This window comes from Podarcis raffonei, chromosome 7 (genome assembly GCF_027172205.1).
Source record: "Podarcis raffonei isolate rPodRaf1 chromosome 7, rPodRaf1.pri, whole genome shotgun sequence".
Taxonomy (NCBI): Eukaryota; Metazoa; Chordata; class Lepidosauria; order Squamata; family Lacertidae; genus Podarcis; species Podarcis raffonei.
In genome coordinates, this window is record NC_070608.1 from 16,041,413 (window position 1) to 16,113,153 (window position 71,741).

The 71,741-nt window shown below is 46.5% G+C and overlaps 2 protein-coding genes across 2 annotated transcripts in view; both read right to left on the bottom strand.

Annotated features, from left to right (window-relative positions):
- Window positions 1-3,396: 3,396 nt before the first annotated feature.
- Window positions 3,397-17,020, bottom strand: CCN3 (cellular communication network factor 3). The gene is made up of 5 exons (XM_053395387.1): window positions 16,883-17,020; window positions 16,523-16,748; window positions 10,205-10,456; window positions 4,944-5,152; window positions 3,397-4,031 (listed from the first exon to the last, which is right to left on the bottom strand). The coding sequence occupies exons 1-5, from the start codon at window positions 16,985-16,987 to the stop codon at window positions 3,750-3,752; spliced, it is 1,074 nt and encodes a 357-aa protein (XP_053251362.1). The 5' UTR covers window positions 16,988-17,020; the 3' UTR covers window positions 3,397-3,749.
- A 37,789-nt stretch (window positions 17,021-54,809) lies between these two features.
- MAL2 (mal, T cell differentiation protein 2) overlaps window positions 54,810-71,741 on the bottom strand; it is a 19,513-nt gene continuing 2,581 nt past the window's right edge. The window contains exons 2-4 of the mRNA XM_053395389.1: window positions 69,388-69,558; window positions 61,727-61,915; window positions 54,810-55,888 (exon numbers count right to left, since the gene is read on the bottom strand). Coding sequence (XP_053251364.1) covers window positions 55,817-55,888; window positions 61,727-61,915; window positions 69,388-69,558 — 432 coding nt within the window. The 3' untranslated portion in view covers window positions 54,810-55,816. The remainder of the gene's footprint in view (window positions 55,889-61,726; window positions 61,916-69,387; window positions 69,559-71,741) is intronic.

The window sequence follows — 71,741 nt, forward strand, 5'->3', positions numbered from 1 at the left end:
CAGAGTGCATGAGCTGTGTTTTGCACCAGGTTTTTCAAAGCCAGCTTCAATCGATGACTCAAAAACAGATTGCATTTTGAGTACCCAAGGTGCATACCCCACAACAGTCCCAATTAAATCAGGACATCTTGTTTGTTGAGTGCTGCAGCCCCAAAAGACATTCAGGGTACAATCTTTCACGGGTCACATGACTCATGCAGCAGTGCATCCCAGAAGATGTGTGTCCTGGTTTTCCACTGTGACTTGTTGGAGGGTATGAGTTTAAAGCTAAAAAGGTAAAGGAGCCCTGGACAGTTAAGGCCAGTCAAAGGCAGCTATGGAATTGCAGCACTCATCTCACTTTCAGGCCAAGGCAGCCAGCGTTTGCCCACAGACAGCTTTCTGGGTCATGCAGCCAGCATGGCTAAACCACTTCTGGCACAACAGAACACCGTGACAGAAACCAGAGTGCATGGAAACGCCGTTTACCTTCCTGCTGCAGCGGTACCTATTTATCTACTTGCACTGGCGTGCTTTCAAACTGCTAGGTTGGCAGGAGCTGGGACAGAGCAACAGGAGATCACTCTCTTGTGCAGATTTGAACCGCCGACCTTCCAATTGGCAAGCCCAAAAGACTCAGCGGTTTAGACCACAGCACCACCCGCGTATAACTGAAACACACACCAGGGATGGCCCTAAATTGTGACGTCCTCAGGGTATGTGTGTAATCCCACTTTCTACCTGTAATTTGGGATCCTCGTGCAGCCTCTGTTTCACAGACTTGCAGATAAACAAAATACAGCACTCTTTGGCAGCTAGCTTTCGGGGGAAAGTTGGCCCAGGGGAGGAGAAAGGCATGGGGGGCTGGGGAATCAAAAGTTAAGGTGATTTGGTATCCTTTTATTCAATTTGTTAATATAAGTGACTCAACTGGTGTGAGGTTCTACCATCCCCTGACATCCCAGCCACAGCGGAGGCCCCCCTTTTCCTTTCCTTTCTTCCGCTGTTGTAAAGAATGACACTGCCGCTGTAAATTTATTGTTCTATTTATTGAAAATGACATTAATATATATATTTAAAAACACACTCCTTCTCCCACCCCCGTTGCAAAACAGCTCACCAGCGACTTCAGTTCCATCAGCTGTGTTAAAACATTTTCCCCCCTCTTTAAAAATTTGCCCCTCCTCACTTGAGCCCAAGCAAGTAATGGGGTCTGTGATGGTTTAGCAGGGAGCGCAAAGCCAGCCCAGCTTCTACACCCCGATATAAAAGACTGCACTTCAACCACTGAGCATCTTTCGAGCTGAATAACAGCAGGCAGACTTATGAATGCTTCACAGCACTCTCCTATTCATAAGCTTATAGCTTCAGTATTGTTTGAACATTTACAGAAGACTTAGATTGTATGGCGTACACTTCTGTTTGCATTGCTGTTTCTATAAAACGTGGAACTACCTTTTTTATGAAAGGTGGGCCAGGAGATTTATAAGGTTTGCTTTCTCACCTAGCAAGTGGGTCACATCCTTCAGAGCAGGACGCAAACAGTCCAGTCTAAACTTAAAGTGGAGAACTGTACAAAAATGGGGCATTTGCCATCCAGAGGCCCATTGAAATAGTCTATACTGGGGCTCCACAATGTATGTGCTTCATAAGTAGACCAATGCTCATGTGAATTAGCTCCTAACATCACCTTTACCTCCACACAAGTCGATTTCAGCAAGCTAACTTGCGCAGAACACATTTCAGTTACAACTTCTGTCCTGTTGCAAGCTACTTTTTAAGTATTAGAAGTTTTTCCTTTTGTCAGGACACTCTGAAACCCCCGCAGGAACCAGTTCATATGTTGAGACCAACAGGAGAAAGAAAAAGAGAGACACTAATCTTCCTTTGAATACAAGTACCCAGTGCTAGTCTAACCGTGAAGTGGCATAACAGCAGTCAGGGCCTGCCTATGACATTTTTGCACCTGAGGCAACCCCCCAAAATGGCACCCTGTTCCTCACTAGGGAAGAAGGGGTGAGTGAAGATCTACATCAGGAATGAGGGGAGGGGGCGGAGATTGGCATTGGGATTTCCTCTGTGGACCCTGCTGCCTGAAGCAGGCCCCTCACCTGACCTCATGTGTGGGAAGGCCCTGACGTCCATGGCACAGAATCTCCCACTCTTGGCCATATTACCAGCTGCTTCAGGGCAGGGGCGCCCCTTTGGCAACGTCATGCACCAGCAGAAGAAGGTGAGGTGGTAGCAGACTGAGAGGCAGGGGCGTACGAAGTGGGGAGCAGAGGGGGCAGGCCACCCCGGGTGCCACTTGGGGGGGGGGTTGACAAGATGGCCCCTGCCTCCCCCCAGCTGTAGAGCGGCCAATGGCACGTGCAGTCCATATAGGTGCTGCTTGCGCGCCATCCATACAGGCTGCCGCACATGTGTACTCCATACAGGCTGCCGCACATGTGCAGTCTGTACAGGATGCCACTTGTGCGGCAGCCTGAATGGATGCTGTGCAAGTGGCAGCCCGTACAGCGTGCACATGTGCAGCATCCTGTACAATCGCCACACATGCGCAGTACGTATGCCATGCCACACATGCGCAGTACGTACGGGCTGCTGCACATGCACACACCGTACGGTCGCTGTGAAACCAGCAGCCTGTATGGACACCGTGGAAGCGGCAGCCCATACGGAGTGCGCATGTGCAGCATCCCGTACAATTGCCGCACATGCGCAGTACGTATGTGCTGCCACACACGTGGTACGTACGGGCTGCTGCACATGCACACACCGTACAGTTGCCGTGCAAACAGCAGCCTGTATGTTCAAGCGGCAGCCCATATGGCCACCGCGCATGCGCACTCTGTACAGGCTGCCACACATGCACACTCTGTACAGTCACCTTGCAAGTGGCAGCCTGTACGGACACTATGCAAGCAGCAGCCCATGCAGCTGCCACGCATGCACACTCTGTACGGGATGCCACACATGCGCAGTCCGTACGGGCTGGAGAGGGTTCCTCCGCCACTGCTGGGAGGAGGGAGAGAGAAAGTTTGTGTGTGCATCGGCTGCAGCTGGAGCAGAGAAAGGGTGAGCTGCTTCAAGGTGCAAGTGCTTTGCAAGGAAGATGAAATAATAATAGGAAAACATGTTTTCGCCTGCTGCAACTGTGATTGGCAAAAAATACGTTCCTCCTTAAAAACTGGCTGCGGAAGGACTCACGTGCCTAACTTGGGTTTTGTATCAGCATTAAGATCCTTGGCCCATCACTCTGCAAGAAACACGCTGTGCTCAACTCCTGGCTGCAGTTACTGGGGCGACAATAAGGCCAGTGCTCATCCAAGCATCTGTGCCCATGAATTTTGCAAACAGTTTGTTCGGCAAGAAGAACGTGGAAACATGACCACAGGCAAGCAAATACACAAAGCGGAGGACCAAGAAGTTTTAGTGCTTGCAGAGGTTCTAAGAAACCCTTATACTAATAAAAGATGTAACATGCTGAGCTGTTACATTTCTCCCCCCGGGACTAATATTACGACGGGGTGGCAATGCTTGAAGAAAGATTTCAAGGAACTCCACAGGAACTGAGCTGGGTCATTTACAGAACCAGATGGAAATCACATTGCATCTTTAAAGTACTTTTTCTTTCCCAAAAAGTAAAAAGAGACACCCAGCAGGGTAATATTGTTCGCTGCCCATTTCCACGCTTCGCTTTTAAGGAACTTTTTACATATTAAATATTCACCCCCTTTTGGAAATCGTCATCAGTTATGTGTTTGCAATCAGCCGGCTCGGCGGAGCTTTCTATAGAAAGTGTTGTTATCCTGAGGACAGTTGCCATGGCAAACACAGTTTGTGACGGACATCACAGGGTGCCTGATAATGTTGCCTTCAGGACAGCGGAAATCCACGTGGATGGTTTTCGTGGCCCGGGGGGTGCAACAACGTCCGTCACTGCAGATGCCACAATAACGGGGTTTATACAGATGGATGCTGGTGCAGTTGTCGTACTTCAAGTGGACAGGTGTCGGAGACTTCTTGGTGCGGACACACCTCTTCCCCTTCTAATAGGGAGATGAAGACATGACACAACAGACATGCAAAAGTTAATAGTGACCTAGCACCGCCATGTCTGAAAGAAGCTTTGAGGGGGTTAAGCAGCGTCTCCACCCCCATCGTTCAGCCCGGACACTGAGGTCCACCTCCGAGGGCCTTCTGGCGGTTCCCTCACTGCAAGGTTACAGGGAACCAGGCAGAGGGCCTTCTTGGTAGTGATGCCCAGATGTCAAGGAGATAAACAACTATCTGACTTTTAGAAGACACCTGAAGGCAGCCCTGTTTAGGTTTTTAATGTTTGATGTTTTATCATGTTTTTAATATTCTGTTGGGAGCTGCCCAGAGTGGCTGGGGAAACCCAGCCAGATGGGCAGGGTATAAATAAATAAATAAATAAATAAATAAATAAATAAATAATAATAATAATTGTTATTATTATTATTAATTAGACTACCAACAGCAATGAGGTAAAATCAAGCATCGCCTTGCTCTAGGCATGCAATGAGCATTAGAAGCAAAAAAAATTTACTTATTTCACTAAATGCCCCTGCTTGATCGGCTGTGAGGGGAGAAGAGGCAGGCAAAATCGACTTTGAACAGATCTGCCACTAGCAACACCTTGGGAGGTAAGACCTCATTTTTGAGAAAGGCAGCAGATGGGAGGGTTGTGCTCCTGCTTTCTAGACTGAAATTAGTAAGGCTACAACAGTGCAGCTTGAAGCAGAAATGAAGCGTGAAGCTCGGGCGAAGGGTGCTATATAAATTTAAATAATAATAATAATAATAATAATAATAATAATATCACTAAGGGTGCTCAAGAAAGCATGTCCACCTTTCTCCCCTCCAAAGCCAGTGTTTTATGGTGCTTGCCTTCTGGGAGAAGTAGCTAGTGCAAAAGGACCATGCAGCCTGAGCCGTACCTTATCTGGCAGGCGAGCACTTTCGCAAGGCCGCACCTCACAGAGCCTGGTCTGCTTCACCATCTCACACGCTGCGTTCTTGTTGGTGACCCGAGTGGAGAAGCCCATTCCGCAGCTCGTGGAGCACGCACTCCACTCTGTCGTCTGCTCGATGCAGTTGGAACTCGAATCGGATGCGTCGATCCCAAGGGTGGCTTCTTGTCTGTATGCTAAAGGGCAGGTGGTGGTTTAAAGAACAAACAAACCTGGGTTACTGCCAGGCTTCGGGGAATTGGCTTCCTCCTCCATGACAGCAAATAAGCAGATCAAATGAAAGGAAAGTCTTATCCGTTAGTTTCTATCATAAACACAGCAAGAGACAAAAGAAAGCGTCTCGCTAGAATGGCGGTGCTCCCAATTAAGGCCTACCACCCCCTCCGTCCCTATTAAATCTACGTCACTCCTATGTCTTATAATCTGAGCTTGTACCGTCTCTGTGCTTTCTGTTCTGCCACTTTCTGAGCTCTCTGTGACTTTGGAGAAGGGGGGGGGGTGAATGATGTCCAGAGACTGTGAATCTGTTAACCCTCTCTCTTCCAGTGTTCCTTCTCGTAGCATGTTCCCCATCTACTACTTCCCAGCTTCTGCCTTCTGAACTATGTCCCTCTGCAAACCACTGTTCTAAACCTATACTGTCCTCCTGCTCCTGGGAAGATTCGGGGTCAGGGGGAGGAGGCAGCTCCCACCATTCCTCCTCATCGCCGTCCTCCACAGCACAGTCCCTGTGCTTGACATTGAAAAATTCCTAATATATCTTTGGCTCAAACATTCATTGTACCAAGCATTGCCATATTTTAGCCTAGCAGAGAGCATGAACAGTCTACCAATAGACTGGGGCGGGTGTACAAACCTACTTTATTGACCCATCTAGCTTCGCAGAATTGGCAGCACCTGTTTTCCGTGTTATTAAGTCAGTAAGCCTGCAAGTTACACAGAGGTCACTTTGCAGGGATCATGCCAAAAGCCAAAATCCTGCACAGACAAAAATCCATTGGGTTCAATGGCGGGTAGGATTGCCGAAGTCATATTTCCTGCAACCCTGCCCCATTCTTAAATTTGTTTTTGTTTTTTGCCACATGCGTAAAGTTGAATGCACACAGGCTGAGGGCTTACTGTACTGAATTTTGAATTATTGTGACACACCTTGGTATCTGCTGGTGAAGGGGAGGAAATAAATTCAATATTATTAATTATTAACATTGATAGTGGTGAAATATACTCGGAGTGGAGTGTGGATTTCATGCTCTTTATTCAGCTCATAGTAGTGAGGAATGGAATTTCCCCTGAAATGTCTGCTTTATATACATTATTTACACAATGGGCCCCACGCGATTGGCTAATTCTGGGATTCACCTGTAGGCCAATCAGGTTGCGGATTCACTTCCACCTGGAGCTGGATTGGGTGGCTCCTGTGGACCAGTCAGACTGCTGCATTCTGGATCCTATTGTTCTAGGACCAATCAGACTGCTGCATTCTGGATCCTATTCACCTCAGTACATAACAAGCGGTGATGGTGAAATAGCCTCCCATTGCTGCTCTTCCATGACTAATATTCAGAGGCATGCAGTTCTTATCCTGGAGGCAGCAGGGACCCATCCTGGCTAGTATAAATAGCAGTTCAGTAGCCACATTTCCGTTTACAGCTTTTGTCACCAACATCTCCTTTAAAGGTGCAGTGAGCAAGGCTGCACATATCCGGCATAAAGAAGTTAGCTTCTTACCACTAGAGGAAATTCCCAATATTTAATCAGCTAAATAAGTTATTTAGTTTAAACATATATCAGCTCGTTTTGTGTCTTCTTGAATAATAATAATTCTATTGTCTCATTTCAGATATTCACTATGCATGTTTTTCAAGCCTGTCCTCAAAGCCTTAATGGTTAGCCATTTGTTTTAAGTAAATTCTCAAGAAGCCAAGTCTCTATACCAGTTTCAATGCTTACGTAGCTCAGTCCTGGACAGGGGTGGATCTTTGTTGTTGTTGTTTAGTCGTTTAGTCGTGTCCGACTCTTTGTGACCCCATAGACCAGAGCACGCCAGGCACTCCTGTCTTCCACTGCCTCCTGCAGTTTGGTCAAACTCATGCTGGTAGCTTTGAGAACACTGTCCAACCATCTCATCCTCTGCCATCCCCTTCTCCTTGTGCCCTCCATCTTTCCCATCATCAGGGTCTTTTCCAGGGAGTCTTCTCTTCTCATGAGGTGGCCAAAGTATTGGAGCCTCAGCTTCAGGATGTGTCCTTCCAGTGAGCACTCAGGGCTGATTTCCTTAAGAATGGATAGGTTTTATCTTCTTGCAGTCCATGGGACTCTCAAGAGTCTCCTCCAGCACCATAATTCAAAAGCATCAATTCTTCAGCATTCAGCCTTCTTTATGGTCCAGCTCTGACTTCCATACATCACTACTGGGAAAAGGGGCGGATCTACTACGAAACTAATGAAGGTTATGCTTCAAGGCCCCTAATCTGGAGGGGCCCGAGATGCAACTTTGGTCCGTGTTGCTTTTTTAAAAAATGGGTCTAGTAGACCCAATTTGAGTCACGTGACTTAAACTGGTTAACTTTTTGTTGTGTATATTTCAACGATCCCGGAGTTTGAGTCAGTAGCACAGATTGTGTAAAGTGTTGCAGTAAGTTGACTAATGTCATTTTCCCCGCCTTTAAAACAGAGATCAAGAAGAATAACAAGGAGTTTAGGGAAGTACTTGTGTGGATACCGAAAATGTAAACTCCTGGAAAAATTGTGGCGGGCGATCTGTCGTGAAACAACCCCATTGAAGATGATAACAGTGGTTAACCCAGATCATTGCTAGTTGTGAAGGTGGACCTCATAACAGCTCAGGCTTCAAGGCCCCCCAAACGTAGGTCCACCATGGAGGAGTGGAGGTACACCTCTCAGCTTAACCCACATCACAAGGTTGGTGCATAGCTGTTAACATTTCCCTTTTTTATGGGAAATTCTCTTATTCCAAATAGGATTCCTCGCAAGAAAAGGGAAAAGTTGACAGCTATGGGTTGGTGCAAGCGGAGAGTGTGTGTCGGAGGTGGGGAGAAAAGGCCCATACATTTCAGCTCCTTGGAGGAAAAGGTAGGAATAAAATAAACAGTTATCTCCACCTTCTGCATCTGTTTTTGTCAGGGCAACTAAGCATGACGCTCACCTTTCAGCTTAGCCAACCATATCTGCTGAGTAAACTTCCATCATAGGATTTCAGCTATGCTTGTTTATGGTTTGTCCAAACGTAATAGAACTTGATTTCTTTATGTCTAGAGCCATAAAGTAATTCCACTAAATAAAATTATTACTTGGCAATTTTTAAAACCCATGCACGCTTATATAGGCATACTCTTGCCCAATGATGAGAAAGGACTTCCAGAGGGTTTATTACACTGTCCCATTGACATCATGGCATGCTCTTTAAGCTGTAAAAAATGTAAACATTACTAAGGTTTTATGGGCAGGAGAATCAAGAGATAGGAAGCCAACTGGATGCGACAACCGTGAGAAGTGACCTTGAGAAGGCTATGATGCCATAAGGCTTTTAAAAAGGCACATTTGGACTTATGGCCTTCTTAAGGAGTCTGAGCAAGTTTTGTGTAAAGCTTTTTTGCTCCACTGAAACCAATATAAAAGTATGTTTCCTCATTCTCCTGTACGTAGCATGGTGTCCAAAAACACCATAGCCTCCCAAACTGACTTCTGAAAGCACAGGAGGATGTTTACTAAGTTATAAGGTACCATACTCCATGGGGCAAGAGAACAGAGGCTGTTATCAGCATAAGCAGCATAGTGAAGTGGTAGATTCAACAGTGCCACTTTGAATTACAGATGGGGGAAACCGAATGCTCACCTAAATTGACTCCTCCATGTAACACCATATAACACCAGTCCTAAAGAATCTTCACTGGCTCCCAGTGCGTTTCTAGCACAATTCAAAGTGTTGGTGCTGACCTTGAAAGTCCTAAAAGGCCGTGGCCCTGTATGCCTGAAGGAACATCTCCATCCCCATCATCCAGCCCAGACACTGAGGTCCAGCACCGAGGATATTCTGCTGGTTCCCTCACTGCAAGAAGCGAAGTTACAGGGAACCAGGCAGAGGGCCTTCTCGGTAGTGGCGCCCGCCCTGTGGAACGTCCTCCCATCAGATGTCAAGGAAATAAGCAGCTATCTGACTTTTAGAAGACATCTGAAGGCAGCCCTGTATCGGGAAGCTTTAATGTTTGATGCTTTATTATTTTTTATATATTCTGCAAGCCACCCAGCATGGCTGGCGAAACCCAGCCAGCTAGGCAGGGTATAAATAATAAAATTATTATTATAAAATTATTAATAAGCAGAACACCAGGAGGGGATAAGGCTGGAATTTCTCCCAGGTGGGGAGCAGTGTAATAGCAAGCGTAAGAGTGGCCCAATTGATGTGGGATGCCTTGCCAGGCACCGGGCCCCAACAATGTACTGTTTTAGGCAGATGGTAAAGATGCAGCTGTTTCAAAACTTCCTCCAACAGATTATTTTTCTGGTTTGTTCTGATACCCTTTCTCCCGATGGTGGCTGGAATAACCAGTCAGATGGGCAGGGTACAATAAATTTATTATTACCATTGTCGTTGTTATTGCAGTATTGTGGTTTTCATCTTTTAATTGGTTTTCTACTTCATGGGTGGGTTTGGAATGGGGGGTTAGTATATTTAAGATTGCTGTGACATCCTGGTTCATCAGCTGCCCTTTGAGTTGATTTTGGAAAACTAGGAAAGAAACATTTCAAAGAAAACACCTTCTGTTAAGTTAAAAAGGTAAAGGTAAAGGACTCCTGACGGTTAAGTCCAGTCGCAGACAACTCTGGGGTTGCAGCGCTCATCTCGCTTTACAGGCCGAGGTCCGCAGACAGTTTTTCCGGGTCATGTGGCCAGCATGACTAAGCCGCTTCTGGCACAATGGAACACTGAAACCAGAGGAGCACACGCCGCTTACCTTCCCTCCAGATAGGTACCTATTTATCTACTTGTACTTTTGGGCGTGCTTTCAAACTGCTAGGTTGGCAGGAGCTGGGACCAAGCAATGGGAGCTCACCCCGTCGTGGGGATTCGAACCGCCGACCTTCTGATTGGCAAGCCCAAAAGCCTCAGTGGTTTAGACCACAGCACCACCCACGTCCCTTCTGTTAAGTTAGGCCATTGGAAAAGAACCCAGAAGAACTAGCTTTCGAACTCCCAGATGGCTTACCTGCCATTGCAAAGCCTCCGACATCCACATCTGCTTTGGGGTCGCACGACCACTGCTCACAGCACTCCTTGGGGACCTCGATTTTCCTTGGGAAGGGGCAGTCGGGCCCAGGAAGCAGCAAGTCGAGGCTGCAGAGGGGTATGCAGCCGATCTGCCCATCTTGGCAAGTACAGTGGTATTTGCAGCTCGGCTGGAACGTCTCGCCACTCCGGTAAATAATCCCATCGAACACGCAGTTGTCTCCTTCGAGGTCTGAAGCAAAGAAGGGAAACATTCGAGCTGCGTGAAGACCTAGCACACACACCAGAGCATTCTAAGCTCCTGTTTCTGCCCAATTGTCATGAAGAGAACATGCATATATCTATGCAAGGAAACCCTGTGACACAGAGAGTCAGAAAAGTGTTTGTTTGGAAGGCTCGCAGGTCAACTACGGCACATCTAGGTCTTCTCCAGCGGTGGGTGCACTGTGGTGTTGTGGTTAGAATGCCGGACTAAGACCTGAGAGACCAGGGTTCAAATGCCCACTCAGATGTGAAGCAGTTTGGGTGACCTTGGGCAAGTTGCAGTCTTATTTTTACAGCGAACCTGTGAGGCAGGGTTAGACTAAAATGGGGCCTAGGAAAACCACGTATGCCACCTTGAGTTGCTTGGAAGAAAGGTGGCATATAGCTCAAATGAATAAATCCTTATTTGCATTCTTGAGAGTTTCAAAGCATTTTCATGCAGGAGACTTAAAGTTTGCTCTTTTAGATATTAATAGGGAATGCAGTGTATATTTTTTATTTTAAAGATTTATACGACACTTTTTATCTTCAGAATCTCCCAAATGGGGTCTCCAGCTGTTTTTGGACTACAATTCCCATCATCCTTGACCACTGGTCCTGCTAGCTAGGGATGATAGGAGTTGTAGTCCCAAAACAGCTGGAGACCCAAGTTTAGGAAACCCCGCAAGCAGCACAGAATAGAATAAACTAGGGGTTCCCCAAATTGTGGTCCATGAAGCTTCATTTACGTGCTTTGTGGCTGAAGACAGGAGATGGTGCGTGCATCTGTTGTATTAAATATTCATATTGATTTTAATTTTATTTTTCATTATGGTAATGCAAGAAAATATAGCACATAATAAAAAAGCAATTAAAATGAGATTAAAAAATAATATCACATCTAACACTGAGCACTGCAATTGCTACAACAGGCAGAAAAATCATTAAGTGGTCTGCCCAGACCTCCAGCAATTTCCTAGAGGTATGAGAGAGAGAAAAGTCTGGGGACCCCTAGAATTTGATACAAAACCTCTCTAAGATGGGGTGGGGGCAGCAAAGGGATCCTGAAACAAGTGTGGTGTCAAAGCTACTCTCTGTAGCTCCAGCTGCCAGGCTTATGGGTACTATTTATTTACATATAAAATATTTCCACCCCTCTTTTTAGCTACAAGGGCTTGCAGATGATTTTTATTTTATTTTTTTAAAAAAGCAGCCCCTGCCCTCAGGGACTTGCGATCAAAATGAAAAGCAAATGAGGAGGGAGAAGGAAAAAAAGCAAACTCAGACACCCAACCTTAAAATTACAAAAATATTCTCATGACAAAGTTGGAAACTGTTCAGGGAAAGAAGAAGAAGATATCCCGCTTTATCACTACCCAAAGGAGTCTCAAAGCGGCTAACAATCTCCTTTCCCTTCCTCCCCCACAACAAACACTCTGTGAGGTGAGTGGGGCTGAGAGACTTCAGAGAAGTGTGACTAGCACAAGGTCACCCAGCAGCTGCATGTGGAGGAACGGGGAATCGAACCCGGTTCACCAGATTGCGAGTCCACCGCTCTTAACCCCTACACCACACTGGCTCTCCAGTAGTGGCCTTGCTTCCTTTCTGTTCCACTTCTGGACCCAAATGAAACGGCTACTGTGAGGCGATCACTGAACAAAATCTCTAAAGACGTCTGGTCCCCCAGCAGAGCTGATGGAATAGCATTCTTCCCTTCTCTCCTCTGTGCAACCTTAGGGCAAATATTCCTATCCAGGAAGTCTTCTGCCAGGCAGTACCTGCTCCTCAGGGTGGGGCAACGCATTCAAGCTGGAAGGAATGCAATTCCCTTCTCATGTTTAGATAGCAAGACAGCTAAGAGATTGATTTCTCTTCTAAATTCTGCATCATCTCTTGCAAACATGAAAACATGAGAGCAAACTATCGCCTATGAGCATGTTCTCTGTCTTTGGTAACAAACACAACCAAAGTGGTCCCAAAATTAGGCTGGTCATGTAACCAAATGGTTCCAGAGATGGTTTCAAGCCAGGTCATTTTCTTATATTGTTCCTTCCATTAAATGTCCTGCACTAAGTAGTATGTAGGTTAAATCACAGAGCCTAAGACTTCCCGATCAGAAGGTCGGCGGTTTAAATCCCCGCAACGGGGTGAGCTCCCGTTGCTCGGTCCCAGCTCCTGCCCACCTAGCAGTTCAAAAGCACATCAAAGTGTAAGTAGATATATATACCTTCCGGCGGGAAGGTAAACGGCATTTCCGTGCGCTGCTCTGGTTCTCCAGAAGTCGCTTAGTCATGCTGGCCACATGACCCGGAAGCTGTACGCCGGCTCCCTCAGCCAATAAAGCGAGATGAGCGCCGCAACCCCAGAGTCGGCCACGACTGGACCTAATGGTCAGGGGTCCCTTTACCTTTACTAAGTAGTAAAACACTTTCTTTACCAAAGCGTTTGAGATAAGAAAACCAATCTAACTCAGAAGCTGCTCTGCAAAATCAAGAAATCTGCATTTCCCTCTTAATTTGAGTTCAGTACAGATTTTAAGTATGCATTCAGTTTTTTTTAAAAAAATGAAATAAAATCCCTAAAATATGGCCCGGTTCACACAACTCTAAAACAGGGTTCATTATATTATGAGTTAGCATTATTTGTGAGCGTTTGTCAGGATATAGCTTGCTTACTGCAAGTAAACCATGTCCTGAAGCCATGGTTTGTTATTATTGACTTAGAAACCTTGGTTTGTTTGGCCTCCCCATTCCAGATGCTCATCAAGATACAAAGGCATGTACACTTGGAAAGCAAGCCCAACTTTTTGGGGGGGTGGGGATCCATGGTTTGTCTGATCATCTGTGGGACAACTCATGGTTTACTTGTGGTTTGTTAAACAAGCCGCAGTTTAGTGTTATCTGTGAACCAGGCCAATGCCTTCAAATATCTGTATTATTTCATCTGTGGTTATGCAGAATCCCCTCCCCATTGCTCTTTTTTATTCCTTTCAGTTCCTTTTTTCCCCCCAGGATCTCCTTGAGAGCCAGTGTGGTGTAGTGGTTAAGAGCACTAGTCTCGTAACCTGGGAAACTGGGTTCGCGTCTCCGCTCCTCCACATGCAGCTGCTGGGTGACCTTGGGCTAGTCACACTTCTTTGAAGTCTCTCAGCCCCACTCACCTCACAGAGTGTTTGTTGTGGGGGAGGAAGGGAAAGGAGAATGTTAGCTGCTTTGAGACTCCTGAAGGGGAGTGAAAGGCGGGATATCAAATCCAAACTACTCTTCTTCTTCTTCTTCTTCTTCTTCTTCTTCTTCTTCTTCTTCTTCTTCTTCTCCTTTACACCCTCTGTTGTGCCATTGCTTCTGCCTCCATCCTCAGCGAACACCAAGCTTTGTACAATTTGTCTTCCTTTCCAACCAGCATGAAGTTAAGGCTGCTAACTAGACTCATGTGTGCCTCCCTAGTTTGTAGAGTTCCAGTTGCAGATTGAAGCGTTTTTGCATGAAATTCTTGATCTCCAGATTGGAAACTGGGTCAACATTCCTCACAACATGCAGCAAATACATGTTACAAACACAAGATACATTCCAGAGTTGTGAAGTCATCAAGTATTTGGAGCTGGGAAGGAATCTAGATTATGCACTGGGATGTCCACATCTGACTAGATCCTGCTCAGTTAAGGCATATCATACAAAGCTCAGCTGTGGACGCTTTTAAGTGGTATTAACAAAAGCCATCAAGCCATCCCTGTGTGGCAGAATGGGGAAAGGAAGCCTTAGCAGGAAGTTGTTCTACTTTAAGAAGAAGAAAGATACAGGTTCTTGCACCAGCCTCCCAAGTAGTTGTACACAAACCACGCTCAGCTCCAGCCCCCTATCTGACCATAAGGACGGCTGCTGCATGGATAGATAGATAGATAGATGATAGATAGATAGATTACATGTATTCTACAGCTCCAAGTGGCACCAATGACCGCACCAGTGCCCATTATGACTGGTAGGGTGGCAGGTAAGGAGGCCCACAGTAGGTGGCGCCAGAGCAAATGACAGACAGAACCAGCTGATTCTACTTTTGTCCCCAGCTGCCTCCTCTTTGCTGAGATCTACAAGGGCAACACTGAGATTAAAGAGGAAGCGGACAGCCAGGTTGTTGGTAAGGAGGCAGGAAAGTGGAGGTTGCCTGAGGTTGGTGGGGCAGAGTCCCACCCCACTTTCAGACCAGCCTCCACTGCTCCCCATCCATTCCATCCTCCTGAGTACTCTACAAGGCAGGTAAGTCCAAGAGAAAGCGATCAGCCTAAGTTCACCAGGTGAACTTCTAAAGGGGGTCAAGGATTTGAACCTAGGTCTCCCTAACCCAAACAAGGCACTCTGCAAATGCCAAGTGTTGCTGTTAACGTTACGAATTGTTCACCACTAAGCGCCTGTCTCCTTTGGCACCTGGTCACACCATTCGTTACACAAATACACTTTCCCTCATTACTGAGAGGAGATATGAGATCCATCCATCTTCAAAGATCTCAAGGGCTGTCACACCGAAGAAGGGGCAAGCTTCTTTTCTCCTACTCCGGAGGGTAGGATTTGAATCAAGGGCTTCAATTTACAAGAAAGGAAATTCCAACTAAACATCAAGAAGAACTTTCTGAAGGTAAGATATGCTAGACAGGGGGACAGTCTCCCACAGGAGGTTGTGGACTCTCCTTCCTTGGAGAATCCTCCGGAAAAACAATCTCTCAAAGGACCTGTTGATGGCATTTTACCATTGTACTGTTGAGAGTGTATTAACTTATGGTCTGTGTGTGTGGTTTGGGAGCTGCACGGTCAGGGGAAAAACAATGCTGTCCAGGGTTGTAAAGATTGCAAAGAGAATAATTGGGTGCACTCTTCCCACCTTGGATCAAATCTATGCTTCCAGGTGCCATAAGAAAGCTGCAGAGATAGTGCAGGATAGTGCGCACCCGGAAATGATCTCTTTCAGCTTCTGCCTTCTGGAAGAAGGTACAGGGTTATAAAGACTAGGACTAGCCAACTGAGAAACAGTTTTTATCCAAATGCGATTTTGGTTTTAAACGCAGTGTAAGGTAGTATATTGTATTTAATTATGGGGTTTCAGAGTTTTTAGGAGGTTAACCAGGCTGGGATAGCAGGCTTGTTGGTTTTTGAATGTCTATTGTAGATTTTTTTTCAATTTCGTTGTTATGTATGGGACAATGACAATAAAGATTATTGTATCATAAAAGCAGATGTTGGGTGACCATCTGCCATGGATGCTTTAGCTGAGATTCCTTAATTGCAGGGGGTTGGACTAGATGACCCTTAGGGTCCCTTCCAATTCGACAAGTCTATGATCTTCTACCATCAGAGGAAGGCAGAAAGCCCAGGTTTCATTCCCTGGTATCTCCAGGCAGGATTTGGGAGAGAACCCTGCCCCAGAGCCACTGCCAGTCAGGGAAGACCATACAGCACCAATGGTCCTAGAATCAGAACTGTAGAGCTGGAAGTGAAGCCCATGGTCATCTAGTCCAATCCCAGGCCGCTACACCATCATTTTAGAAATTAAGTAGTGATGTATGGAAGTGAGAGCTGGACCATAAAGAAGGCTGATCTCAGAAGAATTGATACTTTTGAATCATGGTTCTGGAGGAGACTCTTGAGAGTCCCATGGAATGCAAGAAGATCAAACCTATCCATTCTGAGGGAAATCAGCCCTGAGTGCTCACTGGAAGGACGGATCCTGAAGCTGAGGCTCCAATACTTTGGCCACCTCATGAGAAGAGAAGACTCCCTGGAAAAGACCCTGATATTGGGAAAGATGGAGGGCACAAGGAGAAGGGGACGACAGAGGACGAGATGGTGGGACGGTGTTCTCGAAGCTACGAACATGAGTTTGACCAAACTGCGGGAGGCAGTGGAAGACAGGAGTGCCTGGCGTGCTCTGGTTCATGGGGTCATGAAGAGACAGACACGACTAAACGACTAAACAACAACAACAGTGGGGGAAGAACAGAGAGAGATCGAGGGCGGGAGGAGGGCCTGTCCCCCACCCCACCCCACCCCAAAATCCAGCCACTTACCCACGCAGACCCCCAAGCCAGCCTCGCTCCCTGCGTCCCGGTGACAGTGGAGGCCGCTGCTCTCATCGCAGGGCATCAGCCGCGAGCAGCTCTCCCCGCGCTGCCGAGCGCACGTCGGGCAACAAGCGCAGCCGTCCAGCACCGTCGGTACGCCGGGGGCGCAAGCGGGCGGCTCGGCGGGGCAATCGCACGGCAGCCGGCACTCGGGCTCCTCGTGGCCGCGCACCTGGAAGGGAGGGGCGGGGAAGGAGAGAGATACAAGCACCGTCAGCAAAGGCCCTTCGTCGTCCCGCGGGTCGCACGTCGAGCGAGCGGGGGGAATGCGCCGCTTCTGCGCGCAAGCAAGCAAGCCGCATTCACCTTGCACAGGAGGAGCAGGAGGAAGAGGAAGGGGAGGAAGGCGATCCTGGCTCCCCGCGACGGCTCCGCGCGCTCCGGCTCCGCGCTGCGCTCGGCATCCCCCATCGCGATGGATGGGCATTGCCACACGCGCGCATCCGTCGGCGCAGGTTATATACAGCGCCTCGGCGCTCCTCGCCCTGCCATTGGACGGTGCCGGGGCGACCTGGGTCCAATCCCAGGCCTTGGTGTCAAGTTCGGGGGAGGGAGGGGCGGGAGGTGATCGGTAAATGATCAGCAGAGGTTCTGCTCTCCAGTGTAACGGTGGAAACGCGCGTGGTACCTGGGATCAGGGAATCGACGCCTCTAATTTTCCAAAGGGGAGCTCGTCCTTTCTTAGGGGAGGGGAGGGGAGGCGGGGGAGTAGTTCCTGAGAGCTAAAGTGGAAGTACACTGTGGCTAAGACGTTGGGTTTGAAGATCTGGGAAACCCAGAGGATGGAAGATGTTCCTGCTCGGTGAATGAAATGGCCAAGCTGCTCTACACAGTGTCAGCCCAAGAGGGGAAAGAAAAAACACACAATAATTTATTATTAATACCCTGCCCATCTGGCTGGGCTTCCCCAGCAGAATATTAAAACACCATAAAGCACCAAACATTAAAAACTTCCCTAAACAGAGCTGCCTTCGGATGTCTTCTAAAAGTCAGATAGTTGTTTATTTCCTTGACATCTGATGGGAGGGCGTTCCACAGGGCGGATGCCACTACCGAGAAGGCGCTCTGCCTGGTTCTCTGAAACCTCACTTCTTGCAGTGAGGGAACAGCCAGAAGGCCCTTGGAGCTGGACCTCAGTGTCCTGGCAGAATGATGGGGGTGGAGACGCTCCTTCAGGTATACAGGGCTGAGGCTGTTTAGGGCTTTAAAGGTCCGCACCAACACTTTGAATTGCGCTCGGAAACGTATTGGGAGCCAATGTAGGTCTTTCAGGACTGGTGTTATGTGGTCTTGGCGGCTACTCCAGAAAACCCTCAAACGGCACAGAAATGGCAGTCCTTGCAAACTCCATTGCTGCCAACCCATCAGGAATCAAGCCCATGATGCAATCCACAAGGGAGCCAAGGAACTTAGGATGGCAGGAGATTCTCCCAACAAGGGATGGGTAAATCTGTCAAGTTAAAGGCTTCTCTTGCTTTCTCATTTTTTCCAGCCTACATTTCAGTTCTCCATAATTCCACATCAGTTTGGGGATTTTCTCTGTTCAAAGGTCCTCATGAAAACCCTTCAGCATTTTCACAAGACTTTCTCCCTAAATATATAACTTTGTATGCAGTTTTGCCTAACGAACATGTATTTTTTGCAAAGCAATCTCCCCTAATATAATGCATGTTTGTGTGTTATTTTCACCAGTATATGCACATGGCCTCATCATCACCCCGCACAAAACAAAGAGCAGATCTTTCGCAGTCTGTGACTGTATTGGAACTGTTTTTAAGATTTTTTTTGTTTGTTTTATAACTTGGTTGTTTGCTGCCCTGAGATCCTTTGGGGGAAGAGTAGGATAGAAAACTAATAAATAAATGTTAACATGCAAAATAATGCCCCAATCCACCAGCCCCAGGACACAGCTAGCAATGACCAAATTCCTCTATGCTCCTCATGCTCCTGGATATATATCATATTTAATGCACCATGCAATTTCCCCCAGGCTTTGAAGTTGCAATTTAAATCCTGCTGGCTGTTTTGTGTGGGGGCGTTTTTTCATAGCTTATTTGGTTTCATGTTTTTGCTTTGTAATTGTTTAAGCCTTTTGGTAAACCACTCCGACTGAAAGGAAGCATAAAAGTCTTCTAACAAATGAAACACTTGTTCAATATTGAGCTTAAGTGGATTCACATGTAATAATTAAGAAGAAAAAGTTTGTGGACAGTACAACTGAACTAGAATTATCCATTCATTTCACACACACACACACACACACACACCCCTTCTTTCCTACAATAGTCCAAGATATCTTGTGGGCTTTCATAATGGTTCCGAAACCACAAAACAAAACAAAACAGTAGGTCTCCCTGAAATTTCTCAGAACATAATTTTCTGTCTTCTCTCTCTCTCTCTCTCTCTCTCTCTCTCTCTCTCTCTCAAAAATCTCCTTTCTGGGAGATGCTGTTGAAGTGCTGGAGACTTCTAGTCTTTCCCTGGAGAATATTTGATGAATGTTGTTGTTTAGTCATTTAGTCATGTCCGACTCTTCGTGACCCCATGGACCAGAGCACGCCAGGCACTTCTGTCTTCCACTGCCTCCCGCAGTTTGGTGCTGGTAGCTTCGAGAACACTGTCCAACCATCTCGCCCTCTGTCGTCCCCTTCTCCTTGTGCCCTCCATCTTTCCCAACATTAGGGTCTTTTCCAGGGAGTCTTCTCTTCTCATGAGGTGGCCAGTCCTTCCAGTCTTCTCTGTCCTTCCAGTGAGCACTCAGGGCTGATTTCCTTCAGAATGGATAAGTTTGATCTTCGATGAATAGGTTTACCTAATTTCACCCTCCATGAATTTTGGGTCCTGTTTTAATCTTGTTTCAGATTATTTTAATATTGTCTTTGGAAGCAATGGGGGTGGCCCCTAATCCTTCCTGTTCTCCCCTTTAACACAAGCCTTCCTTCATTTACCAGTAGGAATTAAAAATCGAGTTTCGTTCAGTGTTAAGTGAGCCAAGATTTCAAAGAGAATTTTCTGAAAGAAACAGTTGGAGAATTTCACCTCTCCCCACCAAGAATATTCAAAAAAATGCCTCCCTGCTCCCTATGCACATACAATTGGGCCACCCACAAATAGCATGTTCTACTACCTTTTTCACTAGTGCAAAAATTAAGTGCTTCTGCAGGGGGATTCCCCCACTCTCCTCACCCTTTGCATGCCCCACACCATTCCCAAAATCTGCTCCAGTGGGTTGGGAGAAACCCCAGAACAGATTTAGGGGGTGGAGAGGGGAATAGCATCCCGTCTTGCAAGAGGGTAATTCTCCTGCTGACATAACCCTAGTCTTTATCAACCCTAGCCATAACCCTTTATTCACTACGGTGAATAAAACCAAAGAAGAATTTTGCAAGGCCATTTCTCTCAGCACGGAAACAAAAACCCAAACAGCTCTTCCACACCCATTTTCTGTTGAGCAGCGTCAGAACTAGTGAATGGCGCCAGGACTGCTAATCACAAGAAGTATTCCCCCCCCCTTAAAAACGGCCTTTTCTTAAAAGATTCCTCTTTGAGAAGAGGTGGAAATCACACATCAGTCATTCGTGAGATTCCTGGCAATGGGAATCCAGATTCCAAGCCACAGCGTTGCCTTACCCAACCTAAACCCAATCTAGATCCAGAACTGAATATTTGCTTCCTTGACCTGCCTCCATCCATAACACATCTGAGCTAGTGGTGATAGTTCTGAATCAAGCCGTGCCAAAGGATTAGAGAGCAAAATCTCTCTAGCCTGTCTTAGGAAATAAATGTCTCGCACGCTGTAATTTATTGCTGGTCTAAATATGTGTTTCAGCACTTTTCAAGCTTTCTCCTCCTCATATCCTAAGAGGAAGAGGTGAAGGTGGACCCGTATTCCAAAATGCCACAATATCAGGTATAAATCAGCATTTTAAAAGAGCTCTCTTGGTTCAGACAATAAATCAATTTATCCCAGGGATGGGGAACCTGCAGCTCTCCAGATGTTGCTGGACTACAGCTCTCCCCAATCCTGACCCTTGGCCATGCTGGCGGCAGCAGATGAGACCTGGAGTCCATTAACATCTGGAGGGCCATAGGTTCTCCATCCCTGATTTAGTCTAGGACTATGTTTCCAGTAGACATCAGCCAGACGCTTTTGGAAAGCTTGTAAACAAAGCAAGAAGGCCAACAGCCCTCCTTTGCTGTTTGTCCCGGTATCAGGTATTTAGAGATACCGTATTTTTCACTACATAAAATGCACCTGACCATAAGACGCACCTAGTTTTTAGAGGTGGAAAACAAGGGGGAAAAAATATTCTGAATGAAACAGTGGATGTATGATTTTTGTGGTTCATGCTGTGGCCACAGACATGATATGTGATTTGACAGTGAGTTTGGGGTAGCCCAATGCAAAAATCCTGAGAATCCATGTGGATCCGTGCTTTGTAACCACGTTTTTGCACCATTGCGGCCCCACGAAACAGTGGATGCCTGGTTTTTTTTGGATGCAGGCTGTAGCCATGGACATGCTATGTGATCTGATGGTGAATTTAGGGTGACCCAATGCAAAAATCCTGAGGATCCATGGGCTTTTACCTCCTCCCTCCCAGGCAGCCTCCTTTATCTCTAGCATCCCTTATCTCCCTCCCCGATCGCTTGCCGATCAGCTGCTTCCTTTCAACACTCCCTTCCCTCTTGTTTGCCTTAGTGTCTTTTCCTTAGCTGGAGCAGTTTTTTGCTCCTCCTTTTCTTCTAATTTCTCTCCTTATTGCTTTCGTCTTCCTGTTTCCCCCCTTTGCAAGTCTGCTGTCTTTACCTCCCCCTTCCCAGGTAGCCTCCTTTATCTCTAGCGTCCCTTATCGCCCTCCCAGATCAGCAAGCGATCAGCGGCTTTGTTTCAACACCCACTTCCCTCTTTCTAAAAAAAAAAAAAAAAAAAAGCATGATCTGCTTTTTGCCCCTGGGCAATTCGGCTCCAGGGAGCACACATTCGCTCCATAAGATGCACAGACATTTCCCCTTTTAGGAAGAAAAAAGGTGCGTCTTATGGAGCAAAAAATATGGTATACTGCCTCTTAACATGGAGGTTTCATTGAGCTATATCATAGCATATATAACATAGCAAACGTAGTTCCTCAGCTGCTCAAATGGCACCATCCATGCACCAGGGGAACGTATCAGAAGGGTAGGAGGAGCACCAAGTTTTGCAGAAGGAGAAGCAATACTTAAGGGGGGAAATGCTAAATTGGGGGTGATGACTGAGCATGCTCAGTGGGCACAAAATGCTGGCTGGTTGTAGAGCAGGATGGGAAACTGGGAGTGGGAAAGGGCATAGCTGCCTGGCTAGAACCCTGACAGGAGAATTCAAGGTGGCAGCATTTTGTTGTAGGTCCCACTTGAGATGGTTAGTAGTGTGGGGAATATGCAGTCAAATCTAACAGTGCGCATTCATGCTAGTTAGTATGTGGAGGCGTTAAGACCCACAGAGTTCTAAATTACTAGAGTAGTCTCTGTGATGTCACATCCCCTCTTCTTCAAGGAGGGAGGAAGTATTATTTCTTCCTCTCTCTCTCTTTCAAACTAAAGAAGCTGAGCAGACTTCATGAGGCAGAAGCTCCTGTGCCCAGACTCCATGGTTGAAGATATCTTTTGCATTTTGTAACCAAGAATACCTTGCCTGTGTTGCTTCTGCTGTAGCATTGACGAATGAATGAGTGAGACCTGTGATTACTAGACCACAATGTTTTAACTTACTAAACATTGTGGTCTATTCACTCCGAGAGGGGTAGAGATGAGGGAGCACATTTTAAGCACGTAATACTGAGACATTTAAAGGCCTAACAGCCTATATTTTCTGCACTTTGCACACGCTGCATAGATCTTCGTTCTAAACTCCTCTGGGGGGCTGTCTTGGCTAAAGAGTGAGTCAAGGCCCACACTTTAAAAATAAAAATAAAATCAGGCAGCCAACCATGTTTTCTTTGCCGTTCCCCACACATGTGGGAGTTCAGGATTAATTGGAATCCCCCAGTCATTTCCCAACATAATGTAGACACTTCTTCACACATCACATTATTAAGCTATAGAATTCGCTCCACTAGAAGGCTGTGGCCAATTTAGATGGCTTTAAAAGAGGATTGGACGGATTTGTGGAGGAGAGGGCTATTCATGGCTACTCAATGCCACTGCTCAAAGCCATTGTGCTTGGATCTTGTTTGATGGTTTTCCAGCAACATCTGGTGGACCACTTGGCCTGGTCCAGCAGGTTCTTTTTACGTTCTTATAAGTCAACTCAGGGGCTCATCTTCCAGCAACATAACTTTTGGAAGAAGAGCATCATTTTAGGATGCTAGACAGCATCCTAAAAAGCAAAGACATTGTTAGGATATTTCCGTTCCACCTTAAAAGGGAGCAGGATGTTTGTGTCACAGCCTGCGTAATTTCCTGTCTCACAGGATGTTTATGTTGTCTGTTCCTTTCATTTTCTGCTGTTTTGCCTGAGCAGTCGGAGCAGACGGTCATGTCTTTTTTGTTCTGACCAACGCCAAATAAACTGTAAATATGCTCTCATGCTGTGCAACTTTTGCTGTGTGAATTGTGCTGAAAGAGTGTGCACAAGTTCAAGAATGTGGCTATCTTTTCTTGAGGCTTCGTGTCGCTAAATTGCTGGTACTGCGTGACTACGGGAGGTCGATGGATTGTCCGGCCAGGAGCTTGGGGGCTCAGATGGACTTTATCTCCCTGGCAGTATCCCAACAGACATCACCTTGTCAACAAAGGTCCGTATAGTTAAAGCTATGGTTTTCCCAGTAGAGATGTATGGAAGTGACAGCTGAACCATAAAGAAGGCTGATCGCCGAAGAATTGATGCTTTTGAATTATGGTGCTGGAGGAGACTCTTGAGAGTCCCATGGATTGCAAGAAGATCAAACCTATCCATTCTTAAGGAAATCAGCCTTTAGTGCTCACTAGAAGGACAGATCATGAAGCTGAGGCTCCAATACTTTGGCCACTTCATGAGAAGAGAAGACTCCCTGGAAAAGACCCTGATGTTGGGAAAGATTGAGGGCACAAGGAGAAGGGGATGACAGAGGATGAGATGGTTGGACAGTGTTCTCGAAGCTACCAGCATGAGTTTGACCAAACTGTGGGAGGAAGTGGAAGACAGGAGTGCCTGGCGTGCTCTGGTCCATGGGGTCACGAAGAGTTGGACATGACTAAATGACTAAACAACAACAACAATTCAACTCAAATCATTGCACAGAAAACTAGCCAAGCTAGCCCCCCTATGTTCTAAATGGAGGGAACTGGTACAGTCCAGGTACTGTGGTACAGTCAGCTCAGTAGAATCACAGTGAGAGCAATATTCTGGAAAAATCTTTGCAAGTTGTTAGTATTTGCTAGGGGTGGAAAGGGAAGTTGAGTTGTGCTCAGAGGAAAATTGCAGGGGGCGAGGAGGGGAGGAGATGCTTCTAATTCAGAAAGAATGTTGTTTCATATTGGTAGTTTACAGGTTCAGTTGCATTTGGAACTTGACCATCCCCGCCTCCAGTCCCCAAACTCTCACAGCAATAATAATAATAAAATAAATGCTGTGATTTACAAGCGAAAAAAGTCTCCTTGGCTGCCCCTTCTGTAAAAGTTTTTTTTACTACCCCTGTTGACCATAAACCAGAACTATGTGGCCAACCAAATGATGGTTTTGGCCCAACATATTTTTTTTTCAGGACAAAAAAAGAGAGAAAAGAAATAGCGTGGAATTGTCTTGGCTTTAGAAAAAGAAGAAGAGAAAAGGAGTTTCGCTGGAATGTTATTGCCATGCCAAGATCAATAGGTCTCTTTATAAATAGCTCTGTGCAAATGTATGCCTTTGATGCCTATTTCAGTTGAATTTAGAATACTTAATGTGGAATTTACCTACAGATGTTTAATGCTATGGGTTACATATAGACTATGATGTCTTGTTGTGCTTTCAAACATATTTCACACAAATTCTCCTTCTTTCCAGAGGGAGAACTATGACTGCAAAACCCAGCTCCATTGGCTCACAGCTGGGATCAGTGGCTTCTTGACTCCTCCTAGCCCTTCCCATCCTGGCTACATAAGAAGTGGGAGGTGAGTTAGCAAAGCCCACTCCCTTACCAGCTGAGGGCAACTGCAGTTTGACCTCATCTTCTCTTCATCAATGGCTGCATCTGTGAGACAGGTGAGACATCAAAGCACCCTCCATCAGCCTGGCCTATGAGCCAACTGTCCCTTGGCTCCTCTCCTCCCAGAGCTGACTGTCATCTCAGTAACCAAACCAACCATTCGTTATAATGACAGCTTCATGCAACATAAGAATTGATATCTGAATTTGCTGGTTTCCTATATTAGATTGCAATAACATATGTTATTATTCCTTTGTACAAAACATCTTAGGTGTCCTTCCAGATACACACACACACACACACACACACAGTGGTACCTCGGGTTACAGACGCTTCAGGATACAGACTCCGCTAACCCAGAAATAGTACCTCGAGTTAAGAACTTTGCTTCAGGATGAGAACAGAAATCGCGTGGTGGCGGTGGTGCAGTGGAAGCAGGAGGCCCCATTAGCTAAAGTGGTACCTCAGGTTAAGAACGGATCTCCAGAATGAATTAAGTTCGTAACCAGAGGTATCACTGTATATATATTGCACATTCATGATTATTTGTTCTAATGAAGGTACAGTGGTACCTCAGGTTACAAACACCTTGGGTACAAACACTTCAGGTTACAGACTCCGCTTACCCTTGGGTTAAGAACTTTGCCCCAGGATGAGAACAGAAATAGTGCGGCGGCAGTGGGAGGCCCCGTTAGCTAAAGTGGTACCTCAGGTTAAAAACAGTTTCAGGTTAAGAACAGACCTCCAGAATGAATTAAGTTTGTAACCAGAGGTACCACTGTATTGGGGAAGTTGGGTGTGATCCCACTTTCAATACTGGTTTCCTTGCAAAACTTTCAGGATGGCCATACCGCTTCATTTCCAATTGGTGCATGCCCATAACATCCTGCTGAAACCCTGTAACCCTCTTTACCACAAATATTCTGGGGTGCTTTGTTGTTTTGTTGCACTGTGGTGCAAGAGTCTCTTTCCAGATGGCAATAACACTGGGAAGGCATCACAGAACAATTAAGAACGTAGAGGGATGCATCGATGGTGCAATACCTCAGAACAAAAATGCTCTCCCCTCCTGTGGCTTCCAACAACTGGTATTCAGAAGCATTATTGCAGGCTTCCTCAACCTCGGCCCTCCAGATGTTTTTGGCCTACAACTCCCATGATCCCTAGCTAGCAGGACCAGTGGTCAGGGATGATGGGAATTGTAGTCTCAAAACTTCTGGAGGGCCGAGGCTGAGGAAGCCTGCGTTATTGCCTTCACCTGTGTCCATTCCGACTGGTAATGGCAATGCCCCACTCACTCTAATGGAGCAGCGTCCACTATCTCAGGCCCTGCAAGCAATGACCAGATTCCATGTGATAGACCTCAGCTTCTGATGCCTTCAGATGAGTTGCCATTGTCACTACCTTTCTTTCCACACAAGTCTTTTATGATTAGATGCTGCTTTATTGCTGCCCCTCTGTTTTTAATAATCTGTCCCAGTTATAAGGTTTTATTATTATTGCTGTGATTTTTATTGGCGTTTTATTATTTCCTTGAAAGCTTGCCCACTTCTGGAGAACAAAGAGACCATTGTTGAAAAGTGACCAATAAATTATCCAGTAAACAACCAGGAACGGTTGTTTGGTTGTTGCAGAGAAGAAACATGTCACATGTTTTCCACCTGCAAGGAAAATGAATGTATTGATCCAGGAAACTCCCTACTTAGTGGCAAGTGCAACCTATATGTTATTGGAGGGGTGGACAATCTACAGCCCGACAGCCACATGTGGCCCTCTTTGCCTAATTTCTTTTCTTTTCGAGAGCCAGTGTGGTGTAGTGGTTAAGAGCAGTAGATTTGTAATCTGGTGAACCGGGTTTGCGTCTCCGCTCCTCCACATGCAGCTGCTGGGTGACCTTGGGCTGGTCACACTTCTCTGAAGTCTCTCAGCCTCACTCACCTCACAGAGTGTTTGTTGTGGGGGAAGAAGGGAAAGGAGGATGTTAGCCACTTTGAGACTCCTTCGGGTAGTGATAAAGCGGGATATCAAATCCAAACTCTTCTTCTTTTCTTTCTTGAAGTTGAGATCACGCATATAACTTTAGGCAGTGTAATATTATACAGCAGTACAGCAAGTGACCTGGAGTACCATAGACTTCCTTTTATCCAACCATTGAAAATACAGAACATGCACTGGGTGACTACAGAGCATATTCCTATGCTGATCCTCCCAGTCTTCTCCTTCTTCCTCTGACCACTCCTTGTCATCCCATCACTAATCTCCTGGCTCTGAGCCTTCTTCCCTTGGGGTTCTCCAGCTGCTTCCTCCTGTGCTGGGCCTGGGGGAAAACCCCAAGCAACGCGGTTCAGGTCCGGTCCCGAATTCAAGGGTTCCACAAAGAGTCAGTCCAACAGAGTCAAGGCAGGAAACCAGGCTGGGTCAGGCACAGGATCACAGGCAGGTTCCAGCAAACAGCAACGTTGCTCCCACAACCTGGGGCAGGGTCCAACAGCCTTTTATCTCGTTGGGGTAATGGCCGGTCCTGATCCCCCGGTGACTCACCTCCCTGTCTCGCCCGAAGGCGAGCACACCTGCATTCAGGTCTCTCCTTCTCTCAGACCTAAGTCTCTGCAGCTTGGGTGATGTTGGTGTGTGACTAGACCCAGAGGCCACCTCAGCCTCTCCTGACCCAACTGGTAGTGGAGCAGCTATAAGTGATTGCCCAGCTGAGGTCAAAGAGGTAATCCCCTCATCTGGAGCCAGGGCAGGCTCAGGCCCCTGACTCGGCCCAGCTGGTGCTTGTTGCAGGGGAACCTGTGCAGACTGGGGCTCTTCAGAATCAGGCCCCAGACTTGGTTTAGGTGCCGCCTGAGGCAGAAGATCCGGTGCAGACTGAGACTCCTCTGGTTCCAAGTCTGAGCCCTAGTCCCAGGCCATCACACCTCCCACCATTCCTCTGTGTTCAACCAGTCCCCGACAGCGATCCCCAAATGGGCACCTCCTGTTGTTGCCCTGGTACTGTGGAATGCCTTTCCCTGTGTGAAGCAGCAACCACCAGCTCCTTCAAGGGTCCTGTGGAGGTTTATTGTTTTGCTCAGCTACTGCAGAACAAGGAGAGACGCTATTCCCCACCCCCACCCAAGGGCTGCCATTGCTTCTCAATGCCACTTGCCAAAAGTGGGCAGGACCAGAGACAAAAGCAGATGGAACAACTTGCATGACCAGTGCTTTTTTTCTGGGCAGACGCAGGGGTACACATACCCCTAAACATTTTGTGAATCTAACAGGAGAAGAAACTAAAAAAAAAAAAAATTCTTCTCTAGCATGGTGAATCGTCAGTTCCATTGCTACCCCTGATGGCGGCCTCATTTCTTGTCATGGTGTTTCCTAAGTCTCAGACGGAAGCGAGCATTTAATGTGTGAAGTAGGAGTTGGAATCTAGCACAGTGATTGGTCAGTTTTGTTGTTACCACCTCCGATGGCGGCTTCATGTCCTTTCCTGGTGTTTCCGAGAGAAATAGGGAAGACGTTATTGCACACAACCTCATGCCAATGTGGAAGTTACTGTGAGCTGTCAGCTGTGTAATGTGAGGTAATGCATGTTCTTTGTACTTTTGTCCATTTACTGTATTTCTTTTTCCCAGTTTGAACTATAAAATGGTGGTTTTCTTGAGTCACAATGAGAGTACAGTGGTACCTCAGGTTACAGACACTTCAGGTTTCAGACTCCACCAACCCAGAAATAGTACCTCGGGTTAACAACTTTGCTTCAGGATGAGAACAGAAATTGTGTGGTGGCGGTGCAGCAGCAGTGGGAGGCCCCATTAGCTATGGTAGTACCTCAGGTTAAGAACAGTTTCAGGTTAAGAACAGACCTCCAGAACGAATTAAGTTCTTAACCCGAGCTACCACTGTACCCCTAAACAATTTTTTTATAGAAAAAATGCACTGTGCATGAGTATCACCTTTGTACAGTAGAATAGTTTCCACAGCAACACACCCCCTTTGACCCCCATCCAGACAAGAGGCATGATCAAGAGTCCAGCGAGGCAAAAAGGCTTGCGATGCGAAGGGGTGTGGCCTGAGGAGAGTTCTGCACATGCCCATAATTGGCACCCAAGCCTGAGTTTCCCCACTTATCAACACCGTTGAAGTAGGACTGAGTCCCCCGTGAGGTTGGGTTTCGTACTTGGAACTCCAGTTCCAAGTATCGTCTTACTATCTTTTGTCTCAGGCGCCCAAGTCCCAAGCCTGAGAGGGCTGTAAACTAACACTTCAGATTGCATTCACTGGAAAGCCAGAGAAGTTCTTCAAAGTTCTGCTCATGAATGACCTCTGAGATACATGTATGTACGACAGCACGTTCAGAATCCCTTCACAGAAGCTGGAAATAGCCAGGGTGACGGAAACGCCGAAAAGCATGTTGCTTATTAAAAATGTTCCCTTTCCCCCCTTCAAGACGTGCCAATAGGTGTTCCCTTTTGTTCCTGGTATTTGAGGATTGCAACAGTCTTCTTACATGTACAGCCAAGTCGGGCCCAGATGTTGTGTTCATATTTATGGGGTTCCCCCCTTTGAATAAATATTCCCCTGACATACCTAAGGAATAAGCGCATCATGTCATCTTAAATTAAGTTCTGCTGAACATTGTTATCTCTTCCCCACCCCTCGAAGTTATTTAAATTGCCAAGTTAGCTCACTCTGAACGTTAACACACTGCCGGCATAGACTTTCTTGAGGGGAGAACTGTGGATTACTGAGGATGCCCACGGTATAGAAAGTTATCTTGTTATGACAAAGACCCCTTACCTCTTTGGGGACAGTGGTGGTTGCGGCCAAGTGCAGCTGGGGGGAGCCACGGGGAGGGGGTCTGTCACTCGCACAGCTGGTTGATGTCATTATTGGCTTCAGCCAACCAAGGGGGCTTGTGGGATTTCCCACTAAAAATTTATTTGAACTGGCCGATCATGGTATTTGGAAGGTGGAGCTGAAGACAATGTAAATGCCAGCTGCTCCTGGAATGGCCAGCACAGTTGGCAATCAAACAACCCACCTGCCCAGCCCATAGGTTTGGGCTGCCTGGAGATAAACAGGAAGCATGGTCTTGATGTGGAATTAATTGGTCACCATATCTGAGGCCAGGACGGAATTTGCCTGCAGACAAATCGGGTCTTTCGGGTGGTGGGGTTGCCTTCCTGATAGCAATTGTCACAACTTTGTTGGAAAAAAGGCATTGGGTTGGATCCATAGTCTAAGTCAGGCACCCCCAAACTCCAGATGTTTTGGGACTACAATTCCCATCATCCCTGACCACTGGTCCTGTTAGCTAGGGATGGTGGGAGTTGTAGTCCCAAAACATCTGGAGGACCGAGTTTGGGGATGCCTGGTCTAAGTTCTGGGCTGGGGAGAGAGCCCCACCCCCTCCCTAATTGGGATCGAAATTCAGGGGTCCAGAGTAAGGCTTCTGCCCAATGGTCCAGATGGACCCTAATGGCATCCTGGCAGGATCACCTCATTTGATCTGCTTCATGGGGAGATCCCTGAACCCAGGATTGACCCTGAAGAAGTAATCAATCAGCCGATGGGCTGGTTGATAAGGATACATACCCTGTGCCTATCCCAAAGCCTACTCACATCTGTAATCAATAAAATTGTGGCCAATGCTAATCCTACACTACTGTCTTGTCACAATTTCTGCTATTACAAATCTCTCACTTGGGTCACCAGCTCACTGCACTTGTAGTCATAAAGCTCATGTGTGACTCAACTTCCCAGTCCAATAGAAGTCCACACCTCCATCCTTTTACATCAAGAGTGGGCACCTTTTCTTCTTTTGAAGGTTGCATTCCTTTGTGGGTAAAGATGGAGAAATCTGTGAATTTTCAATTTCTCTCACTTTCTCATTCTTCCAGCTTTTAAGTTCAACTCACTCCACGCATCAATTTGCAGTTTTTAACTTTTTTAAAAAAAACAACAACAACCCCACACAGAAATCTGTATGCTTCTGGTTTATTTAATGCAATATTTGATCCTGATCTTGAGGCAAAAGTACTGAATGTACAAACGAAATGTCTGAAGCCAGCACTTCCTTGAACTTCCTTGGTATCAGTGTGTACGCCTGTGCGTCTTCTCAATTATTTACTTGAGGGTAATTGACTAGTTACAGGATTGCAGACTTTACGCTTTGTTATTAGTCTGTTCCCAGGGGTGACTTTGTAGGTACACAGCTGCCTCGCACTCTTGGCACTCTGGGCAAAAATATAAATAGCAGACGTTGCTCTTTGTCCAAAGTATTCAGAGACCATTTCTCGAAAAAATGCATATGGCATGAGGCATAGGGTGATGACAGATTGAAGTGACCCACATTTCCAAACCTGGAAGTGTAGCGCCACGTTTGTTGAGCTACTTAAATCAAAGATGTCTCAATGAAATGGTTTTAAGGAACAACAGCCTATGCTTCATTCCCAGACCTTATTTAGGAATGAATCATACAGTTGCAATGCAGGAATCTCAACTTAAGCATCCACAACAAATGGCTCTGCTTAAAAACCTCCAATGAACGAGAAACCACCAGTTGAAGGAGTCTGTTCCACTGTCAAACAACTCCTAGCATCCTGATGTTTGGTTGGAATCTGCTTTCCTGTAACATAAATCCATTGGTTCGGAGCAGAAGAAAACCAGCTTGCCCCATCTTCCATGTGACAGCCATTCAGATATTTGTTTTTCACCGACATTGTGAACATACTAATGCCAAGATTCAATTTTTAAAAACTAACCTGTTTCAAATGTTAATACAGTGGTACCTCGGGTTAAGAACTTAATTCGTTCTGGAGGTCCGTTCTTAACCTGAAACTGTTCTTAACCTGAAGCACCACTTTAGCTAATAGGGCCGCTGCACGATTTCTATTCTCATCCTGAAGCAAAGTTCTTAACCCAAGGTAATGTTTCTGGGTTAGTAGAGTCTGTAACCTGAAGCGTATGTAACCCGAGGTACCACTGTATACGTTGTTGAAATCTGGTTGTGAGTAGAGGACCCGCCACAAGGGCACGTGTATTTTAGGTTAATTGGCTAAATAAGGCCACAACTTTATTGGTTACAGCATGTGAGTGGTATTGGTTTAGGCACTGGATCAAACTATCTATGCATGACTCCACCCCATTCACTGGGGAGTCATTTTAGGGTTAACAACCAGTGGGAGGAGCTTGTTGATGCAAATACAATTTGAAGCATCCCCTGACATCACCAGGGGTTGTGCCATGGCCCTAGCCACCAGCAGGGCATCGGACAGGATCCACGACTGCTGATGGCCACAACCTTCCTACAACACAGTACACATATTCCAATGCCTAACCACCAATACCAGAAAGTTGTGACGATTTGCTACTAGGTAGGCAGAAAAGAGCCTAGGACTTGCTGATCAGAAGGTTGGTGGTTCGAATCCCCATGACGGGGTGAGCTCCCGTTGCTCGGTCCCTGCTCCTGCCAACCTAGCAGTTCGAAAGCACGTCAAGTGCAAGTAGATAAATAGGTACCGCTCCGGCGGGAAGATAAATGGCGGCTGCTCTGGTTCGCCAGAAGCGGCTTAGTCATGGTGGCCGCATGACCCGGAAGCTGTACACCGGCTCCCTTGGCCAATAAAGTGAGATGAGCACCGTAACCCCAGAGTTGGTCACGACTGGACCTAATCGTCAGGGGTCCCTTTACCTTTACCTTTAGGCGGAAAACCAAGAGGCTGGTGCCAATTTGCCAATTGGATAAAAATTCCTACCAGGCCCCTTGGGCAACTGACCAAAGTCCATAGCAAGGTCAAAAGCAATGACATGACCTAAGGGAGGGATCCAACGAAACAGGGAAATGAATGGAGCCCCAGCGCTGCTGCTGCTGCAGCCGCTTAAGTGTGGCTAAATCCTGCCCACACACCAGCCCTATTGGCTGGTAGGAGGGCTTGGTGCAGCAGCTGGGAAGAGCTGACACAGGGGGCCGAATATGCACCCCCTGCTGACGTGGGAACCGGCTCCCGCTCACAACCACCACCACCCCCGGAAGGAGGAGAGGTCCTATATGGCAAAAGGGTGCACGGCGTAACATATATTTTAGCTTGGCCCAGGAAACTGGACTCTGTTATTCCTGAACCTCCCTGTGCGTGTTTTCATAATGCTACATTACATTACTGTTTGGTAGCTTTTCTGTTTGCAGCTCAGATTTTATGATGCTGTTTTACGGCTGCTTATGCAGTATTTTTGCATACTACTTAAGAGATCTTTAAATATTAAGCCGTTTCGTAATCAATGGAGTACAAGTATAAAACAATATCAAGTACAATAAAAGCACTAAAAGCTTCGGTATTCAAAAGAGAGAGAAGTGACAGGCTACTGGGTGGTCGGAAGGGAGAGAAGAGTGGTTCAGGAATTTTTGGGAAGCCCCTAAAAGCAATTGTCAAACAAAAGCACGCAGGAGGGGTGTGGATCATGGCTGGTGAAGTTTCTGGCAATGGGAGAGGACTGAGGGGTGACCTATAGAGCTGTGGCCTGGGGAGGCCCTTAAGGGCCTGGCAGAGTATCCTGGAGGGCCACATACAGACCCTGAGCCAGAGGTTCCCTGTCACTGTTCTATGATATCAAACACCTTTTCATGGGATCTTCCATCTCCCCTGCCATTCCATTGGAAGAGGTAAGGACAGCGCTCCGGGTGCCACGATAAATAGCCAAGTGCAAAGGAAAACAAATCTCTCGGATTCTAAAACGAAAAGAAAAGCACACCCCTTGGCTATTAGTTGATAGGACTTGGCTGAGCTATCACACCCATCATCATAAATCAGGAACTCTAAACAAACTTGCAGAGTATTTTGCCTGAACAATGTCTCCGTCATGGTTGTTGGTTGCGCACATGACAGAGAACGAACTAGGCCCTGGGCTGTGCATCCTAGCACAGGGGTTTGTGAAGAGCACCACATGGAGCCATGTTTTCAGAATAAGCAAATGAGCACTGGCCTCTCCTCAGTCCAGAGTTGGGAGTTGACTTTGGTTGCTGAGCTGAAAGGCCTCTATCCCCTCCCTCCTTCTCCTGAGAGATGCTACTCTTTACTGGAGAGTTGACAAGGCATTATAAACATCATGGGACATCAATGTTCACATCCTGTTGAGAAGGTAAGAACAAGTGAAGGTTCCTTCTTGTCCAGCATCCTGCCTAATCTCAGACATCACCTCCAGGAAGCCCTCAAGATGGACATGATCCCTCCTGCTGTTGATCCTCCAGGGATTCATATAAACTCAGCTGAATACTGCCTCTGAACATGGGGATTCCTTATAGTCATCATCACTCAGATAGCAAACTCAGGTGCTGAGCAGCGCTGGCAGGCTAGGAGCCAAAACGGGCCACCAAGGTGGTCTTAGGATGCTCAGGGAAACCCTGAGGCCAAGGACAAGAGTGTGGTGTCCGTGACTCTTGACAGCTGTCCCTGTCATTGAAGAGTCATAGCTCAGTGGTAAGGAATAAATAGCTGATCTCCAGACTTCACAAGGTCACAGGATCTTCAGAATCTTCAGGTAGGATCTGGCATAGATTCCTCTTCAAAACCCTGGCAGCCTTGTGTAATGCCGAGCTAGGTGGAATCAACAGACAGACTCAGTCTAAAGCAGGGGTCAGCAAACTTTTTCAGCAGGGGGCCAGTCCACTGTTCCTCAGACCTTGTGGGGGGCAGGACTAGATTTTTTTTTTGGGGGGGGATGAACGAATTCCTATGCTCCACAAATAACCCAGAGATGCATTTTAAATAAAAACACACATTCTACTCATGTAAAAACACCAGGCAGGTCCCACAAATAACCCAGAGATGCATTTTAAATAAAAGGGCACATTCTACTCATGTAAAAACACGCTGATTCCTGGACCACTCACAGGCTGGATTTAGAAGGCGATTGGGCCAGATCCAGCCCCCGGGCCTTAGTTTGCCTACCCATGGTCTAAAGCAAGTTTCCAACTGACAAGTTATGACAGGCATGTGTCAATTATCTGAATCCCATGCGAGGCAGAAAATGTGCTTTTTAAAAATCTGCCCAAATTTCATCGAGGAAGATTTAATGCCAATAATGCACAGCCTCCTAGGATGTGGAAGAATGTGCACGTGTTTCCCTCCCCCAAAAAGAACTTCCATCACAATGTGAAACAGAAACCAAGACTTTGTGGTCATTCATTAATTCTTTTGTTGGCCTTGATTCCCCCACCCTTTTATAAAAAGGATAGGGGTTTTTCTGTTAAGAAGAGAATATGTTGAATCACAGCACATAAATTTTAACTCTTGATAGATAGGATTGAAACTATTTTTGAGAGGACGGTGTGTTCAGTTCGCCTCCTGTTTCTGATTTTTAAAAATGCCTTTTCCGTAGAGAAAAGAGAAAACTCCCTACATTCCTTACTGAACGTGGTCTTTGATGTCAACTCCAAAGAAGAAGCACTAAGAAAGGTATCGCTTCTTAATGAATGCCTTTTATTGATAGCTATGCCAGCCCTTCATTCTCACAGGCTCCTTGCTTGCCTATAAAACTTGCTTTGCACCCTGTTCCAATGTCCTGGAAAGAATGACCACAACATCAATATTTTCGGGGAAGCACTGTTCTTCCAGGTGCTATGGGCAAATGGCTTTGCTGCACAGCCAAGGCAATTTCAAATCGGTGTTGTTGTTTTTTTAAAAAATAGAGTATTATGGATTTCAACTAGGGATGGGCAAGAAAGTTGATTTTCTTTCCATTTTGATGAGAAGCTACCTAAGGGAGCAGTCCCATTCACAGGAAGCTGGCATAAAGCACGCTGGTGTAACTTAAGCTTGTGTAAAATTAGCACCTGATCCAAAGCCCATTCTGCAGCAGGGCCTAAGCCTGGCGGATGGAAAACAAGCCTTTAAAATAGTGTTATGGGCCAGTTTTCCAGGTGACGTGACCAAACTGGATGGGCTTAGTAAGTCCTCCCTCTGATCCTGTCCTACTCTTGGAACAACCCTTTTGCGGACCAGTAAATCTAATAAATTGGCTGTTAGACTACGAATGGCTGCTCCTTGGGTTGTGTTGGGAGTATGGGTGCTTTGGTGGTCTCACACTTCAAATCTTACCTGCCTCCCCTCCATTCCTCTCCACCTGTGTCAAATTTTAGATTGCAAGCTCCTTCCAGCAGGGACCTGGCCTTTTCTACCCTAGAATGTCATGCACACCCAGGAAACTGTTGTAGCTGCAGGGCAGAAAACCATTGCTCGCACAACCAAGGTACAGTGGAAATAATCAACATTCGTCCAAGAGCTTGACATTCGTTGTGATTCTTGTAATTGCTTTTACTCATTAATCATTAGTTAGTCACAACAGAAAGTGACATTCTGTCACTGGCAAATGGGTCTAATTGCAGGGGGCAATCTCCATCTTTTAAATTTGTTGAGATGGATGTCAGCTTTCCTGCAACTGCCAGTGCCCAAAGGCCCATATAATGTTGCATGCACCGCAGTCTCCGAGCAGTAGAAGACTTCAGGGTTTCCAAGGTTGTTTCCTTGGCATGAAGGTCAGTGGAGACTGTGGTGTCTTCAGGATATACGGTTTCATTTACACATACAGTGGTACCTCAGGTTAAGAACTTAATTCATTCTGGAGGTCCGTTCTTAACCTGAAACTGTTCTTAACCTGAGGTACCACTTTAGCTAATGGGGCCTCCAACTGCCACTGCACCGTCACAGCGTGATTTCTGTTCTCACCCTGAAGCAAAGTTCTTAACCTGAGGTACTATTTCTGGGTTAGCAGAGTCTGTAACCTGAAGCGTCTGTAAACTGGAGCGTCTGTAACCCAAGGTACCACTGTATATACAAGCTAAACATGGGATGGAGAGGCTCACAGCATGTACACATCAATAGATCTTGCTTCTTCATTAGGTTTCCAGGGAGACCTCCATGCCATAGTTTGGTTTCCAGCTCAAAGCGGGACCAGCCTCTGTGTCTCCTGCTTCCAGCATCAGCCAAACTAATCCCCCACAGCCTCCCTTCACCTATGGTTCTCCATCCTAACATGATGTGGCATCCAGCCAAATGAGCTGGGGAAAGACATACCAGTTTGTCTCTCTGGCAGCAGGGCAACCTCTTTAAGATGCTGAGGGATGCTTAGCTGAGCAGCCATTACCTTAACAAATGACAGGTAAGTAAGGCTCTTCTACTAGATTCTAAACCTCAGGGACACAGAACCACAAGCACAGACCCAAGGATATCATCCAGACAGATCCCCCAATCCTATAAAGATATTGTGGGGTCACTGGCTATTATTGATGCATGGGAAATAGTGTTTCTGGGTGCAAACTGCCCCCTTCTTAGTTGTTGAACTATGTTTCTGCCCCACCAAAGTGGGGTTCTTCTGGTGGAAATGATGTCTGACTTGCAGCTCCTAAAATGTTAGGGCAGCCATCCCAGACCCAGTGTCCTCCAGATGTTTTGGATGACCCACTGGCCCTTGCCATCCAAACATCTGGAGGGCACCATGTTGGGGAAAGTCTGAGTTAGGGATTCGAAGTCAGCAGATGAATGCCCACCAAGCTCTCCAGAGAAAACACCCTTTGGCCATCCTGCAGATAAGAGGGAAATACTTTAAACAAAAGATGCTCCAAGGCAAGCACTCCGGTGACATTTTGTTTGGAATCCACCGTCATTTAAAGAGGCATCATCGGGTGGTGAATGGAATGGAAATGTGGATTTCTTTCGGCTGCTGGTGACTCATTAAGAATAACATCAGCTAAGCCCCTGATCACCGAAGAACTGATGCTTTTGAATTCTGGTGCTGGAGGAGACTCTTGAGAGTCCCATGGACTGCAAGAAGATCAAACCTCTCCATTCTTAAGGAAATCAGCCCTGAGTGCTCACAGGAAGGACAGATCGTGAAGCTGAGGCTCCAATACTTTGGCCACCTCATGAGAAGAGAAGACTCTCTGGAAAAGACCTGATGTTGGGAAAGATGGAGGGCACAAGGAGAAGGGGATGACAGAGGACAAGATGTGGGACAGTGTTCTCGAAGCTACCAGCATGAGTTTGACCAAACTGTGGGAGGCAGTGGAAGACAGGAGTGCCTGGTGTGCTCTGGTCCATGGGGTCACAAAGAGTCGGACACGACTAAATGACTAAACAACAACAACAAGCCCCTTTAACTCACATACTCGCTCCAGCTCCATTTCATGATAGCTGGAAGCTCTTGCTGAAAAGGAAGCATCTTAACACATTGCAGGCATCTGAGGAGGTGCTTCGCTTTAACACAGGAAACAGTCTCATCTGAAGCCAGGCGCTTTGTCAATCAAGCACAGGATTGTCCTTCCAGGGTCCCAGGCAGAGGCCTTGTCCACTACCTGCGGCCTGGTGCTTTTCATTGCTGGGGATTTACCTTGGCACCTTTTGCATGCCAGAAATAATAATTATAATTATAATTATAATTTATACCCTGCCCTCCCTGGCTAGAGCTGTGCTCAGGGTGGCTAACACCAGTAAAATTACAATAAAAACATAATGGGGGAGAACCAATTTGAAATACAGGTTAAAAATACAGTTTAAAATGCAGCCTCATTTTAATAGTAGCCCATAGATCAAAACCATAAGGAGAGGGAAACTCAGACTGAGTCCAAACCAAAGGCCAGGCAGAACAGCTCTGTCTTGCAGGCCCTGCGGAAAGATGTCAAGTCCCGCAGGACCCTAGTCTCTTGTGACAGAGTGTTCCACCAAGTCGGGGCCAGTTCTGAAAAGGCCTTGGCCCTAGTTAAGACCAAGCTAACCACCTTGCGACTTGGGACCTCCAAAGTGTTGTCATTTGTGGACCTTAAGGTCCTCTGCGGGGCCTATCAGAGAGGCGGTCCTGTAGGTACGTGGGTCCTAGGCCGCATAGGACTTTAAAGGTCAAAACCAGCACCTTAAACCTGTACTCCACCGGGAGCCAGTGCAGTTGGTAAAGCACCAGATGAATGGACCTCACGACTTACAATAATCAAGCCTGGAGGTGACTGCTACATGGATCAGTGTAGCCTGATCAGGGCAAGAGAGGTAAGGGACCAACTGCTTAATACAGCAGAGATGGAAAAATGCCACCTTTGCTGTGGCTGCAACCTGCGCCTCCATGAGCAATCATTCCTTCCACAAACTTCAAGTGGTGACCACTGGATGTTTCCGTGGCAGGTGGTAGTGGGTGAGCTGGAGGTCCGCTGCTTGCTGGCAGCAGGGAGGGCAATGCCATGCAAAGTTGCCAGCAGGAGCACCAGGTGGGCTCTGCTGATGCATTTGCACTGCGCTGACCTTGCCACTGCCTCTCTTCTCCTCCTCCCAGTAAGAAGCAGTGACTCTCCTGTTGGGCAGTTTTGTAAGCACCTCTGCCCTGCCACTTGGTCTGCTACTAGTGGCTACGGGGGAGGGGGCTAGCCCATGGGGGCTAGCCTAGAACCTACTCACAAACCCCTTGGATATACAGAACTCATCTGAACACCCTCCTTCTGTTAGCTCAAGTTACAACAACGATATTTTTCCCAGTTACATACCCACAAGTGGGGCTTTTTTTTCCAGATGGAACTCTCCGGCACCTCTCGGGTGGGAACCATAGTCATTATAAGAGAACAAGGGAGGTGTTCATGGTGAGTTTTGGCACCTCTTTTTGTAGAAAAATACGTGTTATGTACTGAGTTGAATAGGATCCAAATTGCAGCAGTCTGATTGGTCCTAGAACAATAGGATTCAGAATGTAGCAGACTGATTGGTCCGCAGGAACCACCCAATCCAACTCCAGGTGGAAGTGAATCTGCAACCCGATTGGAGAATCCCGGAATTATCCAATCACCTGGGGCCCATTGTGTGAATAATGTATATAAAGCAGACATTGTGGGGGGACTTCTATTCCTCCTCACCACTATGACCTGAATAAAGAGCATGAAATCCACACTCGACTCCGAGTATATTTCAATACCACTGCCCACTAATAAAACAAGAAATCAACACCTGTCCCATGCATATTTTGCCTTCTTGTTTTGAGGTCGAAAGATTACCCAGATTGGGGCATCACATGCACGAAGGGGGGCTGTGTTTGCTCTTCCACCACTAGCATTAAGGACACAGACCTAAATAGCAAATAGAAGCTGTGGTCTAAGGGAGACCTGCAGATTTTTTATTTTTTATTTTGCAGTATGGAGTGCTTCTGTTTGGTATCTTAGACAGCCAGCCAGGCCCTCCAGCATATTATTCCATTCAATTAGCCTTTCCCACCCATTTTTTCCTCCTCCACCTGATCAACAGTTAGTCATTGCTTCCTTTCTTCTGAGCCCATGCAGTCTTCTTTGGGGTTTTCCCCCTACTTAGGGTTTTGCCCCCCGAAACAATGTTTTGGCCTTATGCAAACCTTGGAATTCCCCCCAAGCTTGCTGATACTTCCCTCCATGACATGGGTGGTGCCATTCTGGCAACACAAGCACTGGCGCTCACCTCAGAGCATCAGAAACGGAAGGGGATGATATATGTGCAAACCCAGATTGGCAACCTGTTGGCTAAATAGGCAGCTGTTCCAGATGCCTAGATGCATTTGCACCTTGATGAACATCCCCATTAGGCATCTTGGCTCTGCTGAATCACACCTGAGCAACGTGGAGTCCCATTAGCCCAAGGCTGATCAATCCCCATGCTTAAGAAGGTGCAACAAACACTTCCGCACAAAACGGAACTAGCCTACAGCGAAGCCTCATGAAATTAGGGTGAAACTGATGCTGGCATTAATTCAGTCAACTTGGTTTCCCACAAAATGTTGGAGCAATATATTATTGTTCCAGAGAATAATGTTATCTGCGTATCTCTTTGTTGCTGTTAAGTGATTCATTTCCTCCCTGGTTTTCTCAGCTAAGAACAGTGCAAGGGTGTGTGGAAATGTCACTCGTACCTATCAAAAGAATTAATAAGCTTTCCTCAAAATTCTCCCGATATGAGGAGAAGCCTCCTTAAAAACTTCACCTTGGTTGAAATCCAGTGGCCATTCCAGCTCTGTTTCTGCTCAGCACATTGAGAGACATGGAGATGTCTTGGGCTCTGTGTACACACTATGCCCTTAAAGCACATTCAAAGCTCCCTCCTCAAAAAGTCATGGGAATTGTAGTTTGAGAAAGATGTTGGGAACTGCAGCTCTGTGAACGGGAAATGACGGTTGCGTGGCAAGGTCCCAATCCCTCCCGGGAAATGGAATAAAGACACATGAAACTATATTTTAGGTTAATGGGTGAAAAAGGCCACAACTTTATTGGTTACGGAATGTGAGTGGTATTGGCTTAGGCAATGGAAACCACATGACTATATCTGAGTCCTGCCCATCTGCAGGAGTCTTGGAAGGGTTAACCACCAGTAGGGGGAGCTCTGCTGATGCCCATCAACTAGGAACTCCCCCAGGGTCACCGCTAGGGGTCGTGCCATGGCCCTAGCCCCCCGTCTGGGGCTTCAGACAAAGACCACGCCCCCCAGATTCCTTTAACGGAATACCCTTGATTTCAGAGGTGTAGGTGATGGCCACTACGTCCCCTCCCCTTCAACCTAATACTCCAATGCCTAACCGCCAAACCTTACAAAGTCATGATGGTTTGCTACAAGGTAGGCAAAAAAACAAATGTACGGTGCCAATTTTCCAAGTGGGGAAAAATTCCTACCAGGCCCCTTGGACAACCAAGGCGACCAACCAAGGTCCATAGCAAGGTCAAGAAATAAAGAGCCTAACCTAAGGGAGAGAGGGAGGGAGAACTGACCGAGCAGGGAGAAAACAGGGGTGAGTCTTCGGCCGTGGGCAGTTTAAATAGCCCATGCCACACCCCCAGGCCGTCTGGATTGGATGGCCTAAGGATGACATGGCCGAGGACCATCCAATGGCGCAGGGGCTATCCTGCCCAGTGTGCGTGGGGAGAGCTTGCTCCTAGTCCGCAATGTCATCTCCACGGGAACTGGAAATGGCTTTCTCAGAATTCTTTGCTTTGTTACTGTTTACAATGGTGCCTCTGGATGCGAACGGGGATCTGTTCCGTCTGTGCATGCGCGGGTTGCGTTTCGCCACTTCCGCACATGTGCGTGACAACATTTTGAGCAACTGTGCATGCATGAGCAGCAAAACCCGGAAGTAACGCATTCCGTTACTTCCGGGTCGCCATGGAGTGTAACCTGAAAACGCTCAACCTGAAGCATATTTAACCCGAGGTACGACTATTCAAATGCCGCCTTCCGGCCAAAAAGAACCCCAAGATTGCTCACAAAGAATAAACACACAAATGCAAACCATTAACATTCAGAACAAATTCTTAAACTTTAAAAAAAATATTAAAAACCAAATGCATTCATGTTCCTGCCAAAAGGGCAAAGGGTATGTGTGTGTGTGGAGACATAATTTTTAGCGAGAGCGAGAGTAAATACCAGAGCTTTTTTTCTGGGGGGGAAAGGTGAGGGAACTCACCACGAAGTTTGTTTGCTTGTTTGTTGCTGGCTCAGTCGCAATGCCCCACACCCAGGCTAAATGTAAGATGTGATTAATAAACTCTAGCTGACAATGATCTTGATCAGTAATGGCCACAACTTTATTGATTACAGAAATAGGTGGATTCTTGGATCAGGCATGGGGTGTATATCCGTTTCAGTCTCCTTGACAAAAAAAAATTTATTTAATTTTAAAAAGGTAAGGAAACTCAGTTTCTCTAAGTTCCTGCTAAAAAAAATCCCCAAACCCCTCTTAAATACATCCTGATCTCACAGGGGCTTGAAGAAAAGTCTGCAAGCAGGAACCTTCTGCCCAGTTGTTATTCTCAGTAATTCAGAAGCATGGTGCTCCCAGTTACATGGAGCTAGGATTGCAACAAACACCACCAGCCAGAGGATCTGCAGTGCAGGATTGTGCCTTAAATGCATTGTTTCAATCTGTGTTTCCCATTTAATTTCTTCTGCGCGTTCAAAGAGACCAGCTGGTTGGGGTTTTTTGTGTGCCACCCTCCTCCCTTCCCATGTCTTAGCTAAAGTTTATTACGCTACAGGCAACACATCAAAGGAAATAGTTGGAGAGGCCTTGTGGAGAAAACCACAAGGGGCACACTATAACATTTGTGCCTTGGGAACAGTCAATATTTTTTCAGATCCTAGCAATAGGAAATATTTTAATTCTTGCTTTTTGACTTCCCTGGATATGTTTCTTCATAACACTCCACCCTTCTCCCCTCTGCTAGCAGTCGCCAGATATCTTATGGGTGGAATTTGAAACCACGTCCAGCTCCTATGGACAAGTTCATATGAAAAGCCACAAAGGTGCAGGCTGAGCTTACCTGCGGTGATGATTTCATCAGGGGGATGACACCTACCTGGGATGGTGATGTCATTGGGACTATATCAGGTCTACCTATGATCTAGAAACCCCAGATGAATCTCATGATGGGCAAGGCTCTTCATACCAGATGCTACTAGAATCACAATGTTGCACCAAGGTAAGCTAGATTCTGTACAAACGGACATATATATATATACAGTGGTACCTCGGGTTAAGTACTTAATTCATTCCAGAGGTCCATTCTTAACCTGAAATTGTTTTTAACCTGAAGCACCACTTTAGCTAATGGGGCTTCCTGCTGCTGCCACACCACCGGAGAATGATTTTTGTTCTCATCCTGAAGCAAAGTTCTTAACCCGAGGTAATATTTCTGGGTTAGCGGAGTCTGTAACCTCCAACAGTTTTTTTTTTTGTATTTCTATTTATTTATTTATTGAATTTATATACCACCCTATACCCAGAGGTCTCAGGGCGGCTGGCATAAAAATATCACAGTATATAATATAAAAATAAAAGCAATAACCCAATAATACTCAGACACACACACACACACACACACACAAAATAGAGCCACATTTTAAAAGGGTATGGGATGTTGATCAGGTCAACCAAAGGCCTGGTTAAAAAGGAACATTTTTGCCTGGCACCTAAAGGTATGTAATGAAGGTGCCAAGCGAACTTCCCTAGGGAAAGCATTTCACAGAAGGCCTGTTCTCGTGTTGCGCCCTTTGAAACTCTTGAGAAGGGGGCACACGAAGGAGGGCCTCAGAAGGTGATCTCAGAGTCCAGGTAGGTTCATACAGAAAGAGGGTTTCCCCAAGCCTGCTGCTTCTGCCTCCTCCTCCATGGGTGGTGCTGTTTTGGCTACATAAGCGACAGCACACACAACCTGAAGATCGGAAGGAGGATGGGTGGGGTAGATTATTTCTTCTATGGAGCTCCTTTGTGGCACGGGACTAGTTACCCAGGTGGGAATGTGCCTCTGGACCAGATACAGTCGCCACATCCAGTGGTGAATTTATGAGCACAACCCAGATAGAATGAGGAAGTGTTGTGGCTGAGAAGGCTAGGAAGCAAGAAGTCCCTTGTTTAAATCCTGCCCATGAATTCTGGGAGTCATAGTTTGTTAGGGGGTCCCAATTCCCTTCACAGAGCTACAATTCTCAGGCGTGAAGATGGATTGGTTTTTAACCCACTCTGGGAAACGTGGCTGTGAATGGCATAGGAGCTTGGGGATTTAGACAGCCAATTGTGTTGAGGGTGGGAGCAACCCAGGGCTTCAGAAATACATATAAGCAGTTCCTTTCCCCCTGTTTGACTGTTCTGTTCTGTTAGCCATCCGCTCAATAAAGTCTCTTGCTGTCACCCCTGCGTCTTGCCTTGTAGAAACCCAAATACACATCACATTATGTACCCAGTAGGTTACTCCATTCCTCAGGAGAGATGCTCCTCCAAGGCCCCAAAATATTGGAAACTTGCTCCATCGCAGCCTTGAAGCAGGGCTTTCATTTTAGTGGCCCCTGTTTTATGAAACCGAATTCCTGTCGAGACAAAACAGGTGTCCACTACCTCCACTTTCCAGAAACAATAGAAGACATTTTTCTTTCAACAAGCTTTTCCAGCTGGATGAAAAGTTCTCTGCCATAGGTGCTCATTCGGCATTGTTTTCCAACCTATCTTCAGTTACGTTTCGCACTTTTTAAAAAACTATTTTTAGCTGCTTTTGTGATATGCTTGTGAATCGCCTTGACACACGGGTGATTCAGAAACAACAACACATATCCGTAACAACTTCCCATCAATAAAGCACATTCCTAACCCCCAGAACCGACATCATTTAACTGCACCAAAACAACTCAGCATAAAAGAAATTCTCTGTGTGCCATCCCATATGAAACGGCATAAACAGTCAGAGTACGCGGTGTGCCTATAAATGTAGAGCATGCAGTGACCTTTGGACCACTCACCTTTCATCCTCCAGCTCAGGATGATTCTGTGCAAACAGATGAGTATTTATGTCCTAAGAGGAGGGGTACACATCTCACCTCTCAGAAACAAATCAGTAGGATTGCTGCAACAAAAGCAGAGAGAGAGTGCACAGAGCTGCGAGTTTAATCCCAAGCAAATGAGTTTGGGACCGGGGTGTTATTTGGATTCAAGCATGATGAAGGTCTCATCCTAACCTCCAAGGTTGCAAGGACAGCTGCACATTCTTGCGTTGCAGCGGGTTGGACTAGATGACCCTCAGGATCCCTTTCAACTTGAGTCTATGATTCTATGATCCACACTTCCGTTTGCCCTGCCACCTTCCTGCGGTTTAGCACTGAATCGAAGCAAACAGCAATCGGGTTTCCTGTGGATTGCCCTTCCTTCCAATAGATTGCTAAAGAGTGGGTTTTCCAGGGGAAAGTCGCTGGGAAAAGACAAAACCGTTTGGACCCATGCGAAAAGTGTGTACGAGCCCTTAGGTAGCAAGAGACTGGCGTCAGCAAGTCAGTGTAAATGAAGGCAGCAGGGCTGCTGCTGTTGCCTAAGCCTGGCAGAGGGAAAGCAAGCCTTTAACGTAGTGTTCTATTCCAGGTTGTCCAGTCACAGGATTGATCTGAATAGGCTTAGGACCCAGCCTCAGTTTCCCCTCCCTGGTCTTGCTGCCTCCACACACACACGATTTTGGGGGGACCAGCTTTGATTCAGTCAACTTCGGCTTGGCTGGCTGAACAACTTACGCCAGCAAATCTTTGGCTGAGCCAAGGCTGAGAATTGAATGCCGGAGATCTGCTGCATCTGAAGAAGAAGAAGAAGAAGAAGAAGAAGAAGAAGAAGAAGAAGAAGAAGAAGAAGAAGAAGAAGAGTAGTAGTAGTAGTAGTAGTAGTAGTTTGGATTTGATATCCCGCTTTATCACTACCCTAGGGAGTCTCAAAGCGGCTAACAATCTCCTTTTCCCTTCCTCCCCCACAACAAACACTCTGTGAGGTGAGTGGGGCTGAGAGACTTCAGAGCCCAAGGTCACCTAGCAGCTGCATGTGGAGGAGCGGGGAAGCGAACCCAGTTCACCAGATCACGAGTGCACCGCTCTTAACCACTACTCCACACTTAAGCTTGGCAGATCTTGCCACCAGATTGCCCTGTAAGACGTCAACCTGAGGCGCTGTCACTTCAGGACCCTGAGAGAGGGGCAGAACTTGTAGCAATGGCCCTTGCCATGACGCTGAAGGAGAAGGCGCTGCTGCAAACCTACAGAGGTGGGTGGGTGAAGAAAAAGTTTGAGTGGGAGAACTTCTAGGCTGCTAGTACAAAGCCACCTGCTTCCTCTCGATGTGCTAAAAGTGGCCGAGTGGTCATTTCTGCAGTTAGCAATTCTGCCTATGCAGGGCATGCTTCTAGGAAGGCCAAGTTGCCCTTCCCTTTCACCTTAGGAAAAGGCCTCTTTAGAATCTTCTTTTTCCAGCCAGTGTTCTGTAAAAGACACTGAATGTGACCAGAAAAAAGTGCTAGGCTAGGTTAGAGCTCCATCTTGTGTTGTCAAATGGGAAGAGAGCACACATGTTTTTAATGTGTAGTCTTTCTCTTTTCCAAGAGGAAAACGGATGCAGGAAACGGATGAGAACATAATGAAAGCCTGTAGAATCAGGCCAATGGCCCATCTAGTCTAGCATGCTTTTCTCACAGTGGCTAGTGTAATAAACAAAAATCTGTCCTTATTCCCTTATGAGGGACACAAGAGCCCTTATAGAGTCCTTTGTGGGTTCTCCATCAGTCAGAGAAAATAACAGAGGCCAACCAGAGAATATTGAGAAGCAAAGCAGTTTGTAAGCCTGATCTTTATTGAACTGTTGCAACAGGGTGCTCCCCTCACACGCAGGAAAGGAGAAGGGCCCAGAACCAAGGTGTGCCTGCCCTTATATAGACATTTTAAATTGCCCTGCTCAAGACCACCGCCAGAAACATCATACCTACATCACAGAAAGGGGTGTAGCTCAAGACCACCCCCCAGATACATCATACCTACGTCACAGAAAGGGCGGTCTACAACAGAAATCTGAGTGCGTTGTTTATCTCCTGTTTGGCAGGGTACCTGTTAGTGGTCACTTGATTGGATTACCTGGGGAGCCTGGCCAGTCTTTTGTAATGATAAATACATAGTTCCTGAGCCAGGTGACAGGCTCACCCTATTCATACACAGGCATACCCTTAAGACAGGATTTGTGAAGGAAAAGACAATGGGGAGGCTTTTCCTTTTCCCTTCAACTTTGCAGAGAAATATTTGAGGTCAATTTGGGAGGGACAAAATGGTTTCAGGACTTTTTCTGTGGGGTTTCAGACATGTGGTTTATATATGCAGTTATGAACATTTATTATATATATAGAAGACCTTAATTTTTTTTTTATTTCACCAGCCAGATGCCCATTATGGGAAACCTACAAGTAGGACTCGAACACAAGATTTAAGGTCCCAGGGCTGGGGAAGACAACTGAAAACCTGCTGGCTGGGTGGAAGATGTCTGTGTGAGAGAGAGAGAATGAGAGGGAGGGGTCCTTTGATGGTGGTGGAAAGGGAGAGAGAAGGAACTGGAGGAGACTGGGAGGTAAAGGAGGCATTTGGAAGAATGATGAGAAATATGGGAGAAAGGGAGGCATGTGTGTGACAGTTTTTAGGCCTCTGGAGGGAGAAAGCTGGAGAGAAGGAGGAACTGGGGCTGGGGCAGGTGAACATGGTTGCAGAACAAAGGAGGCATTTTGAGGGATGATGTGGGAAGAGGGAAGAGAGGAGGAGGCTTGGGAACGGGGTGAAGGTACAAAGAGAGGGTGGCTTCAGAAATGTTCTTGAGAAAGTAAAAAGGGGCCTTAGAATTGTTGCAGGAATTTATGTATAGGTTGGGGGGGTTGCCCCTCCAGCAGATATCATGCACATGCAGCCCACTACCAAAATCAGCACTTGTGACTTTTGTGATTTGTCCCCACAAAACACTTCATCACAGTTTCTTCCTATCTATTCAAAGGGCCTCTGCTGCACAATACCAACTGTAACAATTCACTGATAAATGTATCTATGTACTGGCTCACTGGGAAAACTTCAGAAATTCATATAGACATGTGAGCTCAGCTACTCAGCAGCCCCTCTGCCTGAGGGATAATTCCTGGCATCCTGATACCTGAGTGCCAGGCAGGTAGCCATTCCAGAAATAACAAACCCAGATGTAGGCAAAAGGGTGTGATTAACTTGTCTGGGAAACAGGGAAATGTAAATATTTATTTTGTTACACTTGATGGGTGTTTGGTGGAGGGCAAGGGGAACCATGGGGCAGGGTCCAGGATGCTCAAATTACTGCCACCAGACCTCCCCTTTCATGATGTAACCATGATGTAGTTTACCTTCTCAACCACATTTATCATGTTTTTAATATTCTGTTGGGAGCTGCCCAGGATGGCTGGGGAAACCCAGCCAGATGGATGGGGTATAAATAATAATTATTTTTATTTTTTAATAATAATAATACAGTGGTACCCTGGGTTAAGTACTTAATTTGTTCCGGAGGTCCGTTCTTAACCTGAAACTGTTCTTAACCTGAGATACCACTTTAGCTAATGGGGCCTCCCGCTGCTGCCGGGCCGCTGCTGCACGATTTCTGTTCTCATCCTGAAGCAAACTTCTTAACCCAAGGTACTATTTCTAGGTTAGCGGAGTCTGTAACCTGAAGCGTCTGTAACCCGAGGTAGCACTGTAATATACTGCCCTATACCGGGAGGTCTCAGGGTGGTTCACAGGACAGTGTGTGTATCTCTATCTCTACCTCTTTCTCTCTATCCCTATCTATCGCCGGTCCAGTATGAGTAGTTTAGTCTGTGCTTTTTCTGTGGTCTGTGGTTGGCTAGCAGAGTGAGCAGGGGGCTGCTCCCCACCTCAGTAACAACCACAAAGACACAGCAACAGGCGACACCTATCGCTTCACCTTAGGAACATAGGAAGCTAGCTCAGGGTTGTCTACAGTACCCTGACTGGTATTAGCTCTCTAAGGTTTCAGACAGAGGTGTCTTCCAGCCCTACCTGCAGATGTCTGGGATTGCACCTGAGACCACCGGCATGCGAAGCTACTACCTGTTCCCAATGGCTGCTTATGAGACCAGTGGATATGTCAATGTTTATGGCACAATAGCCCAGATACTACATACACATCAGTAAGGAGGAAAAGAGGATGCAACCTTGGTACAGTAGTACTTCGGGTTACAGACGCTTCAGGTTACAGACTCTGCTAACCCAGAAATAGTACCTCGGGTTAAGAACTTTGCTTCAGGATGAGAACAGAAATCGTGCTCTGGCAGCGTGGCAGCAGATACAATGAGGAAGTGTTGTGGATGAGAAGGCTAGGAAGCAAGAAGTCCCTTGTTTAAATCCTGCCTCTGAATTCTGGGAGTCATAGTTTGTTAGAAGAAGAAGAAGAAGAAGAAGAGTTTGGATTTGATATCCCGCCTTTCACTCCCTTTAAGGAGTCTCAAAGTGGCTAACATTCTCCTTTCCCTTCCTCCCCCACAACAAACACTCTGTGAGGTGAGTGGGGCTGAGAGACTTCAAAGAAGTGTGACTTGCCCAAGGTCACCCAGCAGCTGCATGTGGAGGAGCGGAGACGCGAACCCGGTTCCCCAGATTACGAGACTACCGCTCTTAACCACTACACCACACTGGCTCTCGTGATTCTCGTTAGGGAATCCCAATTCCTCTCACAGAGCTACAATTCTCAGACATGAAGATGGATTGGTTTTTAACCCACTCTGGGAAACATGGCTGTGAATGGCATAGGAGCCAAAACTACAGCTCCTATGATTCTTTGGGGGAATCCATGACTGTTTAAAGTGGTATTAGGTACATGTAAAGGGACCCCTGACAGCTAAGACCAGTTGCGGACGACTTTGGGCTTGTGGCGCTCATCTCACTTTATTGGCCGAGGGAGCCAACGTTTGTCCGCAGACAGTTTTCCCGGGTCATGTGGCCAGCATGACTAAGCCACTTCTGGCAAAACCAGAGCGGCACATGGAAACACTGTTTACCTTCCCGCAGGAGAGGTACCTATTTATCTACTTGCACTTTGACGTGCTTTCGAACTGCTAGGTTGGCAGGAGCAGGGACAGAGCAACAGGAGCTCACCCCGTCATAGGGATTCGAACCGCTGACCTTCCGATAGGCAAGCCCAAGAGGCTCAGTGGTTTAGACCACAGCGACACTCGCGTCCAAAAAGTGGTATTATAGTGCTTTAAATATATGAGGAGAATGTGGCCTAAGTTGCAGGCTACAAAACAAAAAGCCAACAACAACAAAAACCTCCACCAGCCTGGAGGTACATTTTCACTCGGTGTATTTCACAATACAGTGGTACCTCGGATTACAGATGCTTCAGGTTACATACGCTTCAGGTTACAGACTCCACTAACCCAGAAATAGTACCTCGGGTTAAGAACTTTGCTTCAGGATGAGAACAGAAATTGTGCAGTGGCGGCACGGTGGCAGTGGGAGGCCCCATTAGCTAAAGTGGTGCTTCAGGTTAAGAACAGTTTCAGGTTAAGAACGGACCTCCAGAACAAATTAAGTTCTTAACCCGAGGTACGGCTGTATAAGGCAAGGGGGAGGTGTGCAGCTGGAGAGAATCCTCTCTAGCTCAAACAGCACTTTTCCAGGATCAACAGCTGCAAGTTGATTCTTATTTCGGGGAAGAGCTGAAGTGCACTTGGCACTCATCTAACAGCTCCACTTGAGGCGGCTGGAAAAGGGAGTTTGACAAGGTCCTTGTCTGCGGTTCAATCAAGTTTCTATCACTTGAGCTGAGAGGGGGCGTGCGTCTTGGCCAACAAACTCCTGCTTGGAGAGAATCACAACAAACTCTTCATTCACGGGCCAGAGGCGTTTGCAGCTAGGGTGGCGCAATAATGAAAAGCAGCCACAGAAGATACTGGCTGCAGGAATCCATGGGAACCACAGTGCCTAGGTTGCGGCTGACCACGTGGGTGCTGGAAATTGTAGTCCAACAACATCTGAAGGGTACCACATTGGCAAAAGCTGTGGCAGGGAAAGCCCGAACGCTGAGTGTGTTGGAGTGGCTTGCGTTCAAATCCCTTGGGGCCAGTCACTATCTCTGGGCCTACCTCACAGGGGTGAGGGCTGCCCAACCTCTACCTGAAGACCTCCAGGAAGGGGGAGGCCCAGCTGGTAACTAATCCCATTGCCAAGTTTCTGGAAGATTCTCCTAGCATTCAATCAAACTTTGTCCTCCTGTAACTTAAGATCCATTAATTCTAGTCTGTATCTTCTCCTTCTCCAGTATCAACAGGAGCTTCCTGCTGTGGAAAGGCCGCTACGAGTCTCATCTTCCATCTTGCAATTCCGAACTGTTTCTAACTAAAACATTAAAAAGAAAAGAAAAACGCTTTTCTTGTGCGTCTTGGATTCCTCAGTGGCTTCAACCACCAAATATTTGGGTCACTTTTTAATGGAGCTCAGAACATGTGTGCGTAGTGCGGAACATATAACGAAACGTCATTTTTGTACAACACAAAAAAAACAAAGTCAGTGTTTAGAGTTCTGGTTTTATAAATTTCTTTGTGAGCATTCAAAACTTGTTTTTCACAAGATTGGTGGTTTTTGTTTTTTTAAAAAAACAACACCAGTCCAACATGCATATGCACACACACACACACACACACAGAGAGAGAGAGAGAGAGAGAGAGAGAGAGAGAGAGAGAGAAGGGCTGGAATTTTTAGGGATTAATTTTTTATAAAAAAAAACAAGCCTGGGATATGCACAATGAATTAAATATACAAATCAGGAAAATAAATAGCAACTCAGTCCCCTGGTGGTGCATTAGCTGTGACAGCATTAATGGCAAACACTCACCTTGGCAATTGAGGCATAAAAACACAAGAAGAATCAAAGATCAACTGTGTGCTGTGTGAAAAAGCTCTTTCTTTTGCCTGTCCTGAACCTTCCTATCCACTGAGCTCCGTCCCATGGCTTGGAAAGCTCCTACAAGTCCTCAAGTTTCCTTTCTCATTGGCACAATATGCCACAAGCACAAATGCTTCAGCAGCAGCAGGATTACGAGGTGGGAGAGTATTATTTAACTGGAGGGAGAGGCCTTGGCAGTTTATTTTCCTGGCGCTCCCAGGCCAAACAGGAAATACTTCTGCTGAACCATCCAGGCTGGAGGCAAAGCAGATGAAAAGGTTAATTCCCCTCTTCCTTTTGAGAAAGTCTCCCCGCAGCAGCTGTGGTTCAGTTAGTTGAGTCACAAATCCAGTTTGAACCTCCTGACAACAGAGCTCCCTTTCTCCTCACCCAACTTACTAGCCCAGGTTTAAGGTGTTTGTGACTCGAGTAAGGTACAAACGACTTCGCAAAACTTCAGAGCCAGCTTCAAAGGCAAGAGGGAAACCTGAACGCACCAATCAAAGAGAGAGGGGGAGATTCTATCTTCGCCAATACAGTCATACCTCATGTTGCGTTTGCTTCAGGTTGAGCGTTTTCAGGTTGCATCCTGCGGAGACCTGGAAGTACTGGAAAGGGTTACTTTTAGGTTTCGCCGCTCGTGCATGCGCAGAAGCTCAAGATGACATCACGTGCATGCACAGAAGCGGCGAATCGCGACGCGCAGATGCGGGTTGCGTTCTGCTCATTTTGCAAACGGGGTTCCGGAATGGATCCCGTTCACAACCAGAGGTACCACTGTACATTTGGATCTCTTCGTCTCCTTTCCGGTACCTTTTGTCTGTGAAAAATATGAAGCTGCCTTATACTGAATCAGAGCAAAAAAAGGTAAAGGTAAAGGACCCCTGGACAGTTAAGTCCAGTCAAAGGCGACTATGGGGTTGTGGCGCTCATTTTTCAGGCCGAGGGAGCCGGCGTTTGTCCACAGACAGCTTTCCGGGTCATGTTGCCAGCATGACTAAACCGCTTCTGGCGCACAGAAGACCGTGACAAGTGCCAGAGCGCACGGAGACACTGTTTACCTTCCCGCCGCAGTGGTACCTATTTATCTGCTTGCACTGGTGTGCTTTCGAACTGCTAGGTTGGGAGGAGCTAGGACAGAGGAACAGGAGCTCAACCCATCGCAGGGATTCGAACCGCCGACCTTCTGATCAGAAAGCCCCAGAGGCTCAGTGGTTTATACCACACCGCCACCTGCGTCACCTGAGTCAGAGCAGTGGTCCATCTAACTCAGTATTTTCTACACTGGCTGGCAGCAGCTCTCCCAATATTTCAGTTGGGGGTCTCTCCCAGCCATACATGGAGATATCGGGGATTGAACTTGGGACCTTCTGCATGCAAAGCAGATGCTCTAGCACTGAGCCACAGCCCTTCCCTTGACTTGTGAAGCTGTTTATTGCTTAGGTCCCTGCTCCAGTCAATAGGACTCTGCCGCTTCCTCTCAAAATTGCACTCCAAACCCAATTACTACCTTTATCTTGTCTAGGCTGCCATGCCTAGACTGGATCCAGCCTGTCTCCTATCCAGAGCCCCTAATCCTCTACCAATTGCCCGTGTAGGCTGCGTTTTCCAATTTCAACATTGGTTTCAGCCAGTGGCAATGCCTTCCTTTGGTTCGTGGTGTCTCACAGCACAACAAAATGAGGCGATGCAAAGAAGCCAAACTGGAGATCTGGGCTTAATTCCATTCACTTGATCTTTAAGAAACTTTTGTTAGAGAAAAGCATAAATGCCACACTTACAGAAAGCATAAATGGGTTAAGAACTTGTCCATCCAAGTGAAATAGTGCAAACGTTTATATTCAAGGGAGTAACCTGCACAACAGTTAACCACAAATATACATTTTTTCCACACTGAGAACAATGCTTTGGAGGTGCTCTGCAATATAAATACATGTTGCTGAAACAAAATTTATCAATGCAAGAAGCTATTGGCTTTCAAAATCTAAAGCTGTTTCTGAGAAGTGCGGGAGTCTGCAATATAAATTAGATAATATGAGTTTAGACATTGGCACTTTCCAGATCTTGCCTGCAAAAGTTGGAAAGGGACTCCATATTGTTGCAGTAAGACACACAGGACCAGGAGAAGTAAGAAATAAAATCCAAGTTTATACAGCCCACACAGAGTTGAAACAATATGCCTGTTTTGTGCGTGGATCATATGAACTACAGTGCTAATCAATACAGGTATGTATTTTAAAACTGAATATAACTATTTCCCTTGAAGAAACACAAATCGTTTCAAAAAGGAATTTTGATACACAATTTAAATTAAGAGCTGTAAAAAATATTTATATTATCAGTCCAACAAATACCAGATAGAAAGAGCCTGACTTTTGAGATCTATATGGTTATTGAATTAGCTAGTTGTCATGATTTCAGATCCAACCAATTAATATTCCTAGCTTGCCCTTTTTTTTAAAGTACACTTCCATTCTCTGCTAATGTTAAAGCTTTGAGTACATTGCTTACCTAAATTTTTCCTCTTGGGCAAGAAATTTTTCCTCTAAAATGCTTTGAAGATTACAGGTGAAAAGTACAGTTTAAAAACTAAAGCTAGAGCCTTATATAAGGACTGAATGAATATTAAAAGACTCCCCCCCACCTTTCCATAAATTACTTTCTTTTTAAAGTAATAAAAAAGGGGGAAATCAACTTTCTGAAAAATATTACATTTACTGCCTGAATAGACATCAGTTCAGAGCATTAGGAGAACCCACCTAGCATGGCTCCTGAGAAATTGTTAAATGATTTCAAGAGACTTCCACGGAAATCCCACATGGCGATGGACAGATCTCTGGAATCCCAACGCCTCAGAATGGAGCTGCCAGTTCGTGAAAAGAGAGCTAAAAGGGGCTCAGAGTGGTGGCACTTACAGATGTGAAGATCAAGGGAAAGAGGGGAAAATTAATATGGGGTTGGATAAATTTCCTCCCTGGTTTTCCCACTGGAGAAACTGGAAATCTGGGGGAAACATTGATAGAAAAGTTTACACCTTTTCTCTTTCAGAATGGTGAGCTATTTTTATACTGTTTTAGAGGAATACTACTGAAAACCTCCTAGACTCAAGATTCAAAGGCAGCAGTTTGACACTACCCAATGGCCTCAAGAATTTGACTGCAAAACACAACTCAGGGCCAAACCCAGGGAGTAACCCTAGTCCAGCACAGTCCCCACTGCACCTTTTGCCAACCTACAGATGTTGTGGAATGACAACTGATAGGAGCTGGACCAAAACAACATCTGGAGGGTACCAAGTTGCCAAAGGATGCCGCACTGAAATAAATGGAGGTTGTGTTTAGCTGCTGATGTTGGCAGGCCTGCGAACACAGTTAGCTTTCAGGCGGATGCTCGGCGGGTTATCGTTTCATAGCTGCCTCCCTGTGTTTGCGTGTGTGCGAGAGACACAACCCATCTGCAGAGATGTTTGCTTTTCTTGCAAGCAGATGTTTAGCACCAAAAAAAAAAAAAGTACGCAGTTGTCTGCCGACGATAACCCTATTCCATCACTCAACTTTATAATACTATCTGTAGCAGAGGATAACGCTCCCGGGAAATCAGTTAACATAAGCAACTGAAAACTGGAGAAATAAACAAGCAAGTTTTCCCCCACCCTTGTCCAAATATATATATTATATATATATTATATACAAGCATATATAATTATGACATAGACTTCTTGTGTATGTTTGTGTGTGTCAACATCTTAGAAAAATATAAATGTGTTCCAAGCATCCTTTGCAACTCCACAAGTAGTACATCATTTGATCATCGGAACAAGTACGCAAACGAGACGGGATGCCCTTTAGCTGCCTTGTCGCTTCTAGTGCTATAGCTTCCATCTTCGTAGAGCCAGGGTAGTGCTGCACCCATAACACACAGTTGTTGCAAAGGCAAAGATCTGCAGAGGGAGGAAGAAAGCGCCAGGTGAGTTTTCCTGTAGAAAATTGGCTGTTCCACTAGATTTCAAATCCCTCTTTCCTCCCAGTCAGAAACTCAGATATAAAAGCTAATCACCACATGGCTCCTTAAATCAAGGTTATGGTTGCCACAACAGAATGCTTTTTGCAGTGAGATTTATTATATTATTATTATTATTATTATTATTATTATTATTATTATTATTGTCATACATTGGATCTCAAACGCCTTGGCTCCCAAACAAATCGACTCTCGAACGATCAAAACCCGGAAGTGAGTGTTCCGGTTTTTGAACTATTTTTGGAAGCTGAACAATGCTTCAATGAACAATGAAGTTGAAAAATCTACATAAGACATTCAAAACCCCCTAAAAACTCTGAAACCCCATTTTAAAATACAATATACTCCTATAGAGACTCCTTATACTGCGTTTAAAACCAGAATTGCATTTGTGTAGAAAGTGTTTCTCAGACCTGGCCTTTATAACCCTATACCTTCTTCCAGAAGGCAGAAGCTGAAAGAGATCATTTCCGGGGTGCGTACTATCCTGCGCTATCTCTGCAGCTTTCTTATGGCACCTGGAAGCATAGATTTGATCCAAGGTGGGAAGAGTGCACCCAATTATTCTCTCCGCAGTCTTTACAACCCTGGACAGCATTGTTTTTCCCCTGACCGTGCAGCTCCCAAACCACACACACAGACCATAAGTTAATACACTCTCAACAGTACAATGGTAAAATGCCATCAACAGGTCCTTTGAGAGATTGTTTTTCTGGAGGATTCTCAGAAAATATGCTGTGCTCTCTTCATCAGGTCTTTGCTGTTTTCTCCCCAGGTTAGGTCATCTCTCAACTCCATTCCCAGAAATCAAAACACCGAGACCTGTTCCGTATATTAATCAACTGGTTTCCCCCCCCCATTATGTTTTATTGTAATTTTATTGGTGTTAGCTGCACTGAGCCTGGCTCTGGCCAGGGTATAAATTATTATTATTATTATTATTATTATTATTATTATTATTATTATTAATGACCCCAACATTGGCCACAGTGGCTTGCCTACCTCAGTGGAGAGCTTCATGCTCCGGCACCGGGGGCGGGGCAGAGAGCAGGTGGGGTCGGGGCACACCGCCTGCAGGGGCGTGGAGCCCAGCGCAGGGGGGGGGGCAGGGAACAGCCGCGATGGCACCCTACTGGGATTATGCTGCCGGGGGGCATGCGCTCTCCCCCCCCCCCGCACTCCTCTTCCTCCGCCAGTGGCCCACCTCTTTCTCAAAGCTTTAGGCAGGAGTCCTGCTCTCTCTTCCCACCCCTCACGTAAAAGAGCACTTAAAACATCATCACTTTAAAAGGAAATAATGGGAAGAGCAACACATTTTTAAAGACCTGCAAAATTGCGCCAATTGGGTTGGTGGGATAGTAAAGTATTCCTCAGGTTTCACAAAGGAAAAGTGTGTGTGTGTGTGTGGAGAGAGAGAGAGAGAGAAATCTTGCTGGGAGATTCCCTGCATAACATGTTCTTTGATCTACCTGTTCATCAACGCCATTAAGGTGAGTCACCCTAAAATAATGTGGATGACATCAACTTTGGTTATATAAGTTTGGCATTAATTCTCAACCTGAAACCACTCCAAGGGTTAAAGGGAAAATGTATAATCCAGGTTTCTTTCTAACGTTGGGACTGTGCTCCATAGATTGCTTAATGGCTTTGATGTCTCCCTAATGCCTTGGTAATAAAGCAAATCTATCTGAGCACCAGCCCCACCAAGTTCAAAGTGTATCCTTACGTAAGCATGCTTAGCAATGCAACCCAGGTTTTGTTCTTATTAAAAGATAACTAATCCTTGATTGCGAATGATATTCGCACCTTTTGGGTCACAAGGAACCAGGGCAGTGACTCAAGTGGATGTCCAAGCAGACATTGAGGATTTAGCCTTACTATATGTTTTAGACAGGTTTAACTAGTCATGGATCCCTGCAAAGAATCTTGGGTGTTGTAGTCTGGTGAAATATTAGTATTCTCTAGTATGTCATTCTCAGAAACATTGCAAAAGGAGTACTTTACACAGCACATTTCAGATGTTGTGGGACTCCAAGTCCCAATGGCCAAGGATGATGGGAGTTGTAGTCCAACAGAATCTGGAGGACGCCATGTTGGCTACCCCTGACTTATAGCTTCCAGGGTTTCCTGGAGAGGAGAAATGATTACTAATCTGCACTGTGTGTCCTCAAAGGAAGCACATCGACTTTAGGGGTGGATTGAGGACTGGAGTACTATAGAAGCCATAATGGGAGGGAGAAAGCTCAAGAGGACCCGTTGAAGAAACAGACAAGGGACAGGAGGAGAACCATGGATAGTCATGTGTCAGCGTTTGGATGGCCAAGCATCGCCAGAAATGGCCCGTGTGCCAAGCATGAATGGGGAAGGGGGCCCAAGAAGCCTGGCTGGACATTAGAGAAATGCTCCAGCCCTCCCCACAGCCTCTCAGGGGAAGGAGCGTGGCTCAGTGGAGAAGCACATACATTCCTCAGAGAAGGTCGCAGGTTTAATAGCTGGCACTTCCTGGTAAAGGGATCGTGTTATAGGAAGTGGTGGGATAGATGCTGGAGGGTTGCTGCCTGTCCGAGCAAGGTGCACTGGGCTTGATGGGCAAAGAGCATGGGCCAAAATAAGGCAGCTTCCTATGTAGCTAAGAGGGTCAGTCGCAACTCCTAAGGGGGCACAGCTCCTCTCCCTGCCCTGCCCCCAATTTAAGCACTGCAAAAGTGGCACAGGCAGCAGTAGTGAAGAGCAGTAGCTTGACCCATAGGGTAAGCTCAGCATCAATTCAGCTCCACATTATGGATTTCCTACTCACTCTTGCTCTGTTAACCTGTTTTGCAGCTTCGTACACCACAGGCAAAACCACCAGGGTGTGGTGTTCTTTCTCTTTCCCTCCCTCCCTCTCATCCATAGCACTCACACTTGCCAAAAAAAGCCTGGTCATCACTAGTCAAGACTTCCCAAACAAGGAAGTGTCATAATCCTGACACTATACAGCAGGGACGTCCAACTTCCAAGAGACTCACAGTATTTTTTAAAAAAAACTGGCAGTGATCTACCCATTGTCATTGGAGGATGGACCAGAGTTATTGAGCTTTTTTTGAGAAGCTAAGGTTGTTGAGGGACGCGGATGGCGCTGTGGGTTAAACCACAGAGCCTAGGACTTGCCGATCAGAAGGTTGGCGGTTCGAATCCCCGCGATGGGGTGAGCTCCCGTTGCTCAGTCCTAGCTCCTGCCAACCTAGCAGTTCGGAAGCATGTCAAAGTGCATGTAGATAAATAGGTACCGCTCTGGCGGGAAGGTAAACGGCGTTTCCGTGCGCTGCTCTGGTTCGCCAGAAGCGGCTTAGTCATGCTGGCCACATGACCTGGAAGCTGTACGCTGGCTCCCTCGACTAGTAAAGCGAGATGAGCACCGCAACCCCAGAGTCATCCGCGACTGGACCTAATGGTCAGGGGTCCCTTTACCCTTTACCTTTACCAAGGTTGTTTTAGGAAGCAAAAGTTGTTGAACTTTTTTGAGGGGGAGGGAGATCGACCTGGGGGGTGGCGATCGACCTGGGACACCCCCGTGATCTACAGGTAGATCGCGATCTACCTGTTGGAAATGCCTGCTATACAGCAACTAAGATTCTGACAGAGAGCAGAAAGAACCAGCTGCATCAGGAAAACCAGCAGTGCAAGCCATGGAGGGGTTGAACCCAGGTTTAGGCCTGGACTTCAAGCCTGAGCTGCAACCTCTCCAACCCGAGGCCTTCAAACTACCAGTGGTGGAGCATGCTTTAACTGCGCCTAAAGCGCATGTGTGTGCCCAGGGAGGGGGACGCGAAGCAGAAGGAACCTGTTGCATGACATACCAGCGCTCACCGCCAGAGCGACACCAGGCCTGTGCCACTTTGTGAAGCTTTGGAAAGCGGCTAGGAGAGGGCAGCCTGAGAAGAACGCCATGCGCCCCTTGCATGTAGTTTCGTCCCCAAGGAGCTGGGATCGAAGGGCGCAAGGCTGTTGCGTCCTTTTCGCTCCGCCCTCCCTGAGCCAGCCCTGCTTTGATCAGATTCCAGCCTCACAAGATAGAACAGGGCTGGCTCGGGAACAGTGGTGTGAGCAGCACGCCCCCCCAATGCACCTGGGAAATCACCCTGGCAGCCTCCCCCACCTGCAAACCACCAGAGACACCAACCAATAAGTTGTTCTTCCCTGAGAAAGCTGCCCCTTGCACACTGAGCACCTCAAACTGCCTGATGCCTTCTCAGCAGGCGATGTCCAAGAGTGCTTTCCAATAAATAATAATAATAATAATAATATTTTATTATTTATACCCCACCCATCTAGCTGGGTTTCCCCAGCCACTCTGGGCGGCTTCCCACAAAACAGTAAAATACAATAATTCATTGAATATTAAAAGCTTTCCTAAACAGGGCTGCCTTCAGATGTCTTCTCAAAGTTTGTTAGTTATTTTTCTCTTTTACATCTGGGGGGAGGGCGTTCCACAGGGCGGGTGCCACTACCGAGAAGTCCCTCTGCCTGGTTCCCTGTAACTTGGCTTCTTGCAGTGAGGGAACCGCCGGAAGGCCTTCAGCGCTGGACCTCAGTGTCCGGGCAGAATGATGGAGGTGGAGACACTCCTTCAGGTATACTGCAGGCTCTCTACTTAAAGTGGGCAAAGCTTGGGTAGGGTACTCCCGGTGGAGTACAGGATCAGGTTGAAGGAGCTGGTTTTAACCTTTAAAGCCCATTACGCCTAGGACCCTCATACCTACAGGACCGCCTCTCCTGGTATGCCCCACGGAGGACCTTACGGTCTGCAAATAACAGCATCCTAAAGAATCCGGGCCCCAGAGAGAACAGATTGGCCTCAACCAGAGCCAGGGCCTTTTTGGCCGTGGCCCCGGCCTGGTGGAACACTCTCTCACAAGAGACTAGGGCCCTGCGGGATTTGACATCTTTCCACAGGGCCTGCAAGACGGAGCTGTTCCGCCGGGCCTTTGGTCAGGGTTCAGTCTGACTCATTTTCTCCTTGTATAAGAACAAGCACGAAGGAGGTTCCCAGCCCGCTCACAGGTGCTTATAATATCAGTGGAAAACAGTTGGTAACTGCCTTCAGTTTTAACCTGAAGATTGCCACTTGTCCAGTTTTAATTTTAATTTGTTTGAATTAATTGTGGGATGTATCTTAATGTATTGATCGCTTGTTTTTATGCATTGCCTTACTTGTATGATGTTAGCCACTCTAAGCCTGGCTTTGGCTGGGGAGGGTGTGACATAAATTATTATTATTATTATTATTATTATTATTATTATTATTATTATTCCGGCCTGAAAAAGATTAAATGTGGGCTTCCCCGGGGAAACCTCCAGGACAAAGAAGCTTTAAAGCGTGGACCACTGTCTAGGAACACAACACAAAAGGAAGGCTGGGTAAGCCCTCAAGGCATCGCAGTACAGTGGTACCTCGGGTTACAGACGCTTCAGGTTACAGACTCTGCCAACCCAGAAATAGTACCTTGAGTTAAGAACTTTGATTCAGGATGAGAACAGAAATCGCGGCATGGCGGCAGCGGGAGGCCCCATTAACTAAAGTGGTACCTCAGGTTAAGAACAGTTTCAGGTTAAGAACGGACCTCTGGAACAAATTAAGTTCTTAACCCGAGGTACCACTGTATCCCATCAGAGCCCTCTCATGGTCAGGAGAGGAAGACAGGTCCAAAGGAGAGAGAAGAGGAGGGAGAAACTTGTCCCCTCTCCCCCTTTAAGGATGTGCCTTTACAATACTTACGGCAGCTGCGATGCTCAAGTTGTATTCGTGTTCACTTAGAAGCTTCTCAAAGCTAGTGGTACTGATGTTCCTGGTGGTGTCGAAATTGACGGTGTACTTCACCGGGTGAGAATGCAAAGAGGTGGTTGCCGCTTGCAGTAGAAAGGTCCCAAAATAGCAGACAAAGACACCTGCGTGGTAAATGAAATCCTGAAAAGGAACAAAAATTAAAATAAAGAGTCGGTTCGAGCGGAACAATAAAATAAAAGCAGGATTAATATTTGTTATTAAATTTATACCCCACCTCTGCTCCACAGAGCTCAAGGCAGAGGCACGTGCATCTCGATTTTATCCTCACAACCTCTGAAAGGCTGAAAGACAAGGACTGGCCCAAGGTCACCCAGTGAGCTTCAGGACTTGAGCCTGCCAGGTCCTAGTCAGACACTCTAACCACTACTCCACACAGCCTTTGTCTTTTGAAGCAGGCAGGGCACCACACATGGGTTTTTTCTTTCTGCAGTAGGCTAATTCCTACCCACCCTTCTAGGGAAGCAAGAGGCATTATGCACACCCCTCAGCCGTCCCAGTTTTCCTGTGAAATACTGAAATTACAGAAGCCGTCCCGGCTTCTGATTGGATGGCAGAATGTCCCAATTTCTCCCTCTCAATCCCTGCTACCGCTGAGTTCAGGAAGATCTTTCAGAGCTGTGCTCTCGCATGAGCCTGCTGACTTGCATGGAAGCACAGCACCGAAAGGACCCATTTCCTGATTTTCATCTGAAGAATGTTGGAGGGTTGGTTATCAGAGCTCAAGGGCACATCCCAGCCAAGCAAATATACTTGGGCGTCCAGTGAGGGCTGTGGCCTGAGGAGAATTCTAAGGGCCAGAGACAGCAGCCTAGACGGCCACCTTCGGTGAAAAAAATACAGTCACAGAACCAAGAAATTACACAAAACAAAACAAAAGAATTGCTGTGAAAATCCCTGAAACGAGATGTAATCGACTATAGAATTGAATTAAATAACAAAAATAACAAAAAATTAAGGAAAAATTAACCTAGAATTAAACAAAGACTTTATGAGATGCCGGCTACAAAACTCGTTTCACTGAACCAATCAGTTTCCTCAGAAGGAAATAAAGAATTTTATTAACCTGAAATGATTTTAAGTGATTTCAAACAAACTCAAGAGCAGGGCTGAAACGCTTCCTTGAGTTTACAAAAAAAGGTATAAAAACCTCAATGACAAGTTTTAAACATAGCCCTATTTATGAGAACATTGTAAACCTTAAATGATTTTAAATGATTTCCAGCAAACTAAAGAGCAGGGCTGAAACACTTCCCTGAGTTTACAAAAACGGTTTTTAGAAACACTTACAAAGGAATAAGAGATAAGCTGTTTAGGTTTCAAACAAACTCAAACTTTTGGCCCACAGACCCAAAGTTTCCCAACCTTGATTTATATGGTAGAAACAAAACAGGAATGAACTCAGGGCCTAACCCTGTGTTACAGGGGATGTTGACTGCTGTCAGCCAATGTTCCTTTGGCAACCTTTTGCAAAAGGAAAAATGGGGTGTCGCTGTGCTTAGGGTTTTGGTAGTTGCTCACTCCTGCAGCAGCTACCAAACAATATTGTCGGGAAATGCCAAATGTGTCCCAAATATTTTTTCCCCACCAGGGAAAAGATCAGGGATGGCGTAGGCTGGCAGATTTCCTCCTAACATTTAGCAAACTCCTCAGGTTTGCTTCTTTAGTTTCTCTCATATGAGTGAACAGCTGCTGTTCAACCCTATGGAGAAAAAGTAATGTGTACTGCATTTGAGATAGTTGGAAGGAGAGTGTGGCAAGATTTGTGGTTCCAGTGAGTGGAAACGCAGGCTGTGTGTGTGTGTGTGTGTGTAAATATGTACATAATGTGCCTCTGTGTGAAATCTCACAGAGAACCACTGCAATATCCTTTTTGAATATAAGGCCTTCCCTTCTCACACAGGCACCCACGCCGTCCATCATATAAAAGGGCATTCTCCTGGAGTATGATAGATGAAGCCACAATGCAATTCACAGAAATTCAATTACTGTTCCTGTCTTAGGAACACACAAGGGAACCAGGATCCTTTGAGGAAACAAGCAGTATGTAGTGACCATGGACTAAGGACCACCATTCATCTCCTAGGCCTTCAGATGTCCACTGGGCAACACCTTTGCTCAAAGTTTTGGCCGATGAAGGGACCACATACATCCCATATGAGTAGCCCAGTGTGCGAAGGTCTTTGTGGGTGTTTTCAGAAGGTAGATGATCTCATTTCCTTTACCCGCCTGGAACTTCCTCTGCCCCTTGGCAACCAGTACAATAAAGTTCTCTGTCACTGGTAGAAGAACGGAAACCTTTGCCAGAGGGAAAGGCGTATTATTGTTTTTTAAAAAAAATATTTTGGGGGTCCAAATTCAATAACCCACACTATTATTTCGACACAGACAGAACCAGAAAACCACTGGAACAGAACTGACAAAATGAGGACCCACCCAAAAGGGCGTTGCATTGTGGGACAATTAAAATGGCAGCCGTGCCAGCAAGCCCACTGCTTCTTTCTCCTGATGCCCTCGACACCTCTGGATCACACCCACTAGCTTCTCTATGCCACTCAGCTGTCTTGCCCCTCACAAATGCTATTCAGGGGCAGAGGAAGGGGTGTGTGGTGGGTGTGGGCCACCCCAGGTGTGACCAGGGGTGACAAATGGCGGGCGCCATTCACCATTGGGCCTGCAGCACGCCCGAGCCACACATCTCTCCTGGGAGAGACATGGTGGCTTGGGGGCACGCAGGCTCCGTGCTGCCCAAACAGTCCGCCCGCTGCCTCCCCCCCCAGCTGTAGGGCGGCTGAGTGGGAGGAGGCAGGCAGACTCTGGAGGCCCTGTAATGTTCCCCAACCCTATGGCCGGCTTGCCCTGCCCCTGGGCACACAGTCCCAGGCGCCCGTGCGGCTTCCTCCACCGCTGCTACTACCTCCTCCACTCTGTAACAGAAACAAGGAATCCCAGGTGGAATCTACACACATATAAAAAACATTCTGAAAATGCTTTTTTGCGCATTTTATAAAAAATACATTGAATTTTCCATACAGCTCACCATCAACCGCCTAGTGTCACATTGGATATTGCACTTAAAACATTTTATTCACAGCTGTATAGCAGAGTCCCCAGACTGCCAGAAATTTTTGCCCCTATTCCCTTATTTTTTCCAGTTGCACCACTGAAGAGACTCCATACTAGGACAGACTCTACTGACAGCTCCAATCTTCATAGAGAACAGCTCCCTCACCAGGATTGGCTCCCACTTCAGTGAAACCACTCTAAAGGAAATGTAAGGTAAAGGTACCCCTGACTGTTAGGTCCAGTAGCGGATGACTCTGGGGTTGCGCGCTCATCTCGCTCTATAGGCTGAGGGAGCTGACATTTGTCCACAGACAGCTTCCGGGTCATGTGGCCAGCATGACTAAGCCGCTTCTGGCGAACCAGAGCAGCGCACGGAAATGCCATTTTCCTTCCCGCTGGAGTGGTACCTATTTATCTACTTGCACTTTGTTTGACGTGCTTTTGAACTGCTAGGTTGGCAGGAGCTGGGACCGAGCAACGGGCGCTCACCCCATCATGGGGATTCGAACCGCCGACCTTCTGATTGGCAAGTCCTAGGCTCTGTGGTTTAGACCACAGCGCCACCTGCGTCCCTACATAGGAAATGTAGGTCCTTTTTTAATTTATGCAAAGGAAATGTAGGTTTGAATAAAAAGGATTCTGGGATAAGAAATCAGCTGCTTTTTAAAAAAATAAGACCTTTTGCAGACACGGAAATGACAGGGATATGTGCTATAAAGTGTGGGATAAACATAGGAAACTGCCTTATCTCAAGTCAAACCATCTAGCTCAGCATTGTTTACTGCGGCTGGCAGCAGTTTTCCAGGGTTTCAGGTGGGAGGAGGTGTGCCCAGCCCCACCTGGGGATGCCAGGGATTGAACACACAGTCTTGTGCATGCGAAGAAGATGCTCTACCATCAAGCTGTGGTCCTTCCGTCATTAACAATGGATGAATGGGAAGACGTATAACCACCAAACAAACAAATGAGGATGAATGCTCATTGCTGTTTATCTTCTCCGCAGACAAATAAAAACAAACCATGAATACAGACTGGGCCTTCTCTAACCACTGCATGAGCTTTGTGCAAGTGGTTCGGGATGAATGCTGAACAAACAGGTTGTATGAAGGAGCCCAAAGTGTGCGATGAAAGGCAATATGGCAATATGGCTAACTCTATGCTGCAAAATTGATGCAAAGGCCCGACGTAATTTAGGAATGGTTCCCTGGTGTGGGACGTACAGCAGGCAGGCCTGGACCTGCATTTTTAGCTGACACAAATTAAGTGCCTGGTGTAAAACAAAGGTCAAACGAGCAAACAATTCTCCATGGCACTGCAGACTGGGGCGTGTTGTGCAGGAGAAGCCTGAAATCTGCAATAGAGCCATGGGCCTTTCTTGTTTGCTGTGCAAGCAAGGAAAGGATGAATGCAAACATACACAGAGGTGTTTGTGGCTTTCCAGATCAAAAGTGCTTTCAGAGTGCTCCCACTCTGCGCACACACAACAGGCAAAGAGATGAATATAATGCCACAACAACACCGAAGGAACGCCCAAATAAACCACCAGGGTTCCATCTCTGCAGGCATGGCGTAAACATTGAGGAGTAGGCGTTGACAAGCCTATCCCCAGCTGAAATCTGCTTCCATTGAAACTAATGGCATTGTTCACTCCCGGGAGTGATAGAATTTCTAAGTGCTTCGATTTGGGTCTGAAAGGTTTAAAATCTCTCTAGTGGCCCTGTAGCATAGTGCGGTCTTGAAAGCTGCTCTCCTCTGCTAGTTTGCACAGCCTCCACAGAGTTTCTGGGTTGCCGCCCATATTAGTCCTACTCTGAGTAGACTCACTGGAATGAATGCCCATAAAGTAGTCAGTTTCATAACATGCCTGGGTCTGCTCTGAGCAGGAGCAGCATTGTAGACAATCCAGTGTCCACAGTACTTCAAGAGCAACACTAGGTGCCCTCCAGATTGTAGAACCGTAGAATTGTAGAGTCTGAAGGCACTCCAAGAATCATTTAGTCCAGTGATGGCCAACCTTGGCCCTCCCACTGATTCGGGACTACAATTCCCATCATCCCTAGCTAACAGTACCAGTGGTCAGGGATGATGGGAATTGTAGTCCCAAAACAGATGGAGGGCCAAGTTTGGCCATCACTGATTTAGTCCAACCCCCTGCAACAGAGAAATCTCAGCTAAAGCATCCATAATAGATGACCATCCAACCTCTGCTTGAAAAGCTCCATGTTACTTGACTCCAGCTCTCATCATCTCCCAGCTCGTGGTCAGGGATGAAGGGCATTACGGATGCAACATCTGGAGAACATCACCCTGGCTACCCATCGGGAGGGTTTGACTTCCTTAAGAGCAAAGCATTTTTGTGGACCTGATCAGATGACATAAAACTGCATCAGCAATTTCTATCCACCCTCGTTCCAGAATATTAGCATCCCAAGCAATCATGCTCACAGCCATAGCAATATAGCTTTCCCCAAACCTGGGTCTCCAGATGTTTTTGGACCACAACTCCCATCATCCCCAGCCAGTATAGGCAAATGTCTGGGATGATGAGAGTTGTAACCTAACAATGTTTGAGGACCCAGGAAGGCTCCTTTAAGTCTTCCTGGACATCAACTAGCCAGCCAAGGGCATGCATGTTCCCTTATGGCAGCATCAAGTTATGACTTGCATAAGTATGAATGAATCATCACAGAACAATCCCCATGGAGAGGAGTAGCCAGTGTCATTTTAAATGCACTTTTCCCAGTTGAGAGAGTTCACACATTCAGCAAAGAGCCGTGATGTGATAAGTGATGAACTCACACTTGTGAATCAGCGGTGATGTGCAGTTTACAGGAAATTTTGAATTGGAATATGGTAATTCGCACTGTAAAATTTTCACTTTGAAAGGGTGGTTTCCTCCCCCGATGCCTTAGAAGAGAGGTAGCCAATGTTGTGCCCTTCGTACGTTGTTTGACTACTAGAAGCGATCTAATGTAGCATGTTTATTTTACTTGTGCTCAGTAAACAAAGCTAAAAGCTTTGAAACAGCCAAGACTTGCCTAGCACTGTATCTGCAACTGACATCTATTCGTTACTGATGAATACATGAAATGGAAAATGTTCCGCCCCGCGTAACTGCTAATTAGTTGTGAAAGATGCACAACTTTTCCTCCTAATAAAGCAGAGATTTACAAAATGCTAATAGGAAAGTGTGGCCATCACATTGTCACCTTGGAGCTATTTGCATGCATCATAATAAACTAAATTGTTTCAGCATTAATTTATGCATTTGTTGAAGAAATCAGGTGCTCTAAGATGCAAGGAGAGTCTTCTTTCCAATGTTGCACTAGGGGTTTAAATAAAAAAGGCATGTCCCCCGCCCTCTCACACAAGAACGGATACCTCTCTTAAAAATTGAAGTTTATCATCCATCATCATCATTTTTAATTTGTATACTGTCTTTCTATCTTACAATACTCAAGGCGGTTTACAAGCTGAAGAAACAAAAAATGGACATCTTATAACAATCTAATGCAATACAAAAATGTGATAATAAAACATAACTTTAAAATAGTAACCGATATAAAAAAAGTAAAATTCAACATCATTAGAATAGTATTAAATAATAATATCCATGGCTTTGGGAGATACTTATACAAAATAAAACATCTATATCTATACCTCTAAGTCTATGCCTATATCTAACTATCTGCTTTGATTTAACTGGAGGGACATTTTAAGTAATTTCTGATTGATATGCATCCATTACTTGGGAGTGAAAACATACAAAATATTGAGCTGTAAATGTTAAGAGCCCTAGGGGGGCTAAAAGGTAGGTAAAGGTAGAGGACCCCTGGACAGTTAAGTCCAGTCAAAGGCGACCATGGGGTATGGTTCTCATCTTGCTTCAGGCTGAGGGAACCAGCGTTTGTCCACAGACAGCTTTCTGGGTCATGTGGTGGGCATGACTAAACTGCTTCTGGCGCAATGGAACACCGTGACAGAAGCCAGAGTGCATGGAAACACTGTTTACCTTCCCACCACAGTGGTACCTATTGATCTACTTGCACTGGCATGCTTTCGAACTGCTAGGTTGGCAGGAACTGGGACAGAGGAACGGGAGCTCACCCCGTCACGAGGATTCGAACAGCCGACCTTCCGATCAGCAAGCCCAAGAGGATCGGTGGTTTAGACCACTCTCTCACCTGTGGGATCCCAGGACCTGGGAGAACAAGGTTCAAAACTTACTGGGCGGCAGTGGGCCACTCTCTGCTTCTTATCCTAGCCTACCCCACAGGGATGTCGTAAAATGCAGAGAGGGGTGAACCATGTATGTCACCACCTTCAGTTCCTTGGTGGGGTTGAAATCAAATAAATAAAATGTGTTTTTTCTAGCTTTGTTGTTTTGTACCTGCTAACAAACCTGAAACTGCATCTGCAAATTGGGTCCAACTTTCCAGAGAATGTTACAGCCCCCGAAGACACTGCTATTAACTGATTTCTATTTAATAATAATAACAACGACAATGTGCTGCCTTTTAAATGCTTACCAAACGGTTCCAATCAATTGCGATTCTTTCTCTGTAACTGAAGAGGAAAACGCAGAGGAAGGAGATGGAGGTGAAGCAGGCCGTCACCGACACAAACATCACCCAGCCCTGCAGCAGCGGCAGAGGGACGTGGGTGGCGGATACTAAAATCCAGACAAGTGCTCCGAACAGCTGAGAACACAAAAGGAAAACACAAAACAAAAGAAGGTCTGAAAACCGAAACGTATGTGCACAATAATCACACTGTATTTACAAAATATGTGTCGTCCCGGACTTCAGAGAGTCACCGTTTGCCAGAAGTGAGGCTTCTCTCACTTCCTGGAACATTGCCACTCCATTCTGAATATAGGAAGCAATAGCTAGACAACTGATGTGGGCAGCACATGCCATGCACTAGGTTCAAGGCTTTTGTGTTGATAGACAAAGCCCTGAACGATTTGGGTCCAGGATACCTAAGCCTAAGATTTGCCCCCAAAAAAATCCACGCCTGGAGCCATGGGCCCTCTGGCACTCCCCACCCACCCACTAATCCTCTGGTTTATGGTGGATGCAGTAATCTCCTGGCCAGGGATCAAATGACACAGACTGCAGGGTGGTCATTCTCAGGCCCTTTGGAAGGGCAAAGCGAATGCTTGGAAGAGGAAACACGGAATACTTTGTAGGACTAAGCCAAAACGGAACGGCTCGGTTTTTTGCTAGCGCTTCTGCACACCCTGAAAAGCACACCTTTCCCCCTGTTATTTTTCCCCCAGGGAAGGCAGGAAAGGGTGCAGCAGTGCCTGGGTGTGCATGAGAAGAAATGTCCCTGTTTCCAAGGCAACTGGACCAATGATCCTTGTCATGCTGTGAGAGGAATCGCTGCATCCTGCCAGGGAGCCTTGCCTTGGCTGCCTCAGCAACGGAGATACGCTCGTGGGCTATGTGGAGTTGGGGTGTCATCATGCTCGCTGTGTGATCCCTGATTGGTTGGAGAAAAGAGCGGAGCTGAAGGAGCAGCAGGGAAGGGGGAACCTGCCAACTGCGAAGAAGGTAGGGCATTTTGGTGAACCATTTCCACCAAGAACACTTTTGCAGGCAGAAATTAAGCGCAAACCCATTTTATTACATACTTCTATCTCTCTATTCCTCCAGGGAGCTCAAGGAGGCATTTGCAGGGTTCTCAGACAGTCTCCCATTCAGGTGCTAACCACACCTGTTTAATTTCAGCCAAACTGTGTGCTCCTTCTGCCCATGCCCTGAACTTGCTGTATGTAGGAACTGTCCTGGGTTTGTTAGGCCTTGTAATAAACTTCTCAATGGTAAGAGCAGCTTCCCAATTATTTAGGAGGCTGGTGAGCTGTACCTCACTATAGGTCTTCAAGCCATCAGTCAGGGATGCCCTAGCTCTGTTTTTCTTGTGTTAAGCAGGGGGTGGACTAGATGGTTTTTGATACCTCTGTCAATTCCATGGCTCTATGACCAGGTGCAGGGGAACCTTTGGCTCTCTGGCTGTTGCTGAACAACTCCCATCATCCCTGGTCAATGCTGTCAAAAGCTGTTGGGAGTTGTAGTTCAGCACTGCCTGGAGGGCCAAGGGTTCCCTGCACTGCAGTAGACACTGTCCAGTCCACTGAGCCAGTGTGGTGTAGTGGTTAAGAGCAGTGGGCTCGTAATCTGGTGAACTGGGTTCGATTCCCCGCTCCTCCACATGCAGCTGCTGGGTGACCTTGGGCCAGTCACACTTCTCTGAAGTCTCTCAGCCCCACTCACCTCACAGAGTGTTTGTTGTGGGGGAGGAAGGGAAAGGAGAATGTTAGCCGCTTTGAGACTCCTTAGGGTAGTGATAAAGCGGGATATCAAATCCAAACTCCTCTTCTTCTTCTTCTTCTTCTTCCATGATCTTGCTTGGATAATTTACTAACTCCACCACCTATCTGCATGATCCTGTGCTCCTGTTTTACGCCTTCTGTCTCTTGGGCTCTGCAAGGCGTTTGCTTCCCAGTCACTAAATATTTATGACCCTACTAAGCAAACAAGGAGGGAACTTACTTTCGATCTCAAAGAGGGAAACGCTGTTCTGCTCTTAATCACTTGCTTATTCTGGAAAACTCTAGGCACATACAAGATAATCCTATGCATGTTTACTTGGGAGTAGGTCCCAGCGCATTCAATGGGGCTTACACCCAGGTTATTTGCATAGGAATTTGCAGCTTCGGATTTCAAGCAGGCAATCTTGCTCCATATCCCTGCATCTCTACCAAGAGAGAGCAACACAAAGTCAATTCATTTCACAATTGCTCCCTGTCTCTAAGGAGTTACAATTCTGGAGTGCAAGAGACAAGTGTCCACACAAACAACGTATGGATCGCTTCAGT

Coding starts and splice junctions, on each gene's coding strand:
- CCN3 (XM_053395387.1), bottom strand. CDS start 16,987: ATGGGGGATGCCGAGCGCAGCGCGGAGCCGGAGCGCGCGGAGCCGTCG. Junction 10,457..16,522: donor TGGCTTGGGGGTCTGCGTGG/GTAAGTGGCTGG, acceptor TCTTTGCTTCAG/ACCTCGAAGGAGACAACTGC. Junction 5,153..10,204: donor CGGAGGCTTTGCAATGGCAG/GTAAGCCATCTG, acceptor CCTGCCCTTTAG/CATACAGACAAGAAGCCACC.